Below are 72,089 nucleotides of genomic sequence, written 5' to 3' on the forward strand. Positions count from 1 at the left end.
GAGTCTCTTGAATATTGAGTAATTAAAAATGAGTAAATAATACTAGACTAACCACAGACAGGATCAAGCTAGAACTCTCACTTAGAAACTGGGTAGATAGTTAAATGGAAAGTTACTTTCCAAATGTTTGAAAGGGGAAAATATGAAGGGATTTTTCATTTCTACATCTGCACCCTCCTGTAGAAAAGGGTGCACTGTGGTGTAAAAAATGACATTATACGCCTTCTTTTAGTTGAAAGAAAAGAAGGAAAAAAGGAAAACCGAGGAGGTCCTAAAGGCAAACACAGTACTCTGGAATGCTCTGGCACCCCTCCAGGTTCTGCTAATGAAGCAGTCAGCTCTGTGCAGCGTCCTTGCCTCACCTCTCCTGGACACCCCATCCCTCCCTTCCTTCATCTGCCTCCTCCTTCTGCCTCCTGATTATTTTCTCATTATTATCTCTGTTCCCATTAACAGAAGCACAGGCAATTCCATTAGTGTGTCCTCAGCACTTCCCAATGTAAATATGCCCCAAAGATTAAATGCCCTTTGTTTGAAGAATTGGTAATCCATAAATAGGATACTTTTTGAATTCACTGTAAGTGAATTTTTAAGAGTTGTGTTTCCTTTCTGCCTCGGTTATTTTAATATCACTGCTCATCTCCTTTCCTACAAGGGCAAGTTGATCAGAGGATCTCCTTTCTTTTTTCATTTCCAAGCAATATGTTTAGCAGATATCTGAGCTTCTTCCTGGGTGTTGAGGTTTTTTTTTTTTTTAATTTTTAAACTTAGTTGGTTTTAAGGAACTTCCTTAGAGCAAAGGCCTGGATCTCCAGAATATCTGTATAATGGCAGTAATAATTTCTCACCTACCAGAGATGTGAACATGACTGAAGTGAAAAATTATGAAAGTTCTTGTAAGAAAGACTCTACATATAGCTACCATATTATTGTCCCCTCTAATCTTCCTTTGTGAGAGTCAGTAAAGACAGATTGTGGCCCCCAGAATTCTTCACATGTCAGTTTTCTAACACTGCTACCTATAATTCTTGAAGTTATAATAAAACCTGATAAACAAGTTCAAGCTTGGAAATAAATCAGAAGTCATAGCTAGGATGGTGTCCTGACTCGAATATCCCAATTACATTGGGATAATTACACTGGGATAAGCAAAAACTCCTCACTATTGGCTTCAAAGATCTCCATCACCTTGCTCCCTCCTACTTCACCTCTTCTCTTCTTCTACAGCCAAGCCCGCACACTCTGCTCCTCTGCTGCTAACTTCCTCACTGTGCCTAGTTCTCGCCTGTCCCGCTGTCGACCCCTGGCCCACCTCCTACCTCTGGCCTGGAATGCCCTCCCTCCTCACATCCGCCAAACTAGCTCTCTTCCCCCCTTCATTCATTCATTCAATCGTATTTATTGAGCGCTTACTATGTGCAGAGCATTGTACTAGGCACTTGGAATGTACAATTCCTCAACAGATAGAGACAATCCCTGCCTAACAACTGGCTCACAGTCTAAAGGGGGGAGACAGACAACAAAACAAAACAGAAGAAAACAGGAGGCCTTCCCAGACTGAGCCCCCCTTTTCCTCTGCTCCTCCTCCCCTCCCCATCTCCCCTACTCCCTCCCTCTGCTCTACCCCCTTCTCTGCCCCACAACACTTGTGTATATTTGTACATATTATTCTATTTATTTTATTAATGATGTGTATATATCTATAATTATATTTATCTATTTTGATGCTATTGATGCTTGTCTACTTGTTTTGTTTTGTTGTCTGTCTCCCCCTTCTAGACTGTGAGCCCATTACTGGGTAGGAATTGTCTCTATCTGTTGCCGAATTTTACTTTCCAAGTGCTTAGTACTGTGCTCTGCCCACAGTAAGTGTTCAAAAATATGATTGAATGAACGAATGAATGAATATTTTAAAATGTGAAGTGTTTGGGAAAATACATTTGGACTACACTATTATCACCACCCTCATCATCAGTATTTATTGAGCACCTACTCTGTGCAGAGCCCTGCACTAGGAGTTGGGAGCATACAATTAAAGAAGAAGTAGAAGACATGGTCCCTAATGGGGGTAAACCCCATTAATGCAGATACAGTGCTTTGTCTTCTCCTAATGTCTTGACTGTAAGCAAATATATAATGAAGAAACGGGCATATTGAAAGAATAGATTTTGCAGTTTGTGTTGGCTGTGATTCGTGTCTAATTTATTTTGTGCCCAATTTTAAGCACTCTCATTTGCCAAAATGCCTTTTATCTCAATCATACACATGGTATATTGAAAAACATTTTGTCTACAAGGCAGCAGTCTACAGAGTCTGTAAGCTAAAGCCAGAACAGAGTGCCACATCTTTCCAGTGGAGTGCCTTAAAGAGTAAAGGCCTTGTGGTTTCTGCTCACATTGTAAAAGTCATCAGGTGTAGGAAGCAGGTAAGTGGAAATATTGCAAATGTTCCTTAGTTTTAGAAACTTTAGGCTTAAAAGGAACATGGGCTTTGATACCAAAACTAGAGATATGGAAAAGATGTTTGTTCAAGGGCAAGCTACTTCTTGTTGTGGATAGGGAATGTGTGTGCTATATTGTTGTGTTGTACTCTCCCAAGTGCTTAGTACAGTGCTCAGCACACAATAAGTGTTCAATAAATATGATTGATTGATTAGAGAAACCATGGAAATTCCTGAAATTCTCCAAAGATCTGCTCAAACCCTAGGTTAGGAATGGGCAACTATTCTGACTCATAGATTGCTTCTCTCAGCTTCTCACTGAAGAGCAAATGGAGAGTTAAAAGGCAGAAACAGTTGTTTATACCTCTGCCTGCAGCTGCTAACCAGCTTTATTATGATATTTGTTAAGCACTTACCATGTGTCAAACACTGTTCTAAGTGCTGGGGCCAATACAAGTAAATTAAATTGGACACAGTCCCTGTCCCACATGGAGCTCACAGTCTAAATAGGAGGGGGAACAGGAGAATTGAGACAAAAAAAAGGAAAGTGACTTGCCCAAAGTCACACAGCAAGTGTTTGACAGAGCCAGGATTAGAATCCAGTTCCTCTGATTGCCAGGCTCATGCTCTTTCCATTAGGCCTTGCTGCTTCAGGGATCCCAAGCTCATGGTTCAGCACTCTGCACTCAGTAAGTGCTCAATAAATACAGTTCATTGATTGATGGAATCAGCTCTTCCCACCACAGTGGCCAGCAGGTCTGGGGCCTATGGTGGGCAGAGAGTGCTGATTATACCTGTGGCAGACCCAGAACTAGTTAGGAGCTGCCCTGGGCAGATGTATAACTGTTCTGCCTCCACATGGGAAATCATTTGGCTAGCAGATTTGGCTTGTCGACTGGGTCTTGCCCAACCTCTCCCCAAGGTTATTAGATTTCTCCTCCTTACTGTAAAACCAGTATTTAATGAATTAAGATACAATTACATTAGTTTCTCTACCAAGATCTTTAAGGTCTAAAATATTCTGCGCAAGTTTTCCTGCCCCTCCCCCCCCGCCGCCACCCCCAGAACCTTCAATGTTTGCCCATCCATCTCTGCATCAATCAGAAATTCCTTACCATTAATTTGAAGGCACTCAATCAACTCTTCCCCTCTAGCCTAACTGGGCTCATCTCCCACTACAGCCCAGCATGCGCACTTTGCCCCTTTATTGCCAACCTACCACTGTACCTCAATCTCTCTTTCTCGCCTCCATCCCTTGCCCATGTCCTCCCTCTGGCTTGGAACGCCTTCTCCCTTCATATCCAACAAACCACCACACTCCCCACCTTCAAAGCCCTACTAAAATAAATATCTCCTCCAAGAAGCTTTCCCTGACTAACCTCTCATTTCCCAACCATACTTGCCCTCCCTTCTCGAGTAGTTGTGTGTTTGGGTATGTATGCCTCAAGCACTTTGTTACTCACCCTACCTCCAGCTCCATAGAACTTATATGTGTATATATATATATATATATATATATATATACATACATATCTTTACAGTCTGCTGTTTCCCCTATCTGTAATTTATGTAACTGTCTCTCTCCCCCACTAGATTGTAAACACCTTGTGGGCAGGGATTTATTGTATTGTACTCTCCCAAGCACTTAGTACAGTGCTCTGCACACAAGTCAGTGCTCAAAAAATATGATGGATTGATTGGTTCATTGGGCCTCATGTGGTGGAAAATCATAGTTTGGAAATCTTATTTCTTTTTTCAAAACTATTGAGTTACCAAACTAAAGAACTATGGTCAGGCTCCATAGACAGCTTCAAAGAAAATTTTCCTATGTCTTTCAGGAAGTCATCTGTTGTAGCGTGGTCAGCTACTAGAGAGAACTTAAAACCACAGATGGCTGTTTAAATTTCAATGGTTAGTTTCCTTCCACTTGATGATGTTGGGAAAGATTACAGGATGTAAAGTTAAAGCTCATTTCAGATGAAACTAGAAGGGCTCAGTTATGATAACTTTTGCTGGATTTAGAAAGTTTTATATAAAAGTGTATAAAAAGTTCAGTTGATATTTAGAAATGGGAGCTTGAGGCCTTTATGATAAAGGAGTGACACCAATGGCTATTTTGAATGTACCTTTGTAGTTTTGGGAACACCTGAGTGAAATCAATAATATTTATTGAGCGCTTACAATGTGCAGTACTTAGTACTATGTGAAGTAAGAGTTTGGGAGAGTACAACACAACAGAATTAGCAGACACATTCCCTGCCCATAACCAGCCCCTGAGAAAAGGTTAAAAATAATCTATTATGTTGCTTCTCATTGGCATCCATCTGCTGGAAAGTGATTCTGGAGTTTTTCAGAGGAGTAAAAATTATACCAAGTATACAAATTTTTACACACTAGTTTTCTCAAGAGCTCAGGAAAACAAATAAGAAATATGCCAGGGAGCCATTCTCCACATTTGCATGCAGCATAAAAAGCTCTAAAACTGCCAGTGGTGGAACTAACAATATATTTGAGGATAGATGTGAAGCCCCTCGTGTCTTTGCAGAAATAAGGGAAGAGAAACATTAAAAAAGACCAGTGTATAAGGGGACTTCTCTTTGCCTAGAAATATTTTTAAATGTAATTGACTTGGCCATCTCAAAATTTTCAGAAAATAGGTTTCTGTTCAGTATGTACATTTCTTTGCTTATTAAGTCTGTTATTACATTTCTGACTGAGAAATATAATCCAGGACTCCAGAGGCTTCTATTCAATTGGAGCTATTGTGGATTGAAAAATGGCACATATTTTGGGGTGGGATTTTGTGATTCCAATAATCTTGGTCTTGGAGGGATGAAAGTTTGATCAAAGAAAAGGGTTTTACACTTCCTAAATGTTATGGTATCAATAATGAAGTACCAGGGAAAGGCAGCTCCACAGTTTAGGATTTTATATCCGGAATTTTTTTTTTCTGCTGGATCCTTCCAGATTAACTCTGGGGACAGATAGCTGCTTTAGGCAATTGTATATTTACTATTGCTTCCAAATGGACCTCCATCAGTTTTTTAAAACAATAGTTTTGTATTGATACTGTAGGTCAGTCAGATGCTAACTAAACTTGCTACTTTCGATTGTAAACATGCAGATCTGCCACCTCCATGGTAGAAAGTGAAGGAAGAAACTCCTTTCTCTCTTTGATGATGGGAACTACAGCTTGAAACATCACTTCTATACCAATCCTTATTAAATGAAATCCCTCAAGGAAAGGGAGAGGCCAGTGTCTTTGTAGCAATAGAGAGATTTGGAAAGGGAGATTTGATCTATATCTCTAAATGGTATTTGAGAGTAGTAAACAGTAGGATTAAATTCCAGTGTAGTTGAAAATGGCAGAAATCAAGTTGAGAAGTCTTGCTCTCTTTTGAAATGGTTCTCCTTTTCCCCTTCCATATAATTTAGAGAACATGTTACACACTGTATGCCTTCCAGGATGACAATAATGAGGTGTGGCTGCGTGAAAAATGATGGCAACTGAAATTAAGCTTTTGAAGCTTGAATTCAAAAGGAAATGTTAGAACAGAAAACACGGGAGCCTCTGAGAAATCTCCACTGTCTTTAAATGAAGTATGTAAACTGCACATTGAAAGAAGATTATCATTGGGCCCTAAAGACCTCAATAAAAAAGGTGATAAATTTTTGCTGAAATATGCCGTGCCAAAAAATATGATGTTAGCAGTTCTGCAGCCTCTGTTGAGTTCCTGGAGGGAATGAAAAAAAATAGATTCAAGGGAAATTCAAACTGCCTTGAGATTCTAACCACGTGCTAACTGAGGTTTCACAGAGGCCATGGCAATGTAGGCAACTCAGCCTAAAAGCTTTTAAAATGCCAGACACCATATCTATAACCCTTTTTTTTAAGGGCTTTCAGGCTTTTGGTCTGGAGGACTAATGATCTCCCATGTGTTTGTGTGGGTGGTGGGGAGGTAGGAGAAGCAGGCACATTGGGAAAGGCAAGCTGACAACAGAACTGAACTACTGAAAATGTTCACTCCACCCAAGGCTAACATAATCTTGCCTCTCTCCATTTTCCAAGAATTACCGAGTTGTTGAAATCCAGCTGGATAGTCTGGCTCCTCCTCACTGGAAAAAAAAACATGGTTTCCCTCCAGGTGACCTCCTGACTGGTGGGCTTAGGAACTCTGCCCTTCTGGCAAACAAGAAAAGTAGAAACTATATCTGGCACCTCCTTCAGAATATATGTATTTAATAAAGAAAAAAAGAGTAGAACTCCTGTGGTGTTTAATATGAGGATTGGCCGAACTGAACCTGGGATATAGATGCAAAACATCCCCACATTTGGACAACTGAGGTCAAAGACCACTCTTTCTATTTCAATTATTCCATTTTGGGTGAGTTGACCAACCAATTGCGATGGATAATAAACAGCATCTACATGACACTTCAAGTCGATACATGTTAGATAATGGTAATAATACTGTCATATTTTCTCCCTCTTTAAATTCAAAGCTGTACTTTGGCTTCCATTCATAGTACTTGTGTTGAAAGCCACAATGTGGAACATTAGCCCAAGTGATTAAATCTTCCCTTTCCCTCTCATTGATCATGAAAATGCACCTATTGGAGGGGGGTGGGGTTTAATATCCCCAGCATCCTAGGAGTTACATATGATGAGTCCCAGAACACTATAAGAGCTGAACTTACTCCAGCCTGGATGTAGGAATCCAAGCATTTAAAGTGAACAAGAGCATCAGGGGATTGGTATAAAGTGGACTGATCAGTTTAGTCAGGATAATCTCAATTCTGGGTCATTTGTCTACTTGTTTTAAATTGCCTGGCAGAGAGTACAAGATCCTAGGATATGTAGCTCACCTACTTCTATACAAAGTACTATATCAAATAAGTGATTTTCCACCATTTCACCTCAGACCATACTATCTTATTTTCCTTTCCAGTTTTAGCTTTCTTCATTTCTTCATGATGAGAAACTCCTGACCATTGGCTTTAAGGCAATCAGCTCTCTCTTCCGGATTTTTTCTTGCTCCTCTCCCACTCCAGCCCTGCTTGCACGCTTCACTATTCTCAAGCCAACATATTCACTGAGCCTCATTCTCATCTCCCTGGCCACCGACCTCTTGCTCACCCACTTCCCTCCTCCCTGGAATCACCATCCTTTGCATCCAGAAGGATGCAAGGACCACTGCTCTTCCCATCTTCAAAGCATTTCTGAAATTGCATCTCCCCCCAGGAATTCTTCACTGATTAATCTTTCATAACCCCACTCCATTTCTCCTGCCTCTACCACTTCAGCATTTCCATGTTACCTAAGATCTTGAGATGTTCTTCCCCTTGACTCTATTTATTGCCATTGTTCTTGTCTGTCCGTCTCCCCCAATTAGACTGTAAGCCCGTCAAACGGCAGGGACTGTCTCTATCTGTTGCTGACTTGTTCATTCCAAGCGTTTAGTACAGTGCTCTGCACATAGTAAGCACTCAATAAATACTATTGAATGAATGAATCTTGGGTGCTCATGCCATCCTGCCATGGTACCTTTGTACATATCTTTATACCCAGTTGCTTCCCCATACATTTAATTTATTTTAGTGTCTGTCTCCACTGCTAGGTGTAAACTCTTTGAGGGCAGGGATCATATCTTCTACTTATCAAACTTTCCCAAGTGCTGAATACAGTGCGCTGCACAGAGTAAGCACTTGATTACTGCTACTGATTGATTGATCGATTTATAGAGTAATACCTTCAGGAATCATCCCAAATCCTTCCCCTCCATTCTTTCTATTTATAATAGTTTAAAATATTTTTCCTTTAATCATCACATAATTAATGTCAATATATAGAATTATTGACATCTTTTTTGATATTCAGTCAACAGTATTTATTGTACCTACTGCATGCAGAGCACTGTATTCAGCACAGGAAAGGGTACAAGGATGATCATTCGACTTGGTTGCTGACCCTTGAAGTAGTTTACAGTCTAAGAATAAGAGGGTAAAGAAGGACAGATGAAAGGCATGCAAGGAAAGATTAAAATGATGTATTCACCAAAAAACAAATTGAGAGAGTAAGGGCAACAATAAAAATTCTAAGAGCTGCAGTACATTATGGTGGTATATGGTAAATTTGCAGCTTGCTTATCTATGACTCCCATGACAAATGAAAGGCTCCTGGGAGACCTTTGTTGTTTGCATTATTCCAATTAAAACCTTGGTTTATGATCGCTCCTCAAATCCGACAGAAAATTAACTCTCCCCTCCTACAAATCTTTATTGAAAGCACATCTCCTTCAAGAGGCCTTCCCTGACTAGGCCTCCCTTTCCTCTTCTCCCACTCCCTTCTGCATCACCCTGACTTGCTTCTTTTATTCTTCCCCCCTCCCAGCCCCACAGCACTTATGTATATATTTGTAATTTATTTATATTAATGTCTGTCTCTTTGGAGGTGGGGAGATCTGGCTGAAAATCTGGGGGTAGGGAAGTCCAGGCCTTGGGGACAATGTGGGCATGGAGTCAGAGGTGGACATAAAAAGAGTAAGGTACAGCCAGGAGTTGGGTTTGGTAGGAGGGAAGAATGAGAGAAGAAGAGTAGGCAGGGGTGAAGAAAACCAATAAATAACGTGCAGGTAATAGGTGATAAGAAGTTTTTGCTTGAAACTGTGGCATTAGTGGGGTTCTCAGTCCTCAACTCTGGCTGAAATAACTTCCAGAGTCATTTTAGAAGTGTCTGGGCCATTGCTAGCCTCCTCCTGGATACTAAAATGATACTGTTTTTCCCTTCCCTGGACTGGCAAGTTGGACATTTTTGCCTGGCATACCCCCAAACCCTGGACCCCTTTTGCTGCCACCACCCTTCTGATGAATCCCAGGTGTTTTTCTGAAAATGCAGGGGATATCAGGGACTAGCCTATGACTCCTGTCCTGGGGCTGGCTGCAGGAAGTTTGTGGAGAAAGCATCCCCTCTCCCTGCCTCCCCCAGCCCCTTCCTGTGGCTCCTCACGTGCACGTGAATCCCCAGCATCTGGAACTTCTTCTGCAGCCCCTGCCACAGGCAAACACCAAGATGGGAGATTTCAACAATATTTAATCATTTCTTAATTTGTAACAATGAAAATAATTCCAGTTTAAACCACTTTCCCCTTAGATATAATACTTTTCTCCTTAAGGCCGTCTGTATTTCCTTGTAGGCATCCCGGGGCTCACATTCCACTTGTCCTTCCCCTCTGCTCTCAGGACATCCCAGGTTCCAGTCTCACCTTCTCCAAGTCCTTTGGATGCCCAGGCACCCTCAGGGGCATAAGCCAAACTCTCCAGGATCATATCTCTGATCCCCCACTATGTCCTGTGTCCTTCTAGAGTCATAGTTCTCAGCATTCCCTGGGTCCTTATCTCCTAGGAAAATCACTGCAACCTATTGCCTCAAAATGGCTATGGGTTTTCTCCCCCAGCTAACTAACCTCCCTCCCCAACAGTCCTTACCAATCCATATATTCATTCTACCTAATACCTTCCTTCCTTTCTTCCCACCTTCCTTTCTTCCTTCCTTCCTTTCTTCCTTCCTTTCTTTCTTCCTTCCACTCCAGTTGAGTGAAATGCAGGCCCTTCACGTGATCCTCCTATTGCCATGGGCATATTTTTCTGCTTTACCCTATTGGAAGCGTAGTCATTTCCTTGCTACTCATGCTTTCAACCACTTCAATTCCTTTCATTTTATTTTCTGTCCTCAGTAGGACTAGCTATGCCTTCCAATTTAGATCATCTGCAAATATCATTAATGTTTTGTTTGGCTTGCACCTGATCTTCCCTAAGTGCATTAAATAAGGCGGGTTTGATTCCTGGCTCTGTCCATAATATGCAATACGACCTTGGATAGATCTCTTCTTGCCAATTCTGCTCTAGACAATATTTTGTGCATTGCTGCCTCAGAACAATGAGACAGTGAAAAAGTTGGGGCAGAACGGTGGGGAAATGGACCAGGCATGCAAATCTGCTCTTGACAAACTTTGAGGTTAGTAATTTTATATGGGCATTCATATAATCTGTCTGTACTCTAGTCAGCCTTGAATTTTACTCACTATTCAGACTTGTGGCAGGTGGGCAACATAATTTTTGCCCCAAGACTATGGGCAAAAACTGTGCCTCCCTTGTGCAAGTCAGAAACTGGCATCCTTAGGTACATGACAGTGCTTGACAGGTTTCAGGCTCAACTTTATACTTCATTTTACATTTCCTGAAAACTCCTGACAGACCTGTTAAGACTCAGTGTCTTTGGTCTAAATTATAAATTAATTTACTATAAATCTCTTACCTCTTAACCATTCAGCTGATTTTGCAAAGTATGCTATTAAAACTAAACGGTTGTCCTTTGATTTCAAAGACGATACTAGTGATGGTAAGATCCTTTCCTTGTGTGGAAGTGTGGGTGAAAGAAATGATTTGTGATGGACACTCCCTCCCACAATACCATACACATAAAGATAGATGCCTGCTGCTCTAATGCATTTGTCCCATACAAAGGACAACTCTGCGTGTGTGTGTGTGTGTGTCCCCCATACAGATGTGAGTGTATGTGTGTGTCCCATACAGATGCTATTTCTTCCTATCTCCTAGTATCCTGATATTCACAAAGCTTTTACTTAAGGAGAGCAACCCCTCTTCTATTTGATGCCTGCAGACTGGTTTTTTTGCTATAGTGGTCTTCCAACCACTCCACCCCCCCATATGTCCCCTTGTTTTAGACCATGCTTCAATAAATCTTAAAATCCTTTCACACCTTGCAGTTTGTGTGAGCCTCTTTCAGTTCACTGTAAGCTACTTCAGCATCCTGCTGTCATCCTTTCTCCTCACTTGTGCTGCCAAGCCAACCAGTGTTGCTGTGACCATTGCTTCCATGCTGGTGAGTGGACTGCATTCCCGGACCTCTTTGGTGGCCATCTTGTTTGCCATATAAGGTTTGACAACACTTAGAGACTTTCAGCTTTATATGGTGCTAAATGCCCTGCTGACTCTAAACTGCCTTCCAGTTTGCCAGAAATCATGTTGGCCTTTCTGTTTCTATTTTCTGCTTTTCTACCCACACATCCTCGGGTGGTGTACAGCTGAGGTAGCAGAATTTGGTGACAGAATTAAATTCTGTATTGTCAATCTCTGGTTATGGGTGTAGGGATTTCCAGGTACAGGCTGGTTTATAACTTCTGTTTTCTTCAGACTTATTGTCTTGTCAATCCACATAGCTGAGCTGAACTTGCAGTTACTGTTAATTAGTTGCATGTCTTTTTGAGCATGTGCCTCAAGAGACTAATCATCTGTAAATAGCAGTTTCTGAACCACTCTCTCAAAGATCTGTGATTATGCTTATAGCTTATTCAGCTGGGTGATTTTTCTGGTAGTTGGAAAGCTTATTCTGATGCTAGCTTCCATATCACTCATTGTACCCTCAAGCAATGCAGCACAGATTGCATTATCCTTGGCTCCTCTTTCAACCCCCATACAGAGTTTGTCACCATATCCTATCATTTTTCCTTCACAGCATGGGCACCACACTGGTCCAGGCATGTATCACAACCTGGCTTACTACTGGTCTCCCTGATACTTTTCTCTTCTCTCTCTGGTCCATACTTCACTTTGCACCCCCAATTATTTTTCTATGACATTGTTCTGCATGTGTCTCCTCATGCTTCAGAAACCTTCTTTCTGTTTCACTCTTCCACTGGGACCACTTTGTGGAGCAAAGATCCAGAATCTGATTTTTACATTGTATGGTCCAAATTTATATCCCAAGAGCTGAGTTTAGATAAAGTAATGCTCCTTGTATGGAATCTATAGATTGTAAGCGCCTTGTGAGCAGGGAACATGTCAACCCATTCTGTTGTTTTATACTTTCCTAAGCACTTAATACAGTGCTCCAACACTGTAATCGCTCAGTAAGTACCACCGATTGATGAATTGATTGGTTGGAACTGGGACACATTTTTATAAGCACCTTGGAGCTTCCAATACCTTACTCTAGATCTTAACAAAGCACAAGCCGCAGTAACACCCAGCCGGCTTGGAAGAGGCAAGCACTTCTTCAAGGCATGCCAGCCTCTGGGTGCTAGTGAACTGCTGCTGCTACTCTGCCCTTGTCTGAACTCCATGCTCTTTTTTGCACCATTGTTCAGGGTGTCCATTTCTGCCTATTGTCCACCCTGTCCAACCACCTGGGAAGAAAGGGCTCCACTGGGGACAAGAGGAAGAGAGGAGAATGCAGAACTGGCAACAACAGCTCAAGCAGGAGGGCAAGCACTGGGGGATCCTCGAGTAGGGTTCTGGAACTTGGAATTATGCCTCTGGGTGGGGCCCCTTGGGGTGGAGGGTGGGAGTGCTGGTAGGTAGGCCCCACACACCCTTCTCCCTTCAGCATTTCTTCCTTCAGCATGACACCTCAGTCCTGAACACTCCTGAATCCACATGGCTGGAGGCTGCCAGGATCCATTCAGCCTCATTGACAATTTTCAAAATGCACCGTCACAATATTTTCTTTTCCTGTAGGTCGGCTTTGAGCTATGACTTTTTCTAGGGGGAGCATGTGTGGGTGGATGGGAAAGTAAGGTTGGAAATTTGTCTTTCAGAAACTACCTCTGTATTTTTCATCTCAGGGGCAGCCAGGCTTCCAGTTTGGAATTTTTAACCATTTCTTAACATTTACACAGCTAAGGTAAGTTGCTAGTGGAGTGCTGCTTTTAAAGGGAAAGGGAAGTTTTAATTCTAAGATATAGTGTTGCTATCTTTCCTTACATAAAATGAGTGCTGATTAGGATGTTTAGCATGGTGGAAGGAGTATATGTAGACCCCCAATTGCAAAGCTAGAGAAAAATGGCTTTGTAGAAGGCAGAAACTCCTTTTGCCCTGAATTTAGAGGGAAGCAGAATGGTCTAGTGGAAAGAGCCTGGGCCTATGAGTCTGAAGACCTGAGTTCTAATCCCAGCTCTGCTTACCTGCCTGCTGAATGACCTTGGGCAAGTCACTCAATTTTTATGTGATTCAATTTCCTCATCTGTAAAAACGGAGATGTCTACTCTCCCTCCTCCTCCATGAGCCCTGCATGGGGTAGAGACTGTGTCTGATTGGCTTATATTGAATTTACCCCCTTGCTCTGCCCAGTGCTCGGCACATAGTAAACACTAATAATAATAATAATAATAATAATGTTGGTATTTGTTAAGTGCTTACTATGTGCCGAGCACTGTTCTAAGCGCTGGGGTAGACATAGGGGAATCAGGTTGTCCCACGTGGGGCTCACAGTTTTCATCCCCATTTTACAGATGAGGGAACTGAGGCACAGAGAAGTTAAGTGACTTGCCCACAGTCACACAGCCGACAAGTGGCAGAGCTGGGATTCAAACTCATGAGCCCTGACTCCAAAGCCCGTGCTCTTTCCACTGAGCCACACTGCTTCTCCGATTGGAGAGGTGCTGGCATCAAACAAAGGGAGGGTAGGTGCTTATATACAACAGATCTGATGTGGAAAGGTTGGTTGATTTCAGGGAAGACAGATTCCCTGATCAACTTGCAATTTTGTGGGACACATCTTAATGGTGGATATAGTAAGCATGTTCTGGGCAGGGAATATGTCTGCTATATTGTTGTACTGTACTCTTCCAAGTGCTTAGCACAGTGCTCTGCACACAGTAAGGGTTCAATAAATATGATTCTTTGATTGGTTGATAGCTTCTTTTCCCCCCATTAAGAAGGACTTTCATAGCAAGAGGCAATCAGTTTGCTGTAGGCCGGAGAGTTCAGTACTGTTCCAGTTGAAATGTGTAATTCTAAAAGGAAGCAACCATTCTCCAAAAGAGAGCCAAGTCTGTGCCTGCTTGCTGGCTGTGCATTATTCATTTGTACTCAAATGTAGACACGTACACACTTAAACTCACCCCCAGGATCAGCCAGAGTAGCCCAGGCTGGCCTTAGGCAAAATTATGGTGTGTGCAAGTATTGGATTCGACTCCCCTGGTGGAGTGAGTGAAATGCCAGCATCATACACACATTTTCATCTGGCAGCTGTGACTAAAGTTTTCACTCAGCTTTGGAACAAGATCTGATTTTTGAGAACAAGTCAGTGAATAGAATATCTATTCCATTTTAACATGAATTGATTTCTGTGAATCAAATTTCTCAATCTCTAGCTATCTTATCCACAAGGCCTTTTGTTTTTGTCCATCTGTCTCCCCCAGTTAGACTGTAAGCCCATCATTGGGCAGGGGTTGTCTCTATCTGTTGCTGAATTGTACATTCCAAGCACTTAGTATAGTATTCTGCACATAGTAAGCACTCAATAAATACTATTGAATGAATGAATGAAAGGCCTGGGATCCAACCCCACGTTAGAAACCTCAGTCTCAATGGGACATTTGTTAGCAGCACCAAATCAACTCCCAATCTGACAGGAAAGTAGAAGTGGGTGCTGTGCCAGAAGGACCCTGAACCTCCCTCAGGACAGGATTAAGCTTTCCCAAGTAGATTTTCTATGTTGTCACCTGCCCAGACCAGGATATTTGGGCCATCTATTTGTTACAGATACAGTCAGTCAATCAATCAGTGGAATATTTATTGAGCACTTTCTGTGTATATAGCACTGTACTAAGTGCTTGGGAGAATATAATAGAGTTGGTAGAACCACGTTCCCTGCCCACAACGAGCTTACCATCTAGACTCCTCTGAAGGGATCCAGCATATACAATAATTTTTGCAAGAACTACAGTACCTCACCAAATAAAAAGCCACCAGCAGGGTCCGTTTAAAATTGCTACTCAGGAAGCTGACCAGAGTCACCTCTTGCCTCCTGTGCCCAGAAGCTCTGTATTTTATTTCCAGGAAATGTCTGGGCCTTACTAACCTGACAAAAGCTGTTCCCTGGATATTTCTGATTCTCTGGCCAGGCAACCTAATGTGCAGCCCTCTATTTTTTCTAATCTTCCCTCCCTAAGAGCTTTTGGCTGAATACTCCCTTACCAACTCTCTCCCTCTCTTCCCACCCCTCTTCCCCACCCCAGCCCTGTTCTCTGTACAGGCTGTATAAAGGTTTAGGATTTAGCAATAGGCTGTGCTAACTCAGCTTGTGGAAATCACATTCTTTATCAACTCCCCAGATGGTTTAGATCATTAAAAACACAACACAACAAAACAAAAGCCCTTCAGAGTGTACACTGTGAAGATATTGTCTAATTTCCAAGAAAAATAAATATATGTTGAATTTCTCACAGATCTTTTGCACTTTCTCAGTATACTGCCTAAATGCTAGAGTGAACGGGAATCATACAGCTTTCATGTTTGAGGCTGCATTGGCTTATACTGATTCTCAAGTTTACTGCTACTCCATTCCTATCTTCTACATACTCCTTTGCTCCCCCAACCCACAACAGCGTGTCTTTATTGGTGTGGTTTAGATGGGAAATTTGGTTGCTTTTGTTCAATGCAACTGGCTCTCAGTTTGCAACAACAAAAAAAGACTGCTTCAAGTTAGAGGGACCTCAAGAAACTATCCCACCATCTGCTGAAGAGAAGGAAATGAGCCTGTAGCCCAATAACTCTTCACAGAACAGCGAAGCAGTGTTTTTGTTTAAATTATTTCCAATACCCTTTGGATCAAAATATTACAACCAAGCACATAGAAGTGACCACATTTAATGGGTCCTCAAGGGATCAGACCACTGCTTCGATCATTTATGGTCATTTGGAAGTGAAACCTGAGAGAGGGAGAGAAAGAAAGAAAGAGGAAGAGAGCAGGAGACCTTGTGTTCAGCTGGCATGCACCATTGGATAAATGGCTGGCATTTGCAAAGCTGCATTGCAGGGGAGCTTTTAGCAGTTTGCCACTGCCAGCTGATGTCTCTGTGAGCATCACTGCCAAGAAGCCAAAAATGGAAGCAGGTGCAAGGGCAGAGGAACTGAATGCGGGGGGGGGAGAAAAAAGGCAGTAACAGAACTTCTGTTGTGAAAATTCTGTTGCCTTCATTAAGGCCTAAACAATGCTTCACTTTAAACCTGAATAATATTTTTAGTGAGATGGAATCCTGCACGCACACTTAGACAATCCTCTTACACTTAGGCACTGGACTAAGAGACTTTGTTTTTTTGTTTCTCTCTCTCTAAAGCTGTGAATTGTCTGAGAGAATGCTGTACACTGATTATAGCAGCTTTCCTTTAGAGACTGAGAGCATCTGCTTCTTAATGTGCCCCTTCTCTCCCCGCCTCCCAAAGCACTCCCCCTTCAGAAACTCCCACCTCTGTTTGCCTGGGGCCTGGGAACAGAGACTGTTCCTGAACTCAAGTTTCGTCTTTACAGTGCTGTGTCACCAGTTCAGCCCTCTAATATGCTGCCTTCTGATAAGAAAGAAGGCAGGAATCAGGGGGGCAGGAATTTACATTCCCCTTAGTAACACAAATGAGATGTGCCCCTTCTGTTTCTGCAACATGGCTCCTGAACCTTAGGGGAAATGGGTGGGGGGGTGGGACATGGAGGAGAGGAAAGAAAGAAAAAGAAGGGGAGAGAGCATTCATTCATTTACCCTTCTCCCCCCACCCCTCCACCCAACAAATAAACACCCGAAAAATCCTTAGGCATGGATAGCAAAAGAAGGCAGGTACAACAATGACATGAATATGGAAAAGTTTCAATAGTAGACAGAACCAAATGCTATGGTTTGCCACAAAACTCAGTCCTTTCAAAACATAAACTACATTTTGTTAAGGAAAGGAGCAGATCATTTTTCAGTGCTTAAGCCTTTCCCAGCACTGATTGCTCTAATGCTCTTCTCCCATTTTACTACCACATCATGGACAATGAAAGTAAACAATTCAGGGGACACAGCTAAAATACACATCATGCGTAGCCTTTTCTGTATCTTTGGGTTATGGAGAGGAGGAAAGCCAGGAGAAAACAAAAACCACAAACGATTTATGTTTTATTGGAAATATTTTGGAAAAGGACATTACTGAAAAAAAAAAAGGAACATGAACATATTTGTGGGAGTTCGGGGTTTTATAGTAGAATACATAAAAATGTTGGTGAAATTAAACTGCTAACCAGAAGCCCTGCCCCAAAAAGAACGAGAGTTAATTGGAGTAAACTATTATACTCCTGTCTTTGTTGTCAGCATTGTAGGTTATTATTTAAAATAATATATTAATATATTACACAATTCTGAATCTTGCAGAACTTGCCAGTTGAGTCCATTTTACTGCCTGGATTACGTTGCTTCAATTCATACAATTGAGCACTAGCTCACTGCTCCTCTGTTTGGGGTTTTCAACTCCCCACAGTACCATTTTATATATCCTCTTCCCTTGTAAAGGCCATGTAGGCAAACCAATGCTCGTTTGCTAAAAGGAAACAAAACAAAACAGCAACAACAACAAAAAAAACCCTAAATTATAAGTTTTCTTAAAAGCACACACATTTTTGCAGTCTCATTTTCTTTCAAATGAAAGGAAGATTTGCAAGCCACAGTAAACTGATAACTCTCTCAGAAGAGAAGATTCTCAGTGCTTCATTAATAATACTGAGTTATTATATTTAGTGAATGTTCCCTATGTGCCAAATACCAACCTAAATGCTGGGTAGATCATGGGATCAGACACAGTCCCTCACCCACACTGAGTTTGCAATCTAGGAGGTAGATTCCCACTTAGTCTTACTGCTTTTTATTTTCTCCTCTGGAACAATTACTCTTCATCCCTTAACTTCTTTCCCTTCTCCCTATTTTCAAAGCTCTGGATAGCTCACATGATCTGGGAGAGAAGAGGAAGAAAAGGAAGGAAATGAGGAGAAGAGCAGATGTAGGGAGGAGAGAAAGAGAAAAGCACAGAGTAGATGGGGAAGGGAGTGATGGGGAAGGGAGAGAGAGGGAGAACTATAATCCAGTGGTTATGTAGGACAAGGCATATATAATAGCCAAAGGCATGGCAAGGAAACTGTCTATAAGCAGAAACAATGTGTAAAATCAGGAAGGCATACTGATCCTGGGATTCCTGGAGTGGGTTCTGCAGCAGGATTAGGGTTAAATGGCTCCAAACATATTCAGTTTACAAAATAGCATGGCCTAGTGGATAGAGCATGGGTCTGGAAGTCAGAAGGACCTAGGTTCTAATCCTGGTTCTGCCACCGGTATGCTCTGTGGCCTTGGGCAAGTCGCTTCACTTCTCACTGCCTCAGATACTTCCTCTGTAAAATGGGGATTATAAGTGTGAGCCCCATGTGGGAAGGGGACTGGGTCCAACCTGATTAACTTGTATCTACTCAGCACTTAGAATGGTGCTTGGCACACAGTAAGCACTTAAGTACCATTATTATTATTATTTGCCTGCATGGAATAAACAACCCATTCAGAGCATGACAGCCCCACAGCCTCAAATATTGTGTAGCTGGGTGTATGGTCAGGTATGTCTATCTAGGAGGAGCCATTCTCTTATCCACCAGCCAATGAAAATAGAAAAGACACACACCCTTGCCTTTACCCTCTTCAACTGCCATCTGCATAGCAGTCTCCTGATGGTTACTGTAGAATCGGCCATAAGGAATAATCAGTGGGTTCATAACTTCTCCTGGAAGGCTTTTTAGATGGGAAGACATATATCTGCATTTGCCTCTTTATATTTAGAATGATCTAGAGTAGGCATCAACAACTCCTTGGCACTGTGACAGAGGATGGCACACCTCATTCATTCATTCATTCATTCATTCAATAGTATTTATTAAGCACTTACTATGTGCAGAGCACTGTACTAAGCGTTTGGAATGTACAAGTCGGCAACAGATAGAGACAGTCCCTGCCCTTTGACGGGCTTACAGTCTAATCGGGGGAGACAGGCAGACAAGAACAATGGCAATAAATAGAGTCAAGGGGAAGAACATCTCATAAAAACAATGGCAAATAAATAGAATCAGGGTGATGTACATCTCATTAAACAAAATAAATAGAGTGATGAAGATATATACAGTTGAGCAGACGAGTACAGTGCTGAGGGGGTGGGATGGGAGAGGGGGAGGAGGAGAGGGAAAGTGGGGAGAAGAGGGTTTAGCTGCGGAGAGGTGAAGGGGGGCAGGTAGAGGGAGCAGAGGGAAAAAGGGGGGAGCTCAGTGTGGGAAGGCCTCTTGGAGGAGGTGAGCTTTAAGTAGGGATTTGAAGAGGGGAAGAGAATTAGATTGGTGGAGGTGAGGAGGGAGAGCATTCCAGAACAGCAGGAGGACGAGTCGTCTACAATCGATGCCTAGAATTCCTTAACTCCCATTCTCTCCTAGACCCCCTCCAATCTGGCTTCCGTCCCCTCCACTCTACCGAGACTGCTCTCTCTAAGGTCACCCATGACCTCCTTCTTGCCAAATCCAATGGCTCCTACTCCATTCTGATCCTCCTTGACCTCTCTGCTGCCTTTGACACTGTCGACCATCCCCTCCTCCTCCATACCTTATCTCACCTTGGCTTCACGGACTCTGTCCTCTCCTGGTTCTCCTCTTACCTCTCTGGCCGATCATTCTCGGTCTCCTTCGCTGGAGCCTCCTCCCCCTCCCATCCTTTAACTGTTGGAGTTCCTCAAGGGTCAGTTCTTGGCCCTCTTCTGTTCTCCATTTACACTCACTCCCTCGGTGAACTCATCTGATCTCACGGCTTTGACTACCATCTCTACGCAGATGACACGCAGATCTACATCTCCGCCCCTGTCCTCTCCCCCTCCCTTCGAGCTCGCATCTCCTCCTGCCTCCGGGACGTCTCCACCTGGATGTCGGCCCGCCACCTAAAACTCAACATGAGCAAGACTGAGCTCCTCATCTTCCCTCCCAAACCCGGTCCTCTCCCAGACTTCCCTATCACCGTGGATGGCACGACCATCCTTCCCGTCTCTCGGGCCCGCAATCTCGGTGTCATCCTTGACTCGTCTCTCTCATTCACCCCACACATCCTATCCGTTACCAAGACCTGCCGGTTTCACCTTTACAATATCGCCAAGATCCGCCCTTTCCTCTCCACCCAAACGGCTACCTTACTGCTACGGGCTCTCGTAATATCCCGGCTAGACTACTGTGTCAGCCTTCTCTCTGATCTCCCTTCCTCCTCTCTCGCTCCGCTCTGGTCTATTCTTCACTCCGCTGCCCGGCTCATCTTCCTGCAGAAACGTTCTGGGCATGTCACTCCCCTTCTTAAAAACCTCCAGTGGTTGCCTATCGACCTCCGCTCCAAACAAAAACTCCTCACTCTAGGCTTCAAGGCTCTCCATCACCTTGCCCCTTCCTACCTCTCCTCCCTTCTCTCTTTCTACCGCCCACCCCGCACGCTCCGCTCCTCTGCCGCCCACCTCCTCACCGTCCCTCGGTCTCACCTATTCCGCCGTCGACCCATGGGTCACATCCTCCCGCGGTCCTGGAACGCCCTCCCTCCTCACCTCCGCCAAACTGATTCTCTTTCCCTCTTCAAAACCCTACTTAAAAATCACCTCCTCCAAGAGGCGTTCCCAGACTGAGCTCCTCTTCCCCCTCTACTCCCTCTGCCATCCCCCCTTTACCTCTCCGCAGCTAAACCCTCATTTTCCCCTTTTCCCTCTGCTCCTCCACCTCTCCCTTCCCATCCCCACAGCACTGTACTCGTCCGCTCAACTGTATATATTTTCGTTACCCTATTTATTTTGTTAATGAATTGTACATCGCCTCGATTCTATTTAGTTGCCATTGTTTTTACGAGATGTTCTTCCCCTTGACGCTGTTTATTGCCATTGTTCTTGTCTGTCCGTCTCCCCCGATTAGACTGTAAGCCCGTCAAACGGCAGGGACTGTCTCTATCTGTTGCCGACTTGTTCATCCCAAGCGCTTAGTACAGTGCTCTGCACATAGTAAGCGCTCAATAAATACTATTGAATGAATGAATGAATGACGTGGCCCAGGGGTATGCATTATGGCTATAGCTGCCTTTTGGAGGTGAAAGTTTGGGGAGCTCAAAGAGGGACAGGAGCTGAGACCAGAGGATGGGCTGAAAAAGCAGGGAAGACAGAAAAATGAGGAGCCTGAAAGTGACAGAGCAAGGGAGGTAAGTCAGGAAGAGGGAAAGAGAAATAAAAAGACTGTGAAGGCAAAGATATTGAGAAAAAGATGTCAAAGAAAGAGGAGGGCAGAGAGAGAAAGGATAGGACAAATAAAAGGAGGCAGGGAAGGACGAGACAAGAGCCAGGGAACGAAAAGGGGAAGGAAGGGATAAAAACAGAGGTAGGGGTAACAGACAGAGAGGCAAAGCAGCAAGACCTGGTATAAAAAGCTTGGGCTTGGGAGTCAGAAGGCCTGGGTTTGAATCCCAGTTCTGTCACTTGCCCGCTGCGTGACTTTGGAAAAGTCACTTCAAGTCTCTGGGCCTCAGTTTCCTCCTCCATAAAATGAGTGTTCAATACCTGTTCTGCCTCCTACTTAGTCTGTGAGCCCCATGCAGTCTGACCTGATTATCTTTATCTAACCTAGTGCTTAGTGCACTGTTTGGCACAGAGTAAGCACTTACCAAATCCCGCAATTAGTTTTATTTTTACAAAGGCGCACACACAGACTCAGACAGAAGCACTAATTTCATCTAGAATGGCAGCAGTGGTGGCAGTAGCAGAAGAGGAGTGGAGGGAGATGCTGGTAATCATCTTCCCTCAATTTCCCTCTTTTCTCACCATTACTCCAGAGTTAACTGCACACATGCCTGATGGGTTCCCTTCTGTATCCCCCAACACAAGTGGGACCCATCAGAGACTTTTAGGATAATAAAATGAAACCCCAAAATTTGTGACCTCCCTGCCTACTGCAGTACACCTGGTCACATTTGATGAACATGCATCTCTTGCTTTACTTTGAGCCTCTCCCCTTCTCCACTCCTGGAGGAGGACCACAACTCTAACCTTTGGTTATCCATGGTGTAGGTCACTGTGTTTTTGCAGTTCAGATCCATTATAGTACTGAAAACGATTTGTAATATGAATCCGCCTGTACTATGTTTCTAACATTTCCTATTAGTGCTATTTGTTGGCCTTCCAAATAAACTATTAACTGGGTAACTGACTGTAAGGATCACAGAGGATCACAAAGTATTTTGTTTTACAAAATAGCAATGTCTCAAAAAATCTTCTAAAAAGCTTGCTGATGTTAGAAGTGCCAAACAGTGTCAATTGCCACCCACCTGACCTGTTAGGATGTTAGTAAAACTGGTTTTGGTCTTCAAAGGTGTATATTGAGTTTCTGTTTTTGTATTTGATTTGGTTAAGTACTCTTTATTTTCCTGTTTGTGATAATAATCAAAATGGGAATTATCCAAACTGAACCTTTTGCCAAGGTTGCATTGTTCACATGGATGGTGTGTTTACTTATGTACTCCACACTTCTATTCAATTTTCCAACCCTGAGGAGTCCAATGACTTTTTTTCATATTATGGCAACATTTCAGCTTATAATCACCATCGCCATCTTCCACTTCTCAAATAAGAGCAAGACACCATGGTTGCATCCAAAGTAAAAAATGGCACCTCTTAAATTAGAGCATCATTGTCACAGATAATCACTGCAGCCACACGAGGGACTGAGAGCTGCAATGGACCATCAGCTCATATATTTTTGAAGATGTTACTACTGAATGTGAGATCCTATCCACAATTGCATGTATTATCAATACAACCATTATCCCAAATACTGCATCCAAGCTATCAAGAAGGTTAAATATCAAGGTCCTGAAAAATAAAATAAAGCTTCACAGTGCTCAGTGACAATGCTATTGGAAAATGCATAATACCATACCAAGTGCATGGGAGAGTATAGTGGTTAAGGTTGTGATTTCGGTTAGCAGTGCAGGGTTTGGGAAATCCCAAGGATGGATGATATGACTCAGATTTATAGTGACTACTCAGAAGTAATAATAATAATTATGGTATTTGTTAAGTGCTCACTATGTGCCAAGCCCTGTTCTAAGCACTGGGGTAGATAGATACAAGCTAATCAGGTTGTGCCATGTGGGACTCACAGTCTTAATCCTCATTTTACAGATGAGGTAACTGAGGCACAGAGAAGTTAAGTGGTTTGTCCAAGGTCACACAGCAGACAAGTGGCGGGGTTGGGATTAGAACCCACGTACTCTGACTCCCAAGCCCATGCTCTTGACACTAAGCCAAGACTGAATGGGAGAGAGGACTGTAAACACTTATTTTCTTTTGACTCTAATTATGAAAATGCACTTCCAAAAAAGAGGGCATTTTCCATAAAAGCAACTACAGTGCCCCATGTGAAGTCTTGATGTGAGAAAAAATACTGAATGCAAGCACTTCTTATGTCAGTGTGTAATTACTTTTTTCCTAATTCTTTTTGTATTCGAGATTACAGCAAAGTGAATACCATGTCATTAAGGACTAGCTGATAGTCATTAAGGACTAGCTGATAGCAAAGTGCTGTTAGAGTTTATCCTTGTTCTTCCAGAGGTGCTCAAAAAAGATCTGAAACTAAGAAAGCTTCAAAGGTTCTGGGTGCGATTGCATGATTGTTATTGAGGAATCAAAAATATAAACAAGGCTAAATTATTAAGCAAAGCACAGTGGCCCATCCATTAATAGGGCAGTGAATTAGTGGAATACATTTACGGTAAACTGAACTGGCTAGCAAAAATAGTAATATGACTGCAAATAACGTAATTTAGAAACCAGTGATATGGCCAAGACTATTAAATGAAACTGTAGATGAGACAACTTAGGTCATCAGTCTTTGAATTTTTACATTTTGAACATCATCCAAACCTATTAATCCACTGTTTGAAATGCTATAGCAATGGAGAAGGAGAAACGATCTCCCTGTTGCAACCTTATAAACTCAAACATTCACATCCTACTGTAAATATATCATATACTGTATCATGTTCCGTATGGAAAATGACTTTTTTTGTCGTGCCTTTTAGTTTTTTTGCTGAAGGTTAGCATTTGGCCAAGCGATACTTTCTGATTCTTCCTTTGCTGTCTATTCTACAGGAAGTTTTGTGGTAGGAGGAGACGGGTGGTGGTAATGAGAAAGAAGGGAAGAGATTAAAACAAATGATTTCCAACTTCCATATTTATCATATGCTATACATAAAATATAGAAAACTGAAACATAACACACCCTGGAGGTTGCACACATTTAAAAAAATGGCTTGTCCAGATTGCCAAGATTTTAAAAATATAATTATTGCATTATATTTTTACCCTGAACTAATGATCCCTTCCTGCAAATGAAAATGGGCTCTATACTTCTTGACTGTTCTTCAGAGCCAAAAGAAATAGGATCTGACTCCTTCAGCAATATGAAATGACTGGAAATTCTCACACACATGATGGTCATCTGGTTCTTGGTCTTTTCCAAGCAAGAAGTAATAAATAGCAGTGATTGATTGATTGAGACAATCAATCACTGCTATTTGTTGAGCACTTAACTATAATAATAATAATAATAATAATAATTGTGGTATTTGTTAAGCACTTACTGTGAGCGTAGCCCTGTACTAAGAGCTAGTCCCTGTCCCACATGGGGCTCACAGTCTAAATCTACATTTTAGTGATGAGATAACTGAGGCTTAGAGAAGTAATTGACTTGCCTAAAACACACAGCAGACAAGTGACAGAGCTGGATTTAGAACCCAGGTCTTTCTGACTCCCAGGCCCATACTCTATCCACTAGGCCACACTGCTTCTAAGTGCTTGGGAGAGTCCAATACAACAGAATTAGCAGATACATTCCCTGCCCATAACGAGCTTACAGTCCTCCTCCTGGTTGTAAACATTTTTGGAGGGAAAGGAACAGGCCCAATTGCCATACAAATTTCCTCTTTCGTTCAAAAATCAGCCTGATGAGCCAGGGTGTTGGTTCAGACAGACAGTTTTTGGAGTTACTATTTCCTAACCCAATACTCTTTCCCTCTATGCTACTCAAACTTTTTTTTCCCTACAGGCTGAATCACAAGGCCTTCTAACTTTACATGGTATGTGTCCTGTTCCTATTTTTTCCTAATTCCAGAGTGAAATTTATTCCTTTTAGAGACTGTGGGATTTCATCAACACCTTATGTCTATTTGGATTACTCTCATGTTATGAACAGGGCCAATGTTTCACAAGAGGTAATGGTTTCTCTTTCCAACTTGTTTACTGAGTTCACATTTGCTAGACCCTCTCCTCAGAAAAGGCACTGTATCTACAAAAAGGTGTGGTTCTAAAATTCCCGAGATTCTTCCTAATATAATTTTTGGTTAGAGGGATAAAAAAGAACATTATATAAGCAAATAGGAAGTCTGCTCAAAGAAATAGAGAATACAAACAGGATGTTTAAATGGCAAAGCCAGAATATACTGTTAGCCAAGATATATAGCATTAGAGTCATAGTTTCAACTGGTAAGATGCCAAAAGGAAATAAATAATGGTATTCAGGATTATTACATTAATGAAAGTGGCAACTGAAATCAAAAGGTTACATAACTCTCTATGGAACATAAATAACTGCTGTAGATTGCTCATAAAAAGAATGAATACTTTCATTTGACTATTGAGGTTATGAGATGAACTTCCTTTCAAAATTTTGCCTAAGCATTTTTTACCCTTACAGCTTTCAGCTTTGATAGCTGAACATCCCCAAACTAACTGAAAATTTTACTATATTTGAAAAGCATTTTTTGTAAATGTGTAGAATAGTGCTTTTATTTCCTTGGATTCTCCTTCATTTTGTAAATATTGATGGCAGTAGATTCAGGAATATAATTTGATTCATTTTATTTTATAGTAATTGGAGATCAGGATAGCAGATAGTCCTTTCTGAGAGGAGAAAACCTATCTGAAACACAAATTGGCAGCAGTAGTCAAACACTACAGTGGGATATACATATATTCAAAAGTATTTTTAAAAATTAAGAGTTGGCAACAAAGCCCATAGCTGTTAGGTTAATCACCCCAAACAGCAGGAGAGACCAAATGTTAAAATGAGACCTTAAAAGCTGTGGTTCTGTCTGATCTTACTGGGCACTATCACAAGTCCTAGGACTTTGTTCTAAAGTCCATTGCTAAACTTTAGGCTATATTATCATTATTACTATCATTATCATTGCTGTTATTGATAATTAATATAATGATGATATAGCCTAAAGTTTAGTATCATTATTGTTATTATGATTAATGATGATGATAAAATAATGGTAATTGTTAAGTTGGTATTTGTTAAGCACTTACTATGTGCAGAGCACTGTTCTAAGCGCTGGGGTAGATACAGGGTAATCAGGTTGTCCCACTTGAGGCTCACAGTTAATTCCCATTTTACAGATGAGGTAACTGAGGCAAAGAGAGGTTAAGTGACTTGCCCACAGTCACACAGCTGACAAGTGGCAGAGCCGGGATTCAAACCCCTGACCTCTGACTCCCAAGCCCGGGCTCTTTCTACTGAGCCACGCTGCTTCTCTGTACTTACTGTGTGCCAAGGGCTGTACTAAGTACTGGAATATATACAAAATAAAGTGGGACACAGTCCCTGTCCAACATGTGGCTAAGCTGAGAATCTTCAAAAAGTGAGAACTCCTAACATCTTAAGAGAATTATAGCTATGTGATAGTTGCTATGTTCACCTATTTTGAAAATCTTCATTATTTTTCAGCCATTTCTCTCTTCAGGATCAACACCAACAGTGGTAGCAAACCTGGGCACAGTGATAGTGTGTTTCAAAGAACTTGGTTTATCATCTACACAAATGTATGCTTGGATGCAATGTAGTTAAAGGTCAGCTAGCTTTGAGAATAGACTTCTGAAAGGAGTATGTAGGATGCCTTTGTTCTCTCATTAACTTGGACGTTTGACTTAGCTTGCATGAGGTCTAATATCCCATCCTTGATAGAGAAGGTCAGTAAATGCTAAGGTAGCATTCTAAAATTCACAAGGAAACAGAGAGACAAAGTAAAACAGACAACAGAAAACAGAAAATGCAGAGGACTGGTTCTGGCATGATGTTTTGCTGATTAGACCTAGACCTTTATTATTAACCCTCCACATTCTTTGCTGATTCATTTTAATTTGGATATTTATGGTATTTTTCATTTTAAAATGATGTGCCCCTGTAACCCCACATTATGTTAGGCAATTATAACTAGAGCTCAGTTTGTGATATTCAATTGATATGAAGCCTTTCTATTGTAGGGTAGAAGCACTCATGGGGCTTGGAGACTAGTCAGTTTTAAAATATTTACGTCTCAATTGCTTCAATGCATCTTTAGTGCTCAAAAGAGAGTGGATGACATGGTCCTGGTTTGGTCAGTACCATTGCTATTAATGATCAGTTATTTTGTTCTAAATTCTTTATTTTGCAGGTTATAGAATATAAATGATTCAAAAGTATTATATAAGTAGGACTACTTTTGTTTCCTTTCATGAAAAAGAATCCCATTCAAAATGCTGCTACGGAGAAACCATCTTTAGGAAGGACATTTTAAATGTTGAGAAAATGTGCTAGGGTCAAACTTCCCAGTGTTTCAGGATAGGATAAAACCTTTAAGAATTAAAAGAAGCCTAGCAATCATACACATTGTAGATGCCAAAAGGTACCCAGGCTGAAGTGTTTTACTATGAAAAACATTGCAATTTCTTCTGATTTTTGAGTAATGCAGCCATTAGAAGATGGAGAGGGGCTTAATTAGGCTGCAAGGGGGCAAATTATGACCCATGGATTGGTTTTGGCCCATCAAGTTATTTAATCTGATCTGTGGACCACATTCAGCCTGGCTCTGAGCCAGCTGTAGACACATTCAGAAACTCCTACATCACTCCATCCCAGCATGGACCCTGAGATGGTTAACAGTACTAGTAATTGTGGTATTTGTTAGATGCTTCCTGTGTGCCAATCAGTCAGTCATATTTATTGAGCTCTTACTGTGCAGAGCACTGTACTAATAGCTTGGGAGAATACAGTATCACAGAGTTGGTAGGCACGTTCCCTGCCCACAATGAGTTTTACAGTCTAGAGGGGGAGACAGGCATTAATATGAATAAATGAATTGTGGAGATGTACATAAGTGCTGTGAGGATGAAGGAGGGGTGACTAAAGGGTGCAAGACCAAGTGCAAGGGCAACTCAGAAGAGAGTGGGAGAAGAGAAAATAAGGGCTTAGTTGGGGAAGGCCTCTTGGAGGAGATGTGCTTTTAGTAAGGTTTTGAAGATGGGAAGAATCTCTTGGATATGAATAGGGAGGAAATTCCAGGCCAGAGGCAGAATAATCATAATAATAATGATGCTGTTTGTTAAGCATTTATTATGTGCCAAGCACTGTTCTAAGCACTAAGGGAGATACAAGGTTATTAGGTTGTCCCAGGTGGGGCTCACAGTCTTAACTCCCATTTTCCAGATGAGGTAACTAAGGCACAGAGAATTAAGTGACTGGCCCAAAGTCACACAGCTGACAAGTGGTGAAGCCGGAATTAGAACCCATGACCTCTGACTCCCAAGCCCATACTCTTTCCACTTAGCCACACTACCCAGAATGTGAGTGAGAAGTCAATGGCAAGATATATGAGATTGAGATGCAGTGAGTAGGTTGGTATTATAGAGCAAAGTGTGCAGGCTGGATTGTAGTAAGAAATCAGGGAGGTAAGGATTTTCTGTTTGATGTGGAGACCACTTGAGGTTTTTGAGGAGTGGGGAAACATGGACTGAATGCTTTTGTAGAAAAATGATTTGGGCAGCAGAGTGAAGTATGGATTGAAGTGGGGAGAGACAGGAGGCAGGGAGGTCAGCAAGGAGGCTGATGTAGTAATCAAGGTGCGATAGGATAAGTGCTTGGATTAATGTGGTAGTCATGTGGGTGGAGAGGAAAGTGTGGATTTTAGTAATGTGAAGGTTCAACTGACAGGATATTTGGGTTGAATGAGAGAGATGAGTCAAGGATAACACCAAGGTTATGGGATTCTGAGACAGGGAGGACGGTGGTTCTGGCTACAGTGATAGGAAAGTCATGGGGAGGGCTTTAGGTGGGAATATGGGTTGTTTTGTTTTGGACATGTTAAGTTCGAGGTGTCAGGAGACATCCAAGTAGAGCTGTCATGGGAGCAGGAGGAAATACGAGACTGCAGAGAAAGAGAGAGATAAGGACTGGAGATCTAGATTTAGGAATCATCCTTTGGCAAGCAATGTGCTGAGTGCTAGGGGAGGTACAAAATAATCACATCAGACACAGTCCCTGACCCCAGTGAGTTCTCAGTCTAAGGGAGAATAGGAATTGAAATTCGATTTTACAGATGAGGAAACTGAGGCATAGTGAAATTAAGCAGCCTTGTCCAAAGTCACATAGCAGGAAAATGGTAGAGTCAGGATTAGTATCCAAGTCCTCTGATTCCCAGGACTGTGGTCTTTCCACTAGGCCACGGTGCTTTCTCCACTAGTAAACTTCTCTGGTAGTTACCTTCCTGTCCCTCATGACCCTGAGACAAGCAGTGAGTGGTGGTTACTAACTGTATCTGCATTTGGCTTGAAGTCAGGAATGCTCCTCTGTGGGCAGAAGTACCTGCATTTCAGGGGTTTAAACCTACCTTTCCCTTCTTCCTCCCCCTTGCCTCCCACACTTCATAACATGGTAAGTGACCTCCAGGCCAAAATAATTGCCTACCCCTAAGCTAAATAAGTGGGAGTTTGTAGCCTGTGTTTCTTGGAACACAGCATGATAAAGCAGGGTGGCTCAGTGGAAATAGCATGGACTTGGGAGTCAGAGGTCTTGGGTTCAAATCCCAGCTCAGCCACTTGTCAGCTGTGTGACTTTGGGCAAATCACTTAACTTCTCTGTACCTCAGACCCCATCTGTAAAATGGGGATTAAGATTGTGAACCCCACTTGGGACAACCTGATCACCTTGTATCCTTGTATCCTCCCCAGCGCTTAGAACAGTGCTTTGCACATAGTAAGCGCTTAACAAATACCATAATCATTATTATAAAGGATGTGCTAGGGTTTCAGAGGTCAGCCATTCAAAAAGACTCTGCCTGCCCTGACATGAGATTGCCAGGCTCTAGGGGAATGGCTTCCTTCTCAAGATCACACCTGGAGAGTTTCCAGTACTCTACCAGTCATGGCTATGAGAGGCACAGTCAATCAAAGGCATACCCATTCCATTCCTAGCTTTGGCAGTGGCTAGTGAGTGGGAGGCAATCTGCTACAAGGCAAAACTCACCTGTGCTGGGCAGCAGCAGCATGGGAGAGAGTCGAGGGTGGAGACTCAAGTTTACCGCGCAGAAGAAGGCCATGGTAAACCACTACCATATTTTTACCAAGAAAACTCTAAGGCTACACTACCAGAACGATTGCAGATGGAGGTGGGCATTCTGGGAGAGATGTGTCCATGGAGTTGCTATTGATCGGAAATGACTTGACAGGATAAGACAAGACAAGGGGAGTGGCTAGAGATCTGATGGAACAAATCATTACTGGTGTCTAAGGAATGAGCACAGGACTTTGGGGTTTTGGAGATTGCATTCATTCATTCAATTGTATTTATTGAGTGCTTACTGTTTGCAAAGCACTTCACTAAGCACTTGGGAGAGTATAATACAACAATAACAGACATAATCCCTGTCCACAAAAAGTTTACAGTCTTGAGGGGGAGACAGACAATATGATTGACTAAATAAATAAATAAATAAATAAATAAATAAATAAATAAATAAATAAATTACAGATATGTACATAAGTTCCATGAGGCTGGAAGGAGGGATGAATTATGGACAAATTCAGGGTGACATGGGAGTGGAAGAAGAGGAAAGGAGGGCTTAGTCAGGGAAGGTCTCTTGGAGGAGATGTGCCTTCCATAAACTTTGAAGGGGGTAGAGTAATTGTCTCTCCAATATAAGGAAAGAGGGCATTCCAGGCCAGAGGGAAGACGGGGGCAAGATATCGGTGGTGAGATAAACAAAATTGAGATACAGTGAGGTTAGCATTAGAGGAGCGAAGTGTGCAGGCTGAGTTGTAGTAGAAGAGTAGTGTTGTGAGGTAGGAGGGGGCAAGGTGATTGAGTGCTCTAAAGGCAGTAGTGAGGAGTTTTTGTTTGATGTGGAAGTGGTTGGGCAACCACTGGAGTTTCTTAAAGAGTGGGGAAACATGGTCTGAATGTTTTTGTAGGAAAATGGTCTGGGCAGTAGAGTGAAGTATGGACTGCGGTGGGGAGAGACAGGAGGCAGGGAGGTCAGCAAGGAGGCTGCTACAGTAATCAAGGTGGGACAGGATAAATGCTTGGATTAGCATGGTAGCAGTTTGAATGGAGAGGAAAGGGTGGGTTTTAGCAATGTTTTGAAGGTTGACTGACAGGATTTAGTGATGGATTCAATATGTGCTTTGAATGAGAGAGAGGACTCAAGGATAACACAAGTTATATATATAAATTATATATCATGTCTGAAATCAGGTCTGAAGTTGTACATGTTGAATGTCAACAATTAACCCAATATTAATTCATTAGATGAACCTTATACCATGGACAGTTAAAATTGTGAAGCAAAATGAACCAAGGGATCTTGGTGTTTAATGCTGGATTTGGACTTTTTTTTCTTAGCCATTTCACAGAATAAAGCTTGGGTTTGCCCTGCCTAAGAAATAACTCTGTGTTTTCAGTCAATTGCATATAATGAGTGCAAAGTATGTGCAGAACACTGTACTAAGTGCTTGGGAGAGTACAATATGACAGAGTTGGTAGTCACATTTCCTGCCCATAATTAACTTACAGTCTAGAGGGGGAGACAGACATGAATATGTAACTTACAGATGTGTACATCTTGATTCTATTTAGTTGCCCTTGATTCTATTTAGTTGCCATTGTTTTTACGAGATGTTCTTCCCCTTGACTCGATTTATTGCCATTGTTCTTGTCTGTCTGTCTCCCCCGATTAGACTGTAAGCCCGTCAAAAGGCAGGGACTGTCTCTATCTCTTGCCCACTTGTTCATTCCAAGCGCTTAGTACAGTGCTCTGCACATAGTAAGCGCTCAATAAATACTATTGAATGAATACATAATTTCTATGGGGCTGAGGGATGGGTATTTCACTCTTCTTTGATTCTCTGTCATTGCAACTCAACAGACCTGTATTTGATTTAGACCTGCCATAGATGCTACATCCTTTAGTAGCTTAAAATGTCATCCAATAGCTGAACCATATAAAATGGAAAAATACAATCACCAAGGTGGTCTTACAGTCTAGTCCATGAGCTTTGACGCTGAGCTCATAGCAGCTCAGCTCTACTGCACTGAATATGACAGGAAATTGGGGAAAACAGAAGACATAAACAATTCCTGTATGACAGGTGAAAGAAATTCTGATATACATTCTGAAGAGTATTTTGAAGAAGTGTGGCATAGTGTGTAACTCTAGGGAGAGGCAGAGCAGCACACAAAAGAGTCTTGTAATCAGAAATTGGTTAGCACTGTACTTCCTAACTGCTTAATTTGCCAGACCAAGTGGACATTCAATAAATACTGTTAATACTATTCTTTCTGACCTAGAAGAGCATTTTCCAACCAGATAACTTCAAATTGTGAACATATTTTATATAATGTGACTGCAAAGATAGATATGCAACTTAGTATTTCTAAAACTAGTGTCATAGTAAACATGGATATAATTAAATAAAAGATCAGCAACAGCTTCTTAAAACACCAAGGATGTTTACATTCACACATTCTGTGGGTCCCTTTAAAGAAGCTTCCACTTTTCCTGCCCAGTTCCTAGATAGTTTCTTCAAATTTTAGGTTTGTTAAGAAATGGTAGGTTCCAGCCATAGTTTTTCATTTCCCTTCTGAGTTTTCCCTGTTTTATTTTCTGGTGAGTAGTTTGGCACTTTAGAAGAGCATTAACATTCATACCACTGGGGAGCCAGTTAGTGTGTGACTTCAGCCTGAGCCCAATGGATACAGATACTAGTGAACAGAATAGTCTTCTAAAGGTCTGAAAGAGTTAATGCTCCTCCAAAATGCCTAACTGATGCTCAGGGAGAAGCTTTAGGGACTGGGAGAATTGGGTTCAGTGTGTAGAATATAAGTATATAAACCAAAATGGTTTCCTACATAGTTGGTAAACTACAGCTGGATGGAGAAACCCGTAAAGCTATCATAAACATCACACTACTTCATTATTCCCACTTCTGAAAGTTTTTGCTGAGGAAAGTAACTCTTTCCAGTAATATCCAAAGTACAGAGAAAATCTTGGTACAACTCAAAATCCAACCCTCCCACTGGTCAACTTGTTCCTAAAGTCAGTGGATCGAGGACTCTGAATTTGTTCAGGTGTTCTCTATTTAGTTAATGTTTGTGGTGTTCAACAAAATGGACATGTGAAAGCTATGGTTTAATTGGAAGGCATGTAGCATAATTTAGCTAAGCTAAGTTATGTTAAGCTAGGTTAGGGTTATGGTTTAAAAAAGAAAAAGAACCATGTGTGGCTCAGTTAAGTAAATTAAAATTTAAAAAGTACTACAGTAAAGTTCAGCCAACTGTCTAAGGCCAAAGCACAGTCTAGTCAATGGGTACCAGCCATATCTCTGATAATTAAATACAAAATTGGTTCTCTGTAGTGCTAATACACACATACACTCACAAGTATCTGGAGAACTTCCTTACCTCTCAGCAATCTTTTGATTTACAAACTCTTCTGGGTACATTTAATATAGATCACATTTTTTTTTTACTTCCATTCAACTTTCTTGCCCTAAATCAAGTTTAAAAGTTTACCTCATTGAAATGAGTTTATGCTTATTGAAGGAAGCCTGCTTGAATTTGAGGTCAACATATAAATCTGAGAAATTGAAGGGTAACATTGACCTGATGTTAAGGAAACTGAGACACAGAGCAGTGAAGTGAATTGTCCATGGTCAAACCACAGGCAAGTAGTGGATTAGAACTCAAGATTAGAACTCTGACTCTTAGACCTGTGCTCTTTCCACTAGGCCACACTGCTTCTCTGAGCACAGCATGGCCCAATGGAAAGAGAAGAGGCCTAGGAGTAGAGGACCTCGTTCCAATCCCGGCTCTGCCTAAACTTTTCTGTGTGACCTTGGGCAAGTCACTTAACATATCTGTGCCTCAGTTTTCCTCTTCTCCCTCCTACTTAGACTGTGATACCCATGCGGGACAGGGATTGTGTCCAACCTCATTCACTTGTATCTACCCCAGGGTGTAGAACAGTGTTTGAAGTGTAGGAAGCACTTAACAAATACCATTAAAAAAATAGACTGTGAATCCCATATGGGACAGACATTGTATATGATTGTATTGTATCTACCCCACTGCTTAGAACAGTGCTTGACATTTAGTAAGTGTTTAACAAACACTATCATTTATTATTATCATTATTATCATTATCATCATTATTATTAAGAGGAAAATTGAATCAAGAAGATCAGCACATTCTTTGGGAGACTGTCTTATAGAGTGTGGTGGCAATGTGGTATGAAATTCCAAACCAAAATGAAGGTCCCCAGAGCTGTAATGTTGTCCAACTTTCTCTACGGTTGGGAGACCTGGACCCCAAACAGGCACCACATCGGCTCCTTGAGCAGTTATTCCACCAGCATCACTTATGGGCCAGACTCAATATCAAGTGACAAGATAGGATCACGAACAATGAAGTTCTGTAATGTAGTCAGTCCCCAAGCATCAAAGCTTTGCCTTAACAGAGCTACACTAGGTGCTATGTGAATGAGCAACAGCAGGATACCCAAACAGCTGCTCTGTGGAGACTTGGAAGTGGGAAATCAATAGCAAGGAGGTCTAGGTAGCATTTTAAGGACATAGTAAAATAAAACATCAGGCAATACTGCATCCCTGCTGAAAACTGGGAGTCAGTTTCTGAGGATAGACCAGCATAACACTGTGCTACCAGTAAAGGAATGGTTGGTTCCTTTGGAGCAAAAACTTCATTGATTGAGGAACATGGAGGAAAAGGAGGAAACAGCTCCAGGGGTTGCAAATATAAACCATCACCCCATAGTAAGGGGCAGCCTTGTATGCACAATGTGACCTGGACTATGGATTCCGCATTGGCCCTTTCAGCTACACATTCCACTTATAGGTGAATTTCACTGTAGGTGAAATTAGTTACCAAAATAGTTACTAATTACTTGGGTTAGTTACCAAACCATATCCCCCCACCCTCCTAAATGAACCTAGACACTCCACTGAATAGGCTATTTGAATATGCATATATAAGCATACACACACTTATTTTATGTATCCATTATCTTGCTGCCACATTGGAAGAAAATTCTCAGTAAACTATGACATGGATAAAGCCAGTTTTATAAAGAGGTTGGAATTTGTTTTATAAAAAAACTTTATGTATTGAGATTCCACACCACAGGATAATGGCTTTAGTGCAAATGGGATTTTGTGGAAAGGAGGTCAGCTGTTAGTGATGGGGAGGGCCCGTGGAAAAATTCATAGTACCACCAGACCATTTTAAATGACACATAGAGATGTGGCTCAAGATGTAGACAGATAAATTGTATTCTGATCTCTCAAATTCAAATATAAGCCACAAAATGTCATTCAAAAGCCAGAACCATAAGCCTCCCAACTTGTGGTCTTAACAAGGCATTTAAGAGTTTCTTCACTACCTCAAAGCTTAGGAACACTGCCCATATTTTTACTTCAAAGCCATCAGGAGATGCAAGTTTCTAAATTAACTGAAAATAGTCATTTAAGTTCACTTGGCTTCATCATATACACTGGGTCAGAAATCAATCCTGACTTTCATGGAGCAGAGGGGCTCAGACACCAGGTCAGAAAGAAAGGGTTCATAGGTTACTCAAGCATCTTAAATACCTTCTCCTGCTCTTTAAGTTCTGCCTGTTAAGTTAAGCCTGTCTGGTTAAGTTCCAAGAGCCCCATTATTCAGGGCCTATTACCTTCCAGAGTCTTCCTATAGCCAAGGAATTCTGAGGAACACAGTCTTCAGCCAGAGGATACAGAAAAGAATTATTTGTACGTTTGTCTTTGGCATTAGAATGTAAGTTCCTGGTAATAATGTTGGTATTTGTTAAGTGCTTACTATGTGCCGGGCACTGTTCTAAGCACTGGGGTAGACATAGGGGAATCAGGTTGTCCCACGTGGGGCTCACAGTCTTAATCCCCATTTTACAGATGAGGGAACTGAGGCACAGAGAAGTTAAGTGACTTGCCCACAGTCACACAGCCAACAAGTGGCAGAGCTGGGATTCGAACTCATGAGCCCTGACTCCAAAGCCCATGCTCTTTCCACTGAGCCATGCTGTAGGCAGGGAGCGTGTTCCCTCATTATGCAGAACTTCCCAAAGACCCTATATAGTGCACCGCATCACCAGAGCCATCAATAAATGTAACCACTGTAACTACTAAATGGAATAGGTTTTTCTCAGCTTGGTCAAAGATCCTGCACTTTACTGTATCTGAATATTTACATCCTAGCTCTGCCAACAGTGCCCCAGGTAAGAATTTCAATCAGATAAACTGAAGTTTTTAATTAGCATAATAACTTTATAATGCACAGATATGTGGGCCAAAGAAAGCTTTCCAACATGCCCCTCATCCTATCCAGTCCAGTTACATTATAGGATAAAGTTATAAATAATTACATAAATAAAAAAAATGGATTAAGATTCTGAACCTCACACAGAAGGTGTTGCTTCTTAGACATTGGTTCACACAAATCTCAAAAACAAAAAAAATCCCAAGTCAGCCAAAGGTTTTGGAACATATGAAACATTTTGGTTGGTGTTTTTCTTGGATGAAGCCATGGTTTTCATTTCATAGCAATTGGTTTGGTCTTTCTTAATACACACCCTTAGAAAATGATTTTTTATTAGAAATTGCCACTGCCATTTACTGCCGGCATTGTGATGTCACAAGCATTTTCAAAAAGACTTTTGGAAAGCTAACACTCTTAAATGAAGGGGTAATTCAAGAGATGCTGTAGCAGTCATAAAAACCTCATAATTAAGATGCTAAAAGCATTGTTGTTAATACAATAGGCTGAGAAAAAATGGCATAAGCAACATTAGCATGATACGACAGGCAATGTTACTAGGATATTTCACATGAAGTGAATATGAGATTGTAACCACAATAATGATGAAATTATAATAATTAGAACATGCAACAGACGCTTTATCTGTGACAATACCACCTGCTAAAGAAAATCAGGCAATAGCAACATGATCACAATTCTTGATAGATATGAAAGTCCATTTTCAACTTGCAAAAATGTCAGTGCCTTTGGAAAGATGACAGCAGAGATAGGAGTTTGATGAGAGTGTGACTTGAATGTATTATTTTAGTATTGTCAAGTCTCCTAAAATATGGTGGTTTATGTGAAGAACCTAATGTTCACAAAGGAAAAAAAAACACATTATAGTGGTCACACCTAGACTCACATTATCAATCAGTCGGTGGTATTTATTGAGCACCGGTGGTATGCAGACCATGTTACTAAGTGCTTGGGAGAGTGCAGTATAACAGAGTTGGTAGACATGTTCTCTGCCCAAAAAGAACTTACAATCTAGAGGGGAAGACAGACACTAACATAAATAAATTATGGACATGTACATAAGTGCTGTGGAATCCTACTATTCTCAATTTATGCTCATTCACTTGGGAAGCTTATCTGTTTCTGTCGACGCAGATAACTCGCTAACCTCTCACCTCCTCTTCAGCCTTATATTTCCTCTTGCTTTGTGGATATCACCAGTTGGATGTCACATTCTCATCTTCAGTTCAGTATGTCAAAAACAAAACTCCTCATCTTCCCATTTAAATCTTCTCCTTCTCCTAATTTTTCCATTCCAGTTGACCATGCCACCATCCTCCCTGTTTCTGAAGCCTCCAGCCTTAGTAGTATACTTGACTCCTTAGGCTCTTTCAACTCTCATTTTCAATCAGTGGCTGTCAGTTTTTCCTCCACAATATTTCCTATATCTATCCCTTCCTCATCATGGTGGACCAGGCACTTGTCATATCCCTGCTCGACTATTATACACAGCATCCTCACTGATATCCCCACCTCCAGTCTCTCTCTTCTCCAGTTCACATTTTCACTCTTCTGCCCAGATCATTTTCCTAAAATGTTGTTCTGCACACATTTCCCCACACCTTAAAATTCCCTAATGGTTCACTGTTCCCCTCTGCATTAAGCAGAAACTCATGATCATTGGACTAATCAGTGGTATTTTTTGAGGGTAAATGGTTGAGGTTCTCCTTCGTCCTTCTCCCTCTTATTTATTTCCTTTCTTCTCCCACTATCTCCCAGCATGCACTTTTTGCTCCTCTCAAACTAACCTCTTCACTGTGCCTGTGCACTTGGATCTGTACCCCTTCATCATTTAAATACTCAGCCCCCTTATTTCCCCTATCTATAATTCATTTTAATGTCTGCTTCCTCCCACTAGCTTGCAAGCTTCTTTAGGGCAGGAATCATGCCTTTCCAACTCTATTGTTCTGTACTTTCGCAAAGGCTTAGTAGAGTGTTCTGCGCAGAGTAGAGCTCAGTAAATATCATCTATGATAGTATCTATAGTACCTATGATAGTTTTTCATGTCTCTTCTTTCCAATTCCTTGCTCATTCCTTTCCTCCTCACTGGAACTTCCTCCCTCTTCAAATCTGCCAGACCACAGCTCTCCAAGTCTTCTAAAATCCCACCTTTTCTAGAAGCCTTTCTCTGATTAAATTTTCTTCTTCTCAGGTCTTAACCTCCCAGGGAGGTGCTTTTGCCTACCTCTGTACACATGCACTCACCACCACAACCACTCACAATTACAACCACTCTACATATGCATCTACTATTTAACCGCTTAGTCATACACATATCCCCATTAGATCACAAGCTCTCTAAGCGAGGTATCGTGACTACCAACCCTATCGTGACTACCAACCAATCCTCCCTTCTCTCTTTCTACCGCCCACCCCGCACGCTCCGCTCCTCTGCCGCCCACCTCCTCGCCGTCCCTCGGTCTCGCCTATCCCGCCGTCGACCCCTGGGTCACGTCCTCCCGCGGTCCTGGAACGCCCTCCCTCCTCACCTCCGCCAAACTGATTCTCTTTCCCTCTTCAAAACCTTACTTAAAAATCACCTCCTCCAAGAGGCCTTCCCAGACTGAGCTCCTCTTCCCCCTCTACTCCCTCTGCCATCCCCCCTTTACCTCTCCGCAGCTAAAGCCTCATTTTCCCCTTTTCCCTCTGCTCCTCCACCTCTCCCTTCCCATCCCCACAGCACTGTACCCGTCCGCTCAACTGTATATATTTTCGTTACCCTATTTATTTTGTTAATGAATTGTACATCGCCTTGATTCTATTTAGTTGCCATTGTTTTTACGAGATGTTCTTCCCCTTGACGCTGTTTAGTGCCATTGTTTTTGTCTGTCCGTCTCCCCCGATTAGACTGTAAGCCCGTCAAACGGCAGGGACTGTCTCTATCTGTTGCCGACTTGTTCATCCCAAGCGCTTAGTACAGTGCTCTGCACATAGTAAGCGCTCAATAAATACTATTGAATGAATGAATGAATGTATTTTACTCTCCCAAGTGCACTGTACAGTGGTCTACACACAGTAAGCGCTCGGTAAATACCACTAATTGATTGCTTATCCACATATCCCTTTCCATCCTCTTCTTCCTCCTGTCTGCAATTTATCTGATAGATCTCCTATGTACTAGAGGTCATGTCTTCTAACTTTATAGTATTCTCCCAAGTGTTTAGTACAGTGCTCTGCTCTCAGAAGGTGCTCAAAAATGACTTTAAATTGATGCCTCTACTACTACTATTACTCTAGCTATTATATGAAGATTGTACTTACTCCTTTCTTATAGGGATTCTGACAGACCGTGTAGACATGTAGGACAAATCTGGTTGTATTTTATCCAACTCAGATCAGAAACCAAAAAAAAAGGCTGCCAATCATCAGCCCAATGTAATTATGAGTGTTCCACTTATTGTTCAGCACCTCTTTCAATTTTGGGAAAGAGCCATTTCAATAAAATGATTCTTATTGCTGCTGTTGTTACAGGGAATGTAAAATTCCTCAGAGAGACCAATCCCAACTGTCTCCTGTTGGACTGGTGGACTCTGGCTGATCTGATGCCAGGTTCACCAAACTTAGCAACAATCACAGAGACACTCTGCAGGAATAATTGGAGCGATATTACTTTTGTGTGGGAGCTGGAATGCAGACAATACCTGATGTCTGGAAACAGAAAATAAACAGAGGTAAATGACCATGCTTATTCTGGCAAGGCTTGTAAAAACACCAACTGAAGACCCCTGCCAATCTGATAGGGTTAGCAGAAGTCTCTACACATTTTCACAGTGACCGAAAAGGAAACAGGAATCTGACATGTAGGAAAAAGAGATATAGGGGTGGTGAGGGGTGGCAGGGCAAGAAAGTATTTATGCAAGGCTGGGCATAAAGAGTTATTTTCTGTGTTCTGGTATAGGATTGATTTTGAATTGGTCACAGATCATAAACCAGAAAAAGGCATTTGTTTTCAGAAGTATAAGTCATGAACAAGGATAAAATATCAGAGATGGTTTCTGCCATTGCAACATTGCAGAACAAGTAACAGCCAATGGCAAGAAGCAGAGTCATTGCTGTTTCTTCTGATTGTGCATTTAAATCAGTGAACCAAAAGTGCTGCAAAGGGAAATGAAACATCTTTTCAAACATCTTCTCTATATTTGCGGACATGGAGATTGATTTTTCAAATGTACTTAAAGGAATTCAGCATTAATTCAACAACAAAGCGGTTGTTGGAGGGGTTTCAAAACAGGGACTGTATTCACACCCCTCATTACATTTCTCTGTGCCACCTAATTTAACCTGGTTTACAGAGAGTAATAGGGCAGAACCTTCTACCCTAATTCTTTTTCAATATAGAAAGCACCTAGCTGTACTGATAAGAAATTACCTGACACATTCATTGAATAACAGATAGATCCAGTTCTTCTGTACTTTTTCTGTATTTAATGTCTGTCTCCCCTGCTAGATTGAAAGCTTCTTAAGGACAGGGATCAATGTCTACTTACTCTAGTGTACTCTCCCAAGCATGTTATACAGTGCTCTGCCCACAGCAAGCATTGAGAAGCAGCGTGGCTCAGTGGAAAGAGCACGGGCTTTGGAGTCAGGGCTCATGAGTTCGAATCCCAGCTCTGCCACTTGTCGGCTGTGTGACTGTGGGCGAGTCACTTAACTTCTCTGTGCCTCAGTTCCCTCATCTGTAAAATGGGGATTAAGACTGTGAGCCCCACGTGGGACAACCTGATTCCCCTTTGTCTACCCCAGCGCTTAGAACAGTGCTCGGCACATAGTAAGCACTTAACAAATACCAACATTATTATTATTATTATTATCACTGATTGATTGGATTGAAATATGAGAATTGTATTCTTGAAGGACCTAAAGTTATTAATAGCAACTATTGATTCAGATGGGATCTTTGGGTTGATGGGGAGATGTTTCGATGACTGATATTTTTTCGGTACAAATTCCTAAATACTAGTAGAATGCTTTACCTCCTTGCCACTCAGAGTTATTTGACTGTGTTACTGTGCAGGTGCAAAAACACAAACAAAAAAACACAAAGTCCCTTAGGATATAGTACAGTAAGGTCAAGGCAGAGCCTGGAAATCATTGCAGCACCACAGCTTGGCCACTTCCCAGTCTTGCATGTGTGTCTGCATTTTCCCTTCTATGAACTGTGATTGTGTTTACATGTCCACTTCCCTGACCATGCTGTGTGCATGGATCCATATATGTCACTCCTTGTTAATGGACATGTCTGTACTTAGCATTTATTTGCCGACCCTGAATCCCCTGGAGCTCTTCCTTGCATACTCAAAATGAAAAGCTGGTATCCCTGACCATTTCTTCATTCATTCATTCATTCAATCATATTTATTGAGCACTTACTGTGTGCAGAGCACTGTACTAAGTGCTTGGGAAAGTGCAATACAACAATAAACAGTTACATTCCCTGCCCACGATGAGCTCACAGTCTAGAGTAAGGGAGACAGATATCCATAAAAATAAATAAAATTAAAGATATGTACATAAGTGCTTTGGGGCTGGGAGGGGGGAAGAGCAAAGGGACCAAGTCAAGGCAATGGAGTGGAAGATGAGGAAAAGTGGGGCTTAGTCTGGGAAGGCCTCTTGGAGGAGATGTGCCTTCAGTAAGACTTTGAAGGGGGTGAGAGTGGTTGTCTGTCAGATTAGAGGAGAGAGGGCATTCCAGGCCAGAGGCAGGATGTGGGCTAGTTGCTTCAACCTGGGGATTATATCCTACCCAGTTCCAGACTCTTGTTGTGGGAAGATTGTTCCCTGATCCTTCCATTATATAATATCTGATGTGTGTAATGAAAACATGTTATAGCATAACTGACAGCACAAGGGTATGCAAGTGTAGTGTCTGATATAATAGCTATCAGAATTTCGCATTTTCAACAGATTGCCCCATTGCACTTCATATACAAATACCTTAATCATGCATATTATCCAAGCTTCAGTACACCCACCCCTATATACCAACCTCATATTCCCTGTTTTTGCTAAATTACTGTTCATACCATGCTTATGCATTCAGTTCCACCATCACGTTTGCTTAAGTGTTAGGCTAGAACATTGTTAAGGAAGTGAGAAATATCTGTCTGACAACACAAATCTGTTTGAGGACAGAATAAAACATGGGGCGCATACACAATTCATTGGAATGGTTTAGTACTACCACATGAGTGTCCTTAGCTGGGGTGTTTTACAGCAGCATAACCCCCACATTATAAGAGAACTGGGTGTACTATATTTTGAACAGAGAATAAGTGCAAACCTCTTATTAAAGGATATATCACATTACTAGGTAAAAGGGAAGTCTTTCCCTTCAGGTAGAAACAAGATATCAGGGTATATAATTTTGGGAAAGAAGGCGGCATCATGGAATAGTAGAGTTAGCTCCCCAGTACCTTCTCCTTACCTACAACTTCTTAGAAAAGCAATGTGGCCTAGCGGATAAAGCACAGACCTGGAAGTCTAAGGACCTGAGCTCTAATCCTGGCTCTGCCACTTGCCGGCTGTGTGATCTTGGGCAAGTCACTTCACTTCTCTGTGCCTCAGTTTCCTCAACTGTGAAATGAGGATTCAATTCCTCTACTTAGACTGTGAGACTTGGGACTGTCTCTAACCTGATTATCTTGTATCTACCATAGCACTTAGAACAGTGCTCAACATATAGTAAGCACTTGTGAAATACGATAAAATTTTTAGAAACAGATCTTATTGGATTGCTGGTACCTCTGGAATTACTCATACCACAGGGTTACTTCCTATTAGGTTGGGAGAGACAATTTCTGACAAATTCAGTTTTCCATTTTCAGAAAAGCAGTGTGGCCTCATGGAAAGAGCATGGATCTGGGAGTCAGAGGACCAGATTCTAAACCTGGTTCCTTCATTTGTCTGCTGTTTGACCTTGGACAATTGATTTAACTTCTCTGTGCCTCAGTTTCATCTTATATTGAGAGCACCATGTGGGACAAGGGACTATATCCAACCTGCTTATCTTGTATCTTCCCCAGTGCTTAGTATAGTGCTTAGCATATAGTAAGTACTTAATAAATACCATAAAAATGCATTTCTTTTCATAGAATGAAAGGATTGGAAGATACCTCCAGAGTTCATCTAGTTCAAGCACCTTCCTCAGGAAAATACTGCACCTAAACAGATGATTATATACCTAGCCATGAAATTGTGTACAGGTTCAAATGCCAAGGGTACAAAATAAGTTAGAATGGGGCCAATTAAAATCAGGCACTATGTCTAAAAGAAATTCAGTGTGTTTAACCTCTTCAGATTTTTGTTGTTTGGTTTCCATGGGAACCTCTGGGCAATAGGCATCATGCTGGCAAAAGCAGTAGGTCATTTCCACTTCAGCAAGAAACTATCTGTCAAGCCAAGTTACAGTAGGCAATCAGCAGGTAAGGCTACTTTTCTTGGCCTACTCTACCCCCTTATCCACCATCCTCAATCACCCCACTGCTTCCTCAATACTGTCCCAAATCTCCCAAATTTCCCTGCTTCCACCCGCCTTCCCCACTCTCAGAATCTCCCTGCTTCTGGACATGAACTGAGTTATTGTCAAGGTGGGCATGGGTTGCAGTATTTAAAAATAGAACATCAGCAACAGCTATCATCTTTAGATCAACTATTGGTGTCCTAATTTTGGTCCCTATTAATGGGTGCTAAAGGGTGCCCAGGAAATCCCTGGTTGAAGATATGTTTTTCTTTTTGAAATACATCACGATTCCTTATGTTACACTCTTCTGACTGCATGACTTCCACACTGGATGCCACTAATATATAGCTATCATTTATTCTGAAGGAATAAACCAGAAATATTCTAGTTGTAAGGGTGGTAGAGCAGGGGAGGAGGGAGCAAATATAGGCCCCAAATATTGAAATTTTCTTTCAAGCCTTCTTTTGAAGATAAACTGAAAGATATTTTCAGTGAGGAAGAATGATGTTTTTAAAAATGAAAGACTCAAAATTAGGAAAAAGAGGCACATACTTTGTGCTGAAGAATTCTATTTGAATGAAAAGTGAAATGAAGGCTTCTGTTTCACTAAATCAAACTGATTCTGCCTGCAGTTGCAGTCCATCATCAAAGCACAGCCTTTCATGAGAAAAGAAAGAATTTTCTACCTCTACCCATGGCCCCAGTTGGCCTTTACATAATGGAGCCATGTAAACCCTAATGGGGACCAGGGCCAGGGTGTCCCCATGGTAGAATGCCAAGAATGCAGTAGTGTCAATCCTCTGGCCTCATTCTCATATACTCAAGTTGATCCAGAGAGGAGGAAAAACTATGCCATTGTTGAGATGGGACAAAACTTTTCGCTTGTCCTGGGTTCACACAGAGAAAGCATAGTCTATCAGCCAGATATAATTATAGCTTCAGGGGAGAGAATACTAGGATAGAGATGAGTAGGCTGTTTTCTCTCTTTGTGTATGTAGCTAGTGGTCTCCTTTGCATGAAATAAGGGAGTCAAGCCACTGAGAAGGCTGGCAGTTTCAAACTCCTGGGGATGTTGGAATTTCCCAGAGCAGTTGAGGACTACTTTCTCACTCGCCTCCCTCCTTTCAATCCTTCCCTCCCTTCCTCTCTTTCCATTCCATTCCTTCTTCTCTCCTTCCTTCCCTTCCTCCATCCTTTAAAGGGCTAAGAAAAAAGGCACACAGTATGGGAGCACCTATATGAAGCAAGAAATTAGGCTATGCACACCAAACGGCTCTCCGATGCTCTGCAGCTCCAATCTCTGTGTCCCTCTTGAACATCTGATGACATACATAATGTATACTGAGGGATGGTAGTCTGTGAAAAATATGTGGAATTTGCAGCCCTATTTTTCAGGAAGACAGTTACTTCTTTCCAAAATATCCTCCATTTTGTATTTCAAGGCATTTTGGCTCGAAGTAGATGAAAATGTTCTATGTCAAAGGAATGTACTGGCTGTTGACCACTGGCCATGCTCCTGTAAATCTCCCTGTGGCTGCATGCTATCATCTAGATAAGCTATTATAAATTTTTTTTTCCTTTACCTGTCCCACCCTCCATCTACTTCCAGACCTCCTGTCCCCACTCATGTCCTTGTGGCTTTAGGGAGACACCATCTCCCTTGTTCTCCACTCACCATGTCAATTTTCTGCTCAAAACTCCATACTCACCCCACCCCCTTAAAAAAAATACACTGAACAAGTCTCTCTTGAGGCTCGCTGTCCAGGGTTGCTCAAAGCAACATGACCATTGGATGCATAAGCAATGGAGCTACCTTCCTTAGTTTCATCTGTATATAGGTCATCATCTTAAATGGGTAGAGGAATGCTGACATGATTGGTATAAATAGTAGTAGTAATAATAATAATGGTATTTGCTAAGAGCTTACTGCATCAGCCTCCTTGCTGACCTACCTGCCTTCTCTCTCTTCCCACTCCAGTCCATACTTCATTCTGCTTCCCGGATCATTTTTCTATAAAAATGTTCAGGACATGTTTCCCCACTCCTCAAAAAACTTGAGTGGGTGCCAGTCCACCTACGCATCAAACAAAAACTTCTCACCACTGGCTTTAAAACACTCAATCACCTTGTCCCCGCCTACCTCACCTCTCTACTCTCCTATTACAACCCAGACCACACACTTTGCTCCTCTAATGCTAACCTTCTCACTGTGCCTCAGTCTCATCTATCTCGCCACCAGCCACTTGCCCACGTCCTACCTGTGGCCTGGAATTCCCTCTCTCCTCAAATCCAACAGACAGTTACTCTCCCCTCCTTCAAAGCCTTATTAAATGCACATCTCTAGGAGGCCTTCCCAGACAGGGCCCCCCTTTCCTCTTCTCCAATTCCCTTCTGCATCACCCTGATTTGCTCCCTTTGTTCTTCCCCCCTCCAAGCCCCACAGCACTTATGTATATATCTGTAATTCATTTATATTAATGTCTGCCTTCCACCACCCCCCTCCAGTCTGTAAGCTTGTTGTGGACAGGAAAAGTGTCTGTTTATTGTTGTATGTACTCTACCAAGCACGTAGTACAGTGCTCTGCACCCAGTAGGCACTCAATAAATTCGATTGAATGCCAAGCACTGCACTAAGAGCTGGGGTTGATACAAGATAATCGGGCCCACTTAGAGCTCATAGCCTTAGTAAGAGGGAGAATAGGTATTGAATTCCCATTTTGCAGATGAGAGACTGAGGCACAGAGAATTTAAGTGATTTGCCAAAGGTCACACAGCAGAAAGAGATGGAGCCGGGATTAGCACGCAGGTCCTCTGACTCCTACGCCCCTGCTATTTCCTCTAGGCATGCTGCTTCATAAGATCTACCTCTACCTATACCTATAAGATCTACCTCTTCTCTGCATCATTTAGCTGTATTTATGCTTATTCTCTACTATTTCCCCTATCCCTAATCTATTTAAATGTCTGTCTTCCCCTGAAGACTGTAAGCTCCATGTCGGGCAGAGACTGAGTCCAACCTGATTACCTTGTATCTACCTCAGTGCTTAGTACAGTGTGTGGCACATAGTAAGCTTTTAACAAGTACCAAAAGAACAAAAAACATGTTCCCTACCTGATGGCAGAATAAGTCTTTCCCTAATCCATTTGCAATTGTATCATATTACTACTCAGGGTCCTTAGTTTATTTACAAAACTAAGGGGTCATCTTTAAAGTTTAATGGCATAGACCATGCCCTTCCCAAAATTCCAGGGCTCATGTACCCAGATTAAACTCTGTGGGACAAAAAGTCAAACAATCAGGCCACAGGACTGCATTGGTTCCCACCCTCCACCCTCACCACACCCCACTGGCCAACAATAAATCCCCTCCTGACATAAAAATCCCTCTCTCCCACTCTTCAGAAAGTAAATCCCCTGTTGGCAAGAGGCCAGCCTGAACAGATGTGTCTGCCACCACATCCTGGGGCGAGGTCAGCCCACTCAACCTTTGATCAACTCTAAAGAAGGAGTGATTTCTAGTATCCAGGGACCTTTAGAAAGAAAGCCCTGGAGTCCTTTCCTGGGGGTCCAGGCCAGTGGAGTGAAAGTCTGACAACCTCTCTGATCATAGTCTCAGCAGTAGAATAAGGTAGATTTAAGATCTTCAGAGAACTGATCTATTAATTCACTTCATACCTTAATGGCTCTGTAAATACGAAGGGCACTACTTGTGATGGTATGGCACCTCTCTCTGAAACACTACCCTAAAAAAATTGAGCCAGCTTTCTCCCCATTTTATTCCTAGGGTTCATAAAGAGTTTCATTAACCTGGTGAGGCCACCAAGGCACCACTTATTGCATTACTGCTACATTGATTCAGTGACTAGAAGATTAGGCTTGTAAACCACTTTGAAAGAATTTGTTGAAAAATACCACACACTGAAAGTGGCAGCTGTAGGTTTGGTTGAAAAGGCAATCTAGAGATGAGGGACAGAGACAAACACAAACTAAAACAGAGACCCTAAGAAAGAGATAAGAGGGGAAAGAAAGTTGAGATGTAAAGATGGAGTCTGTAAAATGGATATTAAGACTGCGAGCATCATGTGGGATATGGATTGAGTCCAACTTTGTATCTAACCCAGCATTTAGTACAGTGCCTGGCACATAGTAAGAACACTTTTAATAAATGCCATAAAAAAAGATTCAGAGAAAACAAGAAGAGACAAAGTCTGTGATGGGATATGGGATGGAGAGACTAAAATATGGAAATAAAAGGCAAAAAATATGCACATGGACTTTATAACACTTTCTGTCTTTCTCCTTGCTTAAACGTAAGAAAAGTTAACAGAATAATAGATCTTTTCTGATTAATGATATTTATTGAGAAGTTACCGCATGCACAGAACTGTCTTGAACACTTGGAAGAGTACAATAAAGTTGGTAGACCTGATCCCAGCATGCAAGGACCTTACAATACAATGGAATGATTGTGGTACTTGTTAAGCACTTCTGTGCCAAGCACTGTTCTAAGTACAACAGAAGATACAAGATCTGCAGTTCTGGCACTGTCCCTGTCCCATACCAGGCTCGCAGTCTCAGGATGAGAGAGAATTGATATTTAATCCCCATTTTGCAGATTAGGAAACTGAGGTGCAGAAAAGTCAAGTGACTTGCCCAAGGTCACACAGCAGACAAATGGAAGAGGAGGGATTAGGGCCTTTTCACCACTACTACTTTTCCACTGTACCTCCCTTCTCTTCCACCCTTAGTCCTTGGGGAGAACCAAAACTCCTCTAGATCTAGAAGCTTGAAGTAGGCACAACCATTCATTCATTCATTCATTCATTCATTCATTCATTCATTCAATCGTATTGATTGAGCGCTTACTGTGTGCAGAGCACTGTACTAAGCGCTTGGAAAGTACAATGTAGCAACAGATAGAGACAATCACTACCCAACAACGGGATTTGCCCAAGTAGTTTTTGAATGCTCAAAGAAGTGTGGCAAATGACCAGTTTTAATATTCCCATTATGATTTAAATAAATCAATCAGTATTATTGAGCATCTATTGTGTGAGGAGTGCTGTACTGAATACTTGGTGGGGGAACAATAGAAAAAAACAGACATGATCCATGCCCACATAGAGCTTACTACCTAGCTGGGGAGAAAAACAAGCACATTTACAAAGAGGAGGAAGAAGTGCCCAAAGAGAGTATGTAAAGTGATATGTACAAAAGTGTGACAAGAAGTAGGGAGTGCAAAATTGCTGAGAAAATAGTGGCGAAGGAGTGACCTGGGGAAAAAAAAATTAACAGGGAAAGGCTCCTAGAAGCTATGGGATTTCAGAAGGGTTTGGAAAATAGGGAGAGCTGTGGTCAGGCAGATTTGAAGTAAGAGGAAGTTATAGGCAGCAGAAAGTCTGAAACAACTGTCTTCTCTTGCATTCCTCCTTCCTGGGAAAGTACAGACTGTACAACCATAATGGTTTGCTGGCCACGCGGGTTTTGTAGTCAAGACAAAACAATCCATAACCATATCCAACATCTGTTGCTCATGAAAATGGAGGCTTAATATAATGTAGACATGCCTTGAGAATTCTCTGTGATTTATGCATCCTGAAAATACATATTGCCTTTGGCTGAAGGATTAAAATAAATACAGGGATGAAATCTTAGGTTAAGTATCCACCCATTTCACTGAAAATACAGAGACTGGATACGTAGACTACAAAAAGAAAAAATTGGCTCAGTGTTGATAACTGAGAATTCAGTCAACAGTCTTTCCTTGACAACATTCTCCCTTCACCCATTTATGTCTTAATAAATTCATCTGGCTTTTCAAGGGAAGAAAGCTCTTGCACTGAACAAAAGTGTCCTGTGATTTTGAGTTGAGTGGCTAGATTGTTTCTGAAAATGTAACCGTATTACACCTGATTCACTAAAATGCCAAGATGTTTTTAAAACTGGCATCGAGATTCAGATCAACTTTGTCCATAGTACAGTTTGTAGTATGCAACCTTCAGTAGAGCTATTAGATTTAGGTTTACCACAAATACCACATCAGACTTCTAGTGCTGTTTCATAAAAACCAAGTATGTACCCTATTAACACGAAATGTCCAGGAAGGGTCACAGGCAAAAGCTCTGGAAATCAGTCAATCCACCAGCACTGGATTATTGTATCATTCCTTCCCTTAGTAGTACACATGAGAATGGAGGACAACAGGATACAAAAACAGCTACTTTTTGCAAAGGTGCAATGGGGAAACCAAGAATAAAGGAGATAAAAGAAATAGTTTCAAGAAAAGGAAGCAAAACCTCCACCAATGTGGTACTGTCATGCACAGTTGGATGAGAGCAGTAGAAAATGCACCAACTTCAGACAATGGGATGGGTACACAGTACAGGTGTGCATTGGTTAAGCTACATCTGATTGGATTACAGGCATATCTGGATGCCTGTAACTGATCATATTACACCCAGTTTACAGAGTTGAGCCAAAACCTCTGGTTGGTTCCTGCAGACAAAATCTGATCAATTGAAATAAATATCTGTCGAAGTTGTGATACAGAGAAATCAGAGAGAGAGAGAGAGAGAGATTGTTTCTGAAAAATTAAAATCCGAATCCTTTCCATCCCTAGACCCATTGTCCCGCCACACTCATATCCTCCTAAGGGACAGAGAAGAGGCGGAGAGAGGCTTCAGGAGGGGTAGTGTCAATGGAGGGGTACAGAGAGGTGGCTACAAGAGGGCTGGAAGCTGGGCTCACTGGAATATCCCACTTCCCTCTTCCCTACCTCCACTCCCTTGTCACTAGGCCGGCTACTCACATAGTTAAAATCACTTCAGAAATGCATGAGACGGCAAGGTACCTTGGTAACTAATCTGATTATCTTGGATGACTTTGCCAAATATTCATTCAATTCATTCATTCATTCAATAGTATTTATTGAGCGCTTACTATGTGCAGAGCACTGTACTAAGCACTTGGAATGTACAAATTGGCAACAGATAGAGATAGTACCTGCCCTTTGATGGGCTTACAGTCTAACTGGGGGAGACAGGCAGACAAGAACAATGGCAATAAATAGAGTCAAGGGGAAGAACATCTCATAAAAACAATGGCAAATAAATAGAATCAGGGTGATGTACATCTCATTAAACAAAATAAATAGGGTGATGAAGATATATACAGTTGAGCGGACGAGTACAGTGCTGAGGGGGTGGGACGGGTGAGGGGGAGGAGGAGAGGGAAAGGGGGGAGAAGAGGGTTTAGCAGCGGAGAGGTGAAGGGGGGGAGGATCATAAATAAAAGGGTCATAGTTCAGAATGACAGTAATCTTTCAGGGAACCAGTGGAACTTTTTTAGAAATAGCAGGTTCAAGAAGATCCCATAGAAATAAGCACAATAATATTTGTTGAGTGCTTACTGTGTTCAGAGCTTTGTACTAAGTGCTTGGGGGAGTACAATATTTGGCCATCGACCGCCGACTTATCCACGCCGGGACCGCCTCTCTCTCCCAGGAAGCTGAGCCTTGTAATCGCCCGGAGCCTTGGAGCCATTACCACGTGGGCTCGGGATCTCTGCTCCCCTGAGGCGCAGCCTCGGCCCGCCCGGCCCCGATTCCCGACAAGCCGCCCCCCTTCGCCTGCCACTCGCCGACTCATCTGCGCCTCCTCCGCCTCCCCCGGGGAGCTGAGCCTTGGACCGCCCGGCCCCGCACCCACCTCATCCTTTCCCAACCTGGACCTCCGCACCCCCGCTCGGGAACTCCGACACTAAGGATCTTCGCCCCCACAGACCCCCAGCCACCAGCTCCCTTTCCACCCCCCCTGCTCAGGCCCGGGGACATTGCGCTCCCCTTCTCGACCCTGGGGACATTGTGCTCCCCTGCTCGGCCCTAGGGACATTGTGTCCTCTGGGGACATTGTGTCCCCCTGCTCGGGCCCAGGGACATTGTGCTCCCCAACTGCCCCCCCACTCTGCCTGAAGCGGCCATTTTGGGAAGCCCTCACTCCCTCTTCCCCCTTGAGGTGATTCATCTCCCCCGCCCCCGCCCTGGGTGACGATGTCCTTGTTCTAACCGTGTTACCTTACCTTAGCCGCCGGCTATGGCCGCAACCCACCCCGGACAACCTCAGGGCCCCCCCCGCCGCCTCAGGGCCATTTGGTCATGAGCTCTGGGACTCTCTCAGCCGCTAGCCGCTTGACTTTGAGTCTGATCGGGTGGGGTCGGGTCATCCCCCGACCCTGGTCATCGCCTGCTTATTAACACTATTGTATTGTATCTAACTGTACCATGTTGCTATATTTGCGATTTCGCTTGTTATTGTTTATTGTCGTCAGTGCTGCCACCCACCTCTCTGGCCTCACCAGCTGCCTGACTTTGAGTTTGATCAGGTCGGCCCTTAATCGAGCCTACCCCCGACCCTGGTCATCGCCCGCTTATTAACACTACTGTATTGTATCATACTGTATCATGTTGCTATATTACCGATTTCGTTTGTTACTGTTTATTGTGGTCGGTGCTGCCACCCACCTCTCTGGCCTCACCATGTCCCTCTACCCCCCCCCCCTCCCGCCCCTTCCTATCCACCCCTTCCCCTTCCCCTCTCTCTCTCAGCTCTTTCCCGCTCTTTCTTCTGCCTCCTCCCCCCCTCCCCTCCCCCGCCCTAGAACTCCACTTTACCAGCATTACCCCTCTTCCCCCTCCCCCTACTCTCCCCCTCACCAAACCACCTCCTCACCCCCTCCCCCCTTCTCTCTTCCCCACCCATGCCCCATCCCAGTCCTCCTGTCCCACCGCTACCCCTCATCCCCCTCTCCCCGTCCAGGGCCCCGCCACCTCCTTCCCATCCAAACCCTCCCCTCCCCCCACCCATTCCCCCCTCCCCCCCTTGCACGCACAGCTACTTTCAAGTGTGGCCTCTGGAACCCCCGCTCTATTGCAGGTAAGCTACCTTTCGTCCATGACCTTTTCCTCTCCCGCTCTCTCCTCCTCCTCGCCCTTTCAGAAACGTGGCTCACTCCCGAAGACACGGTCTCCGCCACTGCTCTCTCCAGCAGAGGCCTCTCCTTCTCCCACTCCCCTAGACTCACCGGTAAGGGAGGAGGCATCGGCTTCCTCCTCTCACCCCGTTGCCGCTTCTGCACTATCCCTCCTCCCCCCTCCCTCTCCTTCCCCACCTTCGAAGCCCATATCATTTGCCTCTACCACCCCCTCCAGATACTTGTCGCTGTCATCTACCGCCCTCCTGGTCCCACCTCCGACTTCTTCAACCACCTAGACCCCTTTCTCACTTTCCTTCTCTCCTTCTCTCTGCCCACTCTGATCCTCGGAGACTTCAACATCCATATGGATGTACCCGATGACTCCTCTGCCGCCTGCCTGCTATCCCTCCTCGACTCTGCCGAACTCCTCCTCCACCATACCGCGCCCACTCACCGACTCGGTCACACCCTCGATCTCGTCATCTCCTACTGCTGCACTATCTCCTCCCTCATCGACTCTGAAATCCCTCTCTCTGACCATAACCTTCTCACCTGCCTCATCTCTCACACTCCCTCCCCCTGCAGATCTTCGCTACTGCCCCACAGAGACCTCCGCTCTCTTGATCCCATCCGTCTTTCCAAAAGCATCTCTCCTCACCTTGCCGCCCTGTCCTCACTTCCCACTCTCGATGATCAGGTCTCCGCTCTCAACTCCACCCTTTCTACTCATCTCAACTCTCTCGCCCCCCTTTCCCTCCGCCGCTCTCGCTCCACTAGCCCACAGCCCTGGATCACCTCCTCTGTCTGCCTCCTATGCTCCTATGCTCGAGCTGCTGAGCGCTGCTGGCGAAAGTCCAAGCACCAAGCCCACCTCACACACTTCAAATTTATCCTTTCCTACCTTAACTCTGCCCTCTCCTCCGCCAGGCAAAATTTCTTCTCCTCCCTCATCGACACCCATGCCCGTCACCCCCGCCAATTGTTCCGGACCTTTAACTCTCTCCTTAGGCCCCCTGTTCCTCCCCCTCCCCCATCTCTCACCCCCAGTGATCTGGCCACCTATTTCATCACAAAAATCAACACAATCAGGTCTGAGCTCCCCAAAGTCACCCCTCCGCCTCTCCCCACCCCCCCACCAACCCTCTCCCCTACTTTCCCATCCTTCCCTGCAGTATCCTCAGAGGAGATCTCCTCCATCCTCGCAAGTGCCACCCCCTCCACCTGCGCCTCGGACCCCATTCCCTCTCACCTTATTAAAACCATTGCCCCTGCCCTCCTCCCTTCCTTAACTTCTATTTTTAACCACTCAATCTCCAATGGCTCCTTCCCCTCTGCCTTCAAACATGCCCACGTCTCCCCCATCCTAAAAAAAGCCACTCTTGACCCCACTTCCCCCTCCAGTTATCGCCCTATCTCCCTACTACCCTTCCTTTCCAAAATCCTAGAACGAGTCGTCTACAATCAATGCTTAGAATTCCTTAACTCCCATTCTCTCCTGGACCCCCTCCAATCTGGCTTCCGTCCCCTCCACTCTACCGAGACTGCTCTCTCTAAGGTCACCCATGACCTCCTTCTTGCCAAATCCAATGGCTCCTACTCCATTCTAATCCTCCTTGACCTCTCTGCTGCCTTTGACACTGTCGACCATCCCCTCCTCCTCCATACCTTATCTCACCTTGGCTTCACGGACTCCGTCCTCTCCTGGTTCTCCTCTTATCTCTCTGGCCGGTCATTCTCAGTCTCCTTCGCTGGCGCCTCCTCCCCCTCCCATCCTTTAACTGTTGGAGTTCCTCAAGGGTCAGTTCTTGGCCCTCTTCTGTTCTCCATTTACACTCACTCCCTTGGTGAACTCATTCGCTCTCACGGCTTTGACTACCATCTCTACGCAGATGACACGCAGATCTATATCTCCGCCCCTGTCCTCTCCCCCTCCCTTCAGGCTCGCATCTCCTCCTGCCTCCAGGATGTCTCCACCTGGATGTCGGCCCGCCACCTAAAACTCAACATGAGCAAGACTGAGCTCCTCATCTTCCCTCCCAAACCCGGTCCTCTCCCAGACTTCCCTATCACCGTGGATGGCACGACCATCCTTCCCGTCTCTCGGGCCCGCAATCTCGGTGTCATCCTTGACTCGTCTCTCTCATTCACCCCACACATCCTATCCGTTACCAAGACCTGCCGGTTTCACCTTTACAATATCGCCAAGATCCGCCCTTTCCTCTCCACCCAAATGGCTACCTTACTGCTTCGGGCTCTCGTTATATCCCGGCTAGACTACTGTGTCAGCCTTCTCTCTGATCTCCCTTCCTCCTCTCTCGCCGCGCTCCAGTCTATTCTTCACTCCGCTGCCCGGCTCATCTTCCTACAGAAATGATCTGGGCATGTCACTCCCCTTCTTAAACACCTCCAGTGGTTGCCTATCAACCTCCGCTCCAAACAAAAACTCCTCACTCTAGGCTTCAAGGCTCTACATCACCTTGCCCCTTCCTACCTCTCCTCGCTTCTCTCTTTTTACCGCCCACCCTGCACGCTCCACTCCTCTGCCGCCTACCTCCTCACCGTCCCTCAGTCTCGCCTATCCCGCCGTCAACCTCTGGGCCACGTCCTCCCGCGGTCCTGGAACGCCCTCCCTCCTCACCTCCACCAAACTAATTCTCTTCCCCTCTTCAAAACACTACTTAAAACTCACCTCCTCCAAGAGACCTTCCCAGACTGAGCTCCCCTTCTCCCTCTACTCCCTCTACCACCCCCCCTTCACCTCTCCTCAGCTTAACCCTCTTTTTCCCCCATTTCCCTCTGCTCCTCCCCCTCTCCCTTCCCATCCCCTCAGCACTGTACTCGTCTGCTCAACTGTATATATTTTCATTACCCTATTTATTTTGTTAATGAAATGTACATCGCCTTGATTCTATTTAGTTGCCATTGTTTTTACGAGATGTTCTTCCCCTTGACTCTATTTATTGCCATTGTTCTCGTCTGTCTGTCTCCCCCGATTAGACTGTAAGCCCGTCAAACGGCAGAGACTGTCTCTATCTGTTGCCGACTTGTTCATTCCAAGCGCTTAGTACAGTGCTCTGCACATAGTAAGGGCTCAATAAATACTATTGAATGAATATAACAAAGTTGGTAGACATGTTCCCTGCCCACAGAGAACTAAGAGATTAGATGTTTCCAAAAATTCATTCATTCATTCATTCAATAGTATTTATTGAGTGCTTACTATGTGCAGAGCACTGTACTAAGCGCTTGGAATGTACAATTCGGCAACAGATAGAGACAATCCCTGCCCATTGACGGGCTTGCAGGCTAACTGGGGGAGACAGACAAAAACAATAGCAATAAATAGAATCAAGGGGATGTACATCTCATTAACAAAATAAATAGGGTAATAAAAATATATGCAAATGAGTGGACGAGCACAGTGCTGTGGGGAGGGGAAGGGAGAGGGGGAGGAGAAGAGGGAAAGGCGGGGAAAGGGGGCTTAGCTGAGGGGAGGTGAAGAGGGGGGCAGAGAGGTAGAGGGAGCAGAGTGAAAAGGGGAAGCTCAGTCTGGGAAGGCCTCTTGGAGGAGGTGAGCTCTCTGGACAGCATAAAGATCATAAAGAAAGCCATTACTAGACTAGGTCAATGGAACATATAGCCTAGTATTCAGTCTCTGACTGTGGCAACTGGACATCTGGACCATCTGCTGTAGTGGTCTCCCAACAGTCTATTGCTCTGACCCTCCCTTTGAGATTGTGCTTCACTATGTTTCTTTATTTATGGTATTTGTTAGGCTAAACTTTGTGCCAAGCACTGTTCTAAGCACTGGGGTAGATAAAAGATAATCATAATGGACACAATTCATGTCCCACAGTCTTAATCCACATTTTATAGATGAGGTAACTGAGGCACAGAGAAGTTAAATGACTTGTCCAAGGTCACACAGCAGACAGTGGCAGAGCTGGGAGTAGAACCCTAGTCCTTCTAACTCCCAGGACCGTGTATTATCCACTAGGCCATGATGATTCTCATGTCTTTCATTCACTTATTCTGTCCTTGTGACTTGTTTTACCTGACTTACAGTTTTACCATGCAACAGTTAATTAGGTATTCTGTTGTCATCCATTTTCCTCACATTTACTATCTAGATGAGCTTTGCTTCTTTGTGTTATTGTTAGGTGACTCCATTTATGAACCTCATCAATCAATGATGAATTGATGGTATTTATTGAGTACTTACTGGGTGCAGAGCACTGTACTAAGTACTTGGGAGAGTACAATACAACTTAGTTGGTAGACATGATCCCTGCCCACATGCATCTTACTGTCTTCTGGTGCATTATTGGGATTCAGTGTTAAGTGTGGTTCAGAGGTGATCTTGGTGAAGCTATGTGTGCCTTCTATACTAGGTTCAGATGTCACAGACAAATAGATAGACAAACACCAGACCTTTACGGTGTTTAGACTCTTAACAATGTTGTATAGCACTGAGATTCTCCAGTGGTTTCCATGGTCAGCCCTCTATTCTTTCTTCTGAAAGATGGTGTTTGTATTGACATCTTTTAAGTGTTGTGCCAATTCAACAGGGCTCCAGCTGTGAGGAACATCATGGCCTAGTGGAATGATCAAAGGACTGGAAGTTCCAGATGGACCACTTGATTTCCTTGTAGATTTCTGTAGGAATTCCATCAGATATGATGCTTTTCCATTTCTCTCCAGCTTTGATTATGAAAATTACATGATCAAAAGTCAGATTGAAGGCCATTCCTTCAAATTTTCAAAGATTTCTCAGCATTGAAGAGTCTCTAAGATGGAGGAGGTCATGACCTGTGGGAGTTCCTCAAGGTTCAGGTCTGGGACCCCTTCTATTTTCCATTTACACCCACTCTCTTGGTGAACTCATTAGCTCCCATGGCTTCAACTACCATCTCTATTCATTCCCCCCTTTCATTCTATTATTATTATTATTCCCCCTTTCCCTCTGCTCCTCCCCCTCTCCCTTCCCCTCCCCTCAGCACTGTACTCGTCCGCTCAACTGTATATATTTTCATTACCCTATTTATTTTGTCAATGAGATGTACAATGCCTTGAATCTATTCATTTGCTATTGTTTTAATGAGATGTTCATCCCCTTGATTCTTATTGCTATTGCTTTTGTCTGTCTGTCTCCCCCGATTAGACTGTAAGCCCGTCAAAGGGCAGGGACTGTCTCTATCTGTTACCGATTTGTACATTCCAAGTGCTTAGTACAGTGCTCTGCACATAGTAAGCGCTCAATAAATACTATTGAATGAATGAATGAATGAATGAATATTCAGGTGATTCCCAACTCTACACCTCCAGCCCTGATCTCTACAGACATATCTACGGGAATGTTCATTCATTCCTTCATTCAGTTCAGTCATATTTATTGAGTGCTTACTGTGTGCAGAGCACTGTACTAAGCCTTTGGGAAAGTAAAATACAACAATAAACAGTGACATTGTCTGCCCACAATGAGCCTACAGTCTAGAGGGCTGGAATCAGACATCAATACCAATAAATACAATTAGAGATTTGTACATAAGTGCTGTGGGGCTGGGAGGGGTGAAGAGCAAAGGGAATAAGTCAGAGTGACGCAAAAGGGAGTGGGAGGTGAGGAAAAGTGGGGCTTAGTCTGGGAAGGCCTCTTGGAGGAGATGTGCCTTCAATAAGGCTTTGAAGGCAGGGAGAGTAATTGTCTGACAGATTTGAGGAGGGAGGATGTTCCAGGCCAGAGGCAGCACATGGGCAAAGAGTCAGTGGCGAGACAGGCGAAATGAGGCACAGTGAGAAGGTTAAGACTAGAGAAGTGAGAAGGTTAGCACTAGAGAAGTGCTAACCCAGCTAGTGTGGGCTGGGTTGGGTTGTAGAAAGAGAGATGCAAGGTGAGGTAGGAGGGGGCAAGGTGATGGAATGCTTTAAAGCCAATGATGAGAAGTTTCTGTTTAATGTGGAGGTGGATGGGTAACCACTGGAGTTTTTTGAGGAGCAGAGTGACATGTCCTGAATGGTTTTGTAGAAAAATGAGCTGGGCAGCAGAATGAAGTAGGGACTAGAATTGGGAGAGACAGGAGGCTGGGAGGTCAGCAAGGAGGCTGATGCACAAATAAGGAGATGAATTCTGCCTCCATACTGGAGGAAACCATGGTTGCGTAAATTTGCTCTGGCACGGTCAGTAAGTGCTTACAGAGGTGGTATGGCTTTGAAGCAGATATGGAAAGGGTGAAAAACATATATTTTATTTAAATAGTTCATTGTGGGCAGGGAACGTGACTACCAACTCAGTTATATTGTACTCTTCCAAGCCCTTACTCCGGTGCTCTATACACAAGAAGTGCTTATTAAATACAATTGATTGATTGACCAGGAGTTCTTTATAGTGTTCTTTCCATCTTTGTAAGCAAAGATGGAACTCTTTGTCTGTGATGAGTTCTCTATAGCTGGGGAGAGGATTTCCTTTCCCCACTCTCGTATTTTCTTATATGCCTGGGATTATACCAGGAAAATGGGAGAACGTACTCTGTCACGTGGAGATGGCTAGCAATAAGCTATTCTCATATACATTTTGTATTCTTTGCATACACTCTATATGTGGGCAAAGGTAGGTAGAGAGCACACCTTGGAAAATATATGGTTCACACCCTTCCCATTTCTGCTTCAAATCCATACCACTATGGATGGATGGCTATGTACATGAAGGCTTCTGCAGACATGCAACACTGTAATACAGCTGCCAAAGACAGGAGAGAGGATGGAGAATTCTACCCCCACCCCCGTCTGTAAGCACTTACTGACCGTGCCAAAGCAAATTTACTCAAACCTGGTTTCCTCCAGTATGGAAGTAGAATTCAACTCCTTATTTGTGCAATTTAGTGAGCTAGTCAACAAGAATTTATTGAGGCCAGTTTTCTATGCTTTGAAAACCGGCCTCAATAAATAATTGCCAACTGGCTCACTGACTGTACACATAAGGAGCCCAGTTCTGCATCCATGCTGGAAAGAAACCAAGTTTGAAAGTAAATTTGCCCAGGCAGAGCCACTAAGTGTTGACACACAGAGAAGAATTCTCTACTTTCTCCCCTATCTTTGGCACCTGTGCCAGAATGTTGCATCTATGCATTATACGAAGTCATGGTCTGAGGTCCAACTTTTGAGGAAATTTCTACCACTGTCAAAATCATGAAAAATGGTAAAGCACCTGGATTTGATGGCAATCCTGGAGAAAGAGGGAGCCTTATGCTCGGAAATTTGAAAAAAAATTTTCTTCAGCATGTGAAATAGGGAAAACATGCCAAAGGCCTTGAAAGATGTCACCAAAATCACCATATGCAAGAAGAAAGAGGAAAGACCTGATTGTAGGAGCTAATAGATTACCTCAAGCCTTTCCATCATTGACAGAATTCTAACCAGAATTCTCCTTGACAAGCTACTGAAAAATAAAATAAACTTTACACTTGTAATGGGTCTTCAGACCAATACACAGTTTTTACAGTATATATGATCTCAGATATAAGAACAGTATAGGAAGCAACACAAATCCTATTGTCTTGTTTTCTTTGACCTTACAAATACATTTGACATTTTCAACCATCCTAGGCTCTGAAATGAGAGACTTTGGCTGTCTTGGAAGGTTCACCAAGAGCCTTAGATGCCTTCCTGACACAGTGGTTGGTTGAGTCAGAGAGGAGGGTGTCTTTGTTTTATCTGACCCTCTCCCTACTGATTAATAGCAATAATTGTGGTATTTATTAAGTGATTTCTATGTGCTAAGCTCTATACTAAACACTGGGGCAGATACAAAATTATCAGGTCAGACAAATGCAGTCCCTGTCCCATGTGGGACTCAAAGTTTAAGTAGGAGGGAGAACAAGTATCTAATTCCCGTTTTGCAGATGAGCACTTGCCCACAATCTCACGCAGCTGGCCAGTGGCAGAGCCAGTAGTAGTAGAACCCAGATCCCAGCTCCCAGGCCTATTATGGTTGTGGGCAAGGAATGTGTTTGTTATATTCGTTATATTGTACTCTCCCAAGCGCTTGGTATAGTGCTCTGCACACAGTAAGCACTCAATAAATACGATTGATTGATGAGTGACTGACTATTCTGTGCTAGTATCTGTGCTTGAGAATGTGACAAGGGACCTGAAAGCCAAAATAAGAATGTACTTCCATTCAATAGGAAAACTCTTCCAACACAAGCTATGAATGTCATGAAAGGTCCTTGAGACAGTTATCCAGGGACTACTGTAAGTCTACTATTGAAGTACATACACAAGATGATTTGAAGCTGAAAATTGCTCACATCTCAGAACCAGCATTAGGCTACTAATAACCATTCAGGCTCCACCCAGGCGGTCATACATACAATCAAAGGTTTTCATCTGCAAAATGAAATGCTGTCAGCATATTCTGCCACCTAAAAAATGCACTGTCCAAATGGAAAACAAAATCCAGAAGGTCAGCATGGCTTTTGGGATGTTGACAAAGATGATTTGAAAATATTTGTGCACCAAGCTATATACATGGAATAGGAAGCCTAGTCTTCTATACTTCTGTGAGAGCTGAACCTTCCACTCAAGGCACATACAGTTTATAAAGCACAATCTCCAGGATCCCCTTCAAACTGTACTCAGCGTCAAGTAGCAGGACAAGACTACTGTTAACAATGAGGCCTGTGATTCCAGCCTCCTTGCTGACTTACCTCCCTCCAGTCTCTCCCCTCTGCAGTCCATACTTCACTTTACTGCCTGGATCATTTTTCTCTAATCGTTGTTTATGTACATCTCCTCACTCCTCAAAAACCTCCTATAACCACTAGAAGCTGTCCATCCATTCATCTCTATGTCAAACAGTAGTGAGAAAGCAGGGTGGCCTAGTGGATAGAGCACGGGCCCAGGAGTCAGAAGGACCTGGATTCTAATCCTGGTTCTGCCACTTGTCTGTTGTGTGACCTGGGGTAAGTCATTTCACTTCTCAGGGGCCTCAGTTACCTCATCTGTAAAATGGGGATTAAGAGTGTGAGCCCCATGTGGGACAGGGACTGTATCCAACCTGATTAACTTGTATCTACCCCAGCGCTTAGAACAGTGCTTGACACATAGTAGGCACTTAAGAAGTACCATAATTATTAATTATTATTAAACAGAAACTCCTCACCATCAGCTTTAAGGCCCTCAATCAGCTCTCCCTTCCTTTCTATCCTTACTCCTCTCCCACTGTAACTGAACCTACACACTTCACTCTTCTAATGCCATCCACCTTGCTGTGTCTCAATCTTATCTCTCTCACCATTGACCCCTTGCTCACATCCTACCTCCTGCCTGGGACTCTCTTACCCTGCACAATCAACGGGCCACCACTCTCTCATGGCAGACTCAAAGGCAATTACATGTCCTGCATATGGCAAGTGCAAGAGTACAGGAAAGAGCTATATGTTCTACCTTTTTTTTTCCAGCCATACTCACATACAGTTGTGATTTATCCAGTCGAAGCATCTTTGATAAGGAAAGTAGATATGTGAATAATTGGCCCTCATAGTGAGCCAACCAGTACAAGGCACTCTCATGGCATAAAATAGTCCAATCCATGACTTCTAGGATTATAATAAAGAAAATAGAGAGCTAGTGTGCATTACAATGTATGCTATTTTGCTTTTGGCCATACAGGATTTTATGATATTTCATAACAATAGTTTGACTTAGAAAGAACCATGGCCACATTCTTTTTCACTGTCTGCAATATTTCACTCTTCATACTGAACCTTTCCAAGCCAGAAGAGGAAAATAAAGTCCTCCCAAATTCTTGAAGAGAATTGTTTTTGGCTCCTCCCAAGCTTCAAGAAATTGGCCAAATCAATTTCAATCAAAATTTTTTTCAAACAAAGCAAAACAAAAATCTTGAGTCTGAGGGCATGAGGGCCAAAATCTAACCTGGTGCAGATGAAAATTCCTTTATGGAATTGATGCAGGGGGTGAATAACTCAAAACCAAGGTTATAGAAGAGGAGCAATAAAATAGCCTATCTACCAAAAGAGGAGGGGGAAAGAAATGGAAAGGAGGACAGAAATCAAGATGATAAATGTTTTTTCTTGGAAACATTATGATAGTCAAGTAACACTAGAGGTTGATCAGAGATAAAAGGAAGGAAAGGAAGGGCCAAACTAAACCATTATTGAAGCCAGGAATGAATGATGCTATCATGTATGTCAATCAATCAATTAATCAATGGATTTACTGAGCACTTACTGTATGCAGAACACTGTACTAAGCACTTGGGAGAGTACAACACAATAGAGCTGATAGGCAGGATCCCTGCCCACAAGGAGTTTATAGTCTAGAGGGGGAGACAGTCATTAAAATAACAGATAGGGGAAATGTCAGTGTGTAAAGATATGTACATAAGTGCTGTGGGACTGGAGTGACTATCCATTGTTTTCCTATCAGAATGTAAGTTTGCAGGGCAAGGAATATAAAGAGACCTCCTCTGATGGCCAAAAGTCACCAGTTTGTGTCTATTCATCAATCTGTGTGTCTTTCCCATCCATTTGCAAACTCCTCGAGGGTGGAGATCACAACATATTTTGGTGTGTTCCCCAGGTAGTGCTGCATGCACAGTAGATGCTCAATCGGTACTGTTGATAATGAGGGCAATTATTACCATTGCCTTTAAACTTATCCTAGGGAGATTTTCTTCCACTACACTAGAGGGGTGACCAACCCCATGTCTTCGATTTAGCCTCCAGTTCCATGTGTTCAATTTTAGCATTTTGGAAAAATTCTAGTGGGTATGAATCTAACCACCCAAAACCCAGGTTTTCGAGTACAAATGGCCATAGCCATATCTCACTACTCAGATATCTGCCAAGTAAACTCTAAAAATGTGCACGCAAGTTGAAAGTGACGGTTGTGTTCCAGCTTTGGTAAACAGATAGCTCTCCATTCAATCACAAAATCCATAGAACTGGAAGAATCCTTGACAGATCATCTGCCTTGTAGTCTGCTACTTGCCTGGTGAATGACCGAACCATCGAAGTGCTGGATGTCTATTCTTTGATTACCGATTTCCAGGAATAGAGACTCCATAACCCCCACGGTAGCTTGTTCCAGTATTTTAAACCTAGTGAAGTCAAGAAGTCCTTACCCGTGTCCAAGTAAACTCTTTTCGACTCCAATTTAAATACATTTTCTTTTGCTCAGCTTTCTGTGGACATGAATAAAATCTGGTCAATGCCTTCTTCATAAAAATCTTTTATATACTTGGAGAGAGTTCTTAAGTCACTCCATAACCTTCACTTCTCCAATTTAAACAGCTCCAATTTCTTTAACCTTTCCTCATATGATCCACTTTCCATCCCCTTAAATATTTCTGTCATATATTTGGAACCTCTCCAATTTCTCCATATACTTTTAGAAAATAGAGTGAGCAAAACTAAGTAAAATATTCTAATGATCGTTTGACCAATGCCAAATATCACGGAAAGATTAATTTGCAACCCTTGTTTCCCCTACCCCTGATAATACTCCCATCCCCTATTCTGGTAGAACCATTTTGCATTAGAGTTATTACTTCAAAGATATCTCAAAGTTTGACTGATGTCCTGTCATTTTACTGATGAACAAATTAAGGCCCAGAGAAGTTAAACACCTTACTTGCAAAGGAAGGAGTATTTTGGGGAAGGTTTTGCCAGTGGGAAATCTTTCTAGCAACCTAAAATACATAGGACAGATCTTCCTTTTGACACCAAAGTTACATTTGAGGGAGTTCCCAGTGCAGAAATAGGGAATGTTTCCAGAGCTACACATCAACAGAGCCCATCTAAAGTGCTGACATCAACGTATCCCTATGACTGAAAGATAACACATATTGTACTTCTGGCATTTATCATTGCTTAACTTTGATCTTATACTCTCACTCAGTCATCATCATCATCAATGGTATTTATTGAGCACTTTAATATGTGCAGAGCACTGTACTAAGCACTTGAGAGAGTAGAATCAGCATGGCTCAGTGGAAAGAGCCCGGGCTTGGAAGTCAAAGGTCATGGGTTTGAATCCCAGTTCTGCCACTTGTCAGCTGTGTGACTGTGGGCAAGTCACTTAACTTCTCTGTGCCTCAGTTACCTCATCTGTAAAATGGGGAATAACCTTGAGCCTCATGTGGGACAAGCTGATTACCCTATATCTGCCCCAGCACTTAGAACAGTGCTCTGCACATAGTAAGCGCTTAGCAAATACCAACGTTATTATCATTATTACAATACAGTAGAACTGGCAGGCATGTTCCCTGCCCACAACAAGCTTACTGTCTTTAGCTCTTGTGCTTCTGTGTTCTCCAGTTGCTTTCCCCTAGGGAAGGGAAAAGAATGAGAGAAGAAAGGGGAAAGGGAAGGATAAAACTAGAGGAGTTCTACTTCTTGTGTCAGAAAGTGGGAACACCAAAAATAGTATCAGGATGGATAACCCTTCTGTGGATAGAGTTAGTTTTAAAGCTAAGAAGAATAAGAAAAACCCATAGTTCCTTTACCATTTTGTGTGGTGACTCTGTCCCAGTTCACCTTGGTTTCTGCAACTGTCCATTTATTCCAGTGTAGAAAACATTATATTCTGAATGCAGAAAGAACAAAAGAAATATGTTCCATGTTTTGTTGCATGGAGAGACTGGAAAAGACCAACATGAAGCATCAAACAGACAGCTAATATGCCTGCTGATTAGCTGTCTGTTTGATGCTTCATGTAGGCCTCTAACATGATCTTTAACATGGTCTCTAACAGCTAATCAGCAGGCACACAGGACAACAATCAATCAATCAGTAATATTTTCTCATCTGCTCTGTACATAGTAAGTGTTCAGTAAATACCATTGATGGATTGACTGGTAAAGGGTGAGCTGTATATTAAAATAAATTAAAGATATATACATATGTGCTGTGGGACTGAGGCTAAGGTGAATATCAAGTGCATAAAGAGTATAGAGTCAAGGGCATAGGTGACGCAGCAGGGACAGGGAGAAGGGAAATGAGGGCTTAGTCAGGGATGGCCTCCTGGAGGAGGTGGGATTTTAATAAGGTTTGAAAGTGAGGAAAGTGGTAGTCTGTTGAAATATGAAGGGGAAGGGAATTCCAGGAGAGAGGCAGAACATGGGCAAGGGATTGGCGGCAAGATAGATGAGATTAAGGGACGGTAAGTAGGTTGACATTAGAAAACTGAAGTTTGCAGGATGGTTTGCAATAGGAAATCAGAGAGGTAAGGTGGGAGAAGCAGAGCAGATTGAGTGCTTTAAAGTGGATGGTAAGGAGTTTCTGTTTGATGTGGAGGTGGTTGGTCAACCACTGGAGGTCCTTGTGGGATGAGGAGGCGTGGATTGATAGTCTTTTTAGCGAAATGATATGGGCAGCAAAGTGAAGTAAGGGCTGGAGTGGGGAGGGACAGGACTCATGGAGCTCAACAAGGAGGTTGATGCAGTAGTTAAAGTGGAATATGAAAAGTGCTTCTCTCAGCATAGTAGCAGTTTGGATGGAGAGGAAAGGGCAGATTTTAGTGATGTTGTGAAGGTACAACTGACAGGATTTTGTGACAGATTGAATATATAGTTTGAATGAGAGATGAGTTGAGGATAATGCCAAGATTATGGGTTCATGATACAGGGAGGATAGTGGTATTGTCTACAGTGGTGGGGCAGATGGAGGAGAATAGGGTTTGGATGGGAAGACAAGGACTTTTATTTTGGACATGTGAAGTTTGAGGTGTTTGTGGCACAGATAGAGGCAGGAGGCAGGAGGAAATGTGAGACTGCCGAGAAGGAGAGAGATCAGGGCTGGAGAGATAGATTTGGGAATCATTCATGTAGAGAAGTAGATGAACCCTTGGGAGAAAATAAGTTCTCTAAGGGAGTGGGTGTAGAAGGAGAATAGAAGGTGACCCAGAACTGAGCCTCTAGAGACTGCAACAGTAAGGGGATGAGAAGCAGAGGAGAAGCCTGTGAAAGAGATTGAAATTGAGTGGCCAGAGAGATAGGAGGAGAACCTGGAAAGGACAGTGTCAGTGAAGCCAAAGTTGGATGATGTTTTAAGGGCTATAGACAGTAAGCTCCTAGTGGACAGGGTATGTGACTACCAATTCTGTTGTGTAGTATTCCCCAAGCCCTTGGTATAGTTCTGTGCATACAATAAGCATTCACTACATGCCATTGATTGATTGATTGGTTGAGAAGGAGATGGCCCACAGTATCAAAAGGAGCTAAGAGGCCGCAGGGGATTAGGATGGAGTAGAGGACACTGGATTTGGTAGGAAGAAGGTCATTGGTGACTTAAGAGAAGACATTTTCCATGGAGAGAAGTAAGCAGAAGCCAGATTGAAGGGGCCAAGGAGAGAATTCGAGGAGAGGAAGTGGAGGCAGTGAGTGTAGACAACTAGTTTAAGAAGTTGGAGAAAAATGTTTGGAGGAAGAGGGAGCAATAACTGAAGGGAGTCATGAGGTCAAGGGAGGGTTTTCTTAAGGATAGGGGACACAAAAGATGTTTGAAAGCAATGGAGGAAAAGCCAGTGGAAAGTAGAACAGTTGAAAATGGCCACCGGGGAGGGAAGAAATAAGGGGGCAAGTTTTTTGATAAGGTGTGAAGGGATGGGGTCAGAGGCACAAGTGGAGGGGGTAGATTTTGAGAGGAGGCAAGAGAATTCTTGAGACACTACTAGGAAAGGGGGAGGGTACCCAAGTGTCTAGGGGATGTGCACAATCTCTTGGACAGAAAACAATGTCTTCTTAGTATAGTGCTCTACACAGAAAAAGCACTCAACAAATACCTTTGATTCCTGAGCAGATGCCATTCTTTCCAGCCTAATTAAGAAATGCCATGACAACTTTCAGTGCTTCCCAGTGGTGTTTTGTGGGGAGCTTAAATGAGGAGGATATGTTTGCCCCATTAAAAAGCAATCGAATTTGGCTTTTCCCTGAAATAAGCACAGTATTTACCACCTATAAACATGACTTTTAAATCAGCAGCAGAACCTGGTTCAGAACTTATAATCTTCAGATGTCCGCTTATACTCTACATTAGTGCTTTGACAGGTTTCCAGCATGGAAGACCACAAAGCTGATGACTGGTAATAACAACGCTGCTGGGGAAACAGCACGCCCTAGTAGAAAGAGCACGGCCCTGGGAATCAGAGGACCCAGGTTCTAATCCCAGCTCTTCCACTTACCTGCTTTGTGACCTTGGGCAAATCACTTCACTTCTTGGTGCCTCAGTTTCCTCAACTGCAAAATGGGGGTTCAATATCTGTTTTCCATCCTACTTAGACCGTGAGTCCCAAGTGTGACAGGGACTGTATCTGGCCTGATTAACTTTTATTTACCCCAGTGCATAGAATGGTGCTTGAAACATAGTAAGCACTTAACAACTACCATTAAAAAAAAGTAGTAGGTAGTCCTCTACCATGTAATTGTATCCTTTTTAATTATGGTGAATGATTTTGGTACAGAGAACCTCAGTAAATACTTGCTGACTGGCTCACTGATTGCATACATAAAGAGCCCAATTCTGCATCCCTGTGGGAGGGAAACCAAGGTTGGGTAAATTTGCCCTGGCAGAGACATTAAGTGTTTACACACAGGAGAAGAATTTTCCACTCTCTCTGAGATATTCCTCATGTCCATTTGGCCATGCTGTCACAGTCAGTGTGGTCACAGTCAGACCATACTGTGGTTCAGTTACTGGACATGATCGTTTAAGATCATAAGTGACTCAAGAGGAATTTAACAGGCCAGCTCCACAGGAACGATATCTTCATATCTGTGAGCAATTTTTCCTTTAAGCTGGGTGGGTAACACAGTCACACAAGGAGCTGACAGGTCATTTCCCCTAAACCCTCTCCCTTCTGTGTCACCCTTGTTCTTTGATTTGTACCCTCTATTTACCCTAACCTCAGCCCCATAGCTTATGTACATATCCAGAATGTATTTATTTATTCATATTAATGTCTGTCTCCCCTTCTAGGCTGTAAGCTTGCTTTGGGCAGGGAACATGTCTACTAACTCTGTTGTATTGTACTCTCCCAAGCCCCCAGTACAATGCTCTGCACTCAGTAAGAGCTCAATATATACGACTGAATGAATGAATGATTGATTGATGCTGGGCATCATAAATACATAATAACTATGGTAGTATTTGTTAAGCACTGGGATAGATATAACGTATGCAGAACAGTCACAGGCCCTGCCCCACAAGGGGGTCATAATCTACGTATAAGGCATAGAGAAGTTGTGACTTGCCCAAGGTCACACAGCAGACAAGTGGTAGAGCTAGGATTAGAACCCAGGTCCTCTGGCTCCAAGGCCTGGGCTCTTTCCACCAAGCCATGCTGCTTCTCATGAGGTGGCTGATGGAATCACATGACTATGAAGGTAGGAAATGGATCAGTGAAATCCTTCTGTTAGGATTCTTCGGATCCATGTGAATGCCAGAAGAGATGCAGTGTGGTGAAGCTGAGAGGGGAAGGTGATGTGGACAGAAGGAAAGGCATTCCCAGGCACTGATAACATTCCACTCCTCAAACCTTCTCCCTTCCTCCCCCACCAGGTCACCCTGCCTCTCACTAAGCTAAAATACAGCCATGAGAGCTGGACTCTGGGTGCATGGTGGAAGATATAATTAGAGAGAACACTGCTTGTAAATTACTATAGTAGTTGTTCTTGGGACAAATTTATTTTTAGAATCACAAATCTAAAAGAGTTATGTTGTGTTTGAATTAAGCTTTTCTGAAATACAGTGTGCTTTTCTCCACTGAAGAGAAAACTGACTTGAATCCCAAGTTGCTTAAACTGAATTTAAAAAGCCACCTGGAAAAAAAACACAGGATGTGGCTAAGAAAAATGACAGCAATTGCAACCACAAACTTAGCTAATAGGTGAATAAATACATTATTGTTTTAAAGACCAGGAGAAAACAGTTGGATTAAAAAAGGAAGAACAAAGACTTGAATGGTAAAATGCCATGCCTAATACCCACATACACAATTATACTCTCTGCTCATTGTTGGTATGGTAATAATGGTTAGAAGTAAGATGATCTGTCTCCAGCATCTAGCAATAATGTTTCCTCAGTGTATCATGGGGGTTTTTTAATTAGTTGTATGGGACATTTCTGCTCCATGTGGACTGAGGATATTGTAACACTCTTTATTTTCCATTTACATTATTAAACATTTTTTATGGTATTTGTTAAGTATCTACTATGTGTCAAGCACTCTTCTAAGTGCTGAGGTAGATACATGTTTATCAGGTCGGACACAGTCCCTGTTCCACCTGGGGCTCAGAGTCTAAGGAGGAGGGAGAGCAAGTATTGAATCCCCATTTTTCAACTGAGGAAATTGAGGCACAGAAAAGTTACGTAACTTGCTCAAAGTCATGCAGCAGGCAAGTGGCAGAGCCAGGATTTAGACCCCAGGTCCTCTGGATCCAGACCCGTGCTTCATCCACTAGGCCACACTGCTTTTGAAATTAAAATGTTGGGAACTGACAATGTAAGTAAGGCAAGAAACAAGAAAACCGGTGATAAAAAATATAACATTTATGTAAAATGAGTTGATTTGCACTTTTATACAATCTTTATTTCCTCTCAACTGCTTAACTCACTTCAGCATTGCATGAACATAGATTTATGTCTGTGAGGGAACATGATCGTTAAGATGGAGCCTTCATGCTTCACACTGCCAAAAGTATATGTAAACCCTGCCTCTACACAATGTCATATGTGGTGAAAAGTTTTAATGCTTTGAGGCCACAGCCCAGTAGAAAATTTCAATTTCTCTTGGAAAGGTTGTTTGGACAGCTTAAGCATTTTGAAAGTTTCCTCTCTTCTTGTCATTGTTGGATTTTGTATCTCATCATCATCATTATCATCAGTCATTGTTATTTTTTGAGCACCTACCATGTGCACTTAGAAGTGTACAACAGGAGCTAAAGACGCAGTCCCTGCTGTCAAGGAAATGGCAATGCAGGCTGGTTTAAATAATTTACAAATAGTGTGAGCAGGAGAAAGAATGGAAATATAACAGGTAATCATACTAATATGTCAGGGTGAAGTAACCAAATAAATAATTGAATATATATAGACGTACACATATGGACTAAGGACTTTACCTCCTATTTCTTCTTCCATCATGGCTTTCAAAATTGTTTCTCCATTTCCCCGCGGTTCCTATGTATTCTCTTCCCAAAAGTCAGCTCTTCAGGAGCTAATGCCATGAAGGAGGCTAGTGCTGGAAAGATGAAATCAATATGTTGTAAAGTAGAAGCAGGATGTAAATTCAGAAATTCTCTAAGAGCTATTTGTCTTAACTTGAAACATCTTAGGTTGAAAACTTCCTGAATGTAGAATGAGTGACAGGAGAACACCTAAATAGCCACTGTATGGTGAGCTGAAATGGCTAACCCAAAGCAGGGGGCGTTCAAAAGAAATATTTTAAAGATGCAATAAAGCACAGTCCCAGACAATATAATGTGACAGCTGAAAACTGCAGATAGACCCGCCTGGCACACTGTAACCCAGAAAGGAATGGATGTTTTCTATTAAAGGTTTCAAGGAGATTGTAAGACTAAGAGGTAAAAACCAAAAACAGTACCAGGCACTGTAAACAACAGGTATATTAACA

At 42.8% G+C, this 72,089-nt stretch overlaps 1 non-coding gene across 1 annotated transcript; it reads left to right on the top strand.

The window, feature by feature from the left end:
- The first annotated feature begins 30,490 nt into the window (after positions 1-30,490).
- LOC114808566 lies at positions 30,491-30,628 on the top strand. Its single transcript, XR_003756413.1, has one exon. It is a non-coding gene; the product is annotated as a small nucleolar RNA SNORA7 (small nucleolar RNA).
- Positions 30,629-72,089: the final 41,461 nt, after the last annotated feature.

The sequence above is a fragment of the Ornithorhynchus anatinus genome, chromosome X5 (assembly GCF_004115215.2).
Source record: "Ornithorhynchus anatinus isolate Pmale09 chromosome X5, mOrnAna1.pri.v4, whole genome shotgun sequence".
Lineage (NCBI taxonomy): Eukaryota > Metazoa > Chordata > Mammalia > Monotremata > Ornithorhynchidae > Ornithorhynchus > Ornithorhynchus anatinus.